At 42.9% G+C, this 50,631-nt stretch overlaps 2 protein-coding genes across 2 annotated transcripts; one reads left to right on the plus strand and one right to left on the minus strand.

Moving 5' to 3' along the window:
* The first annotated feature begins 2,672 nt into the window (after positions 1-2,672).
* On the plus strand, positions 2,673-21,051 carry LOC117526679 (ral guanine nucleotide dissociation stimulator-like 1). The gene is given in 18 exon segments (XM_034188731.1): positions 2,673-2,729; positions 5,877-5,995; positions 6,170-6,339; positions 6,659-6,795; positions 6,877-7,037; positions 7,039-7,186; positions 7,273-7,376; positions 7,486-7,576; positions 11,531-11,596; positions 13,966-14,052; positions 14,134-14,166; positions 14,285-14,406; positions 15,006-15,101; positions 15,255-15,390; positions 15,503-15,763; positions 18,538-18,652; positions 19,815-19,841; positions 19,844-21,051. Coding segments are annotated over 18 exon segments (2,052 nt in total). The 3' UTR covers positions 19,966-21,051.
* Positions 21,052-29,752: 8,701 nt separating this feature from the next.
* LOC117527103 lies at positions 29,753-42,527 on the minus strand. Its single transcript, XM_034189278.1, is given in 4 exon segments — positions 29,753-34,271; positions 34,274-34,618; positions 34,621-35,322; positions 42,210-42,527. Coding segments are annotated over 3 exon segments (1,818 nt in total). The 5' UTR covers positions 34,808-35,322; positions 42,210-42,527; the 3' UTR covers positions 29,753-32,985.
* Positions 42,528-50,631: the final 8,104 nt, after the last annotated feature.

Consider the following 50,631-nt stretch of genomic DNA (forward strand, 5'->3'; position numbering starts at 1 on the left):
TTTTTGGAAATCATGGACGTCATGTCCTCTGGACAAAAGAGGAAAAAGACCATCCAGATTGTTACCAGCACAAAGTTCAAACTCCAGCATCTGTGATGGTATGGGGGTGTGTTAGTGCCCATGGCATGGGCAACTTACACATCTGTGATGGCACCATCAATGCTGAAAGGTACATCCAGGTTTTGGAGCAACACATGCTGCCATCCAAGCAACGTCTTTTTCAGGGACCTCCCTGCTTATTTCAGCAAGACAACGCCAAGCCACATTCTGCATGTGTTACAACAGTGTGGCTTCATAGTAAAAGATTGCAGGTACTAGACTGGCCTGCCTGCCGTCCAGACCTGTCGCCCATTGAAAATGTGCGGCACATTATGAAGCGCAAAATACGACAACGGAGACCCCGGACTGTTGAAGAACTGAAGTCGTACATCAAGCAAGAATGGGAAAGAATTCCACCTACAATGCTTCAACAATTAGTGTCCTCAGTTCCCAAATGCTTATTGAGTGTTGTTAGAAGGAAAGGTGATGTAACACAGTGGGAAACATACCACTGTCCCAGCTTTTTTGAAACATGTTGCAGGCATCCATTTCAAAATGAGCAAATATTTGCACAAAAACAAAGTTTATCAGTTTGCACATTAAATATCTTGTCTTTGTGGTGTATTCAACTGAATATAGTATGAAGAGGATTTGAAAATCATTGTATTCTGTTTTTATTTACATTTTACACAACGTCCCAACTTCATTGGAACTGGAGTTGAACTTTACGTTAACATTTACTGGTCAGGTTTGACTGTCGAGCATTAAGCTAATAAGCTAATATCAATACACGGATCTCTGGAACCCGCGAAGAAACATGAAAACATCTCAAGATTCACACAGTCGATATCATCGCTGTGGACAAATGTTTACAGACATCCAGGACAAAACCGTTCAGACTCAGCTTTCCTCAACGTCACATCTTCTATGTTATCTAACAATATGCTCCCCTTTTGTTTCCAACTCCATTATTTAGAATTAATAATAGAGTTGAAGGTATCAGACAGAAATGTGACATCTTCCACGCTTATCCTGAATTAGTTGACTTTACTAGGTTGAAAAATACCTTTTTTCGTGCTACACGTTTCTACATATCTTCCTAGAAAATCAACAAATTCAGGAGTACAAACGCTCCATTGTCACAAGTTCAAACTAACAACTAAACTAACAAAGAAGACACTTGCCTACAATCTACTCTAGTTTTTTTTTTTACATGGGTCCTTTGTTCTGGTGCTCACCTGTCAATTTTTGTCAAATTTCCCTGCTGAATTTCTCTGCTTTGGCCGGAATAAATGACCTTGTTATGTCATCTTTAAGTTGCACAAAGGCATTGTGACCTTGAAACTATTATAACACTATTTACATGTCTCATCTTTATCTTTAAAGTGCACTAACTTGGTTACCTCTGTATATGCACTGGGACACTGTGAGCTGCTGTAACGTTCTGTGGCTGTGATTGGAGGGACGAGACAGATAACTGACTTTTTCCTTCACTGTAGAGTGTCGGAGAAGACATGGAAGTCTAGGTTGAGCTCGCCCACATTTGCTTATACTGCCTTCTGTTCAGAGTTGCTGTGGGTGTCTTGGTGGCTTCCCTCACTAATCTTCATACATAAATAATATACCATAGCATACGTTTATAAGGTTCATCATGAAGATGGATGATTTGGGCCGAATCAACAAGAGATGTAGGAAAATGTCTGATCAGTCAAATAATTCCAAAAGATTTACGAAGAGCCAAAAAAAGAAAAACGAACTTGACGGAAAAGAAGAAGAAATACGTTCATGCTGTCCCACTGACCTAGAAACAGCGTTAAGCCATTAACACTCCTGTGTTTGACGGTGGCGCAGTTTAAATAGGTCAGTGGAACTGCAGGAGCATATTAGAGCGCTCCCTAAAAATAGAGTGAGGAATGTTACAGAACAAAAAACAGCATCAGCCTAAAAATCAGGTTACCAAACCCTGTCAAGCTTTGATGTAACACTAATTCCGACACGCTCCAGATAACCGACAGTGCAGCACATCAGCAGCTCCTGGAGGAAAAAAATTTAAAAAGCTGGAGAGAGATGACGTCAGCGCACGCCCGCATCTGCAGATGTAATGTCCTGCACCAGGAGGTGGGGGCTGCTGTTGCATGTTATATAGAAGCTGCAGGTTACTGACGGAGAATGTCCTGAAAATGTCCATTCTCTGTCCTTATTTGTCCAGTTCTGCTGTCTGGGGATTAATACATGAACATTTTCTTGGACATCATTTCCATGAATCATGAAAAAATACAAACGGCATGGTACTGTTTGATAAAGCTGTCCGGAGGAGGAGGCGCTTCTCGCAATCTGAGTGACTGTTCAAGTAGGAAACTAGTGAGGGAAGCCACCAAGACACCTAGGTTGCTGTAGCTGTTGAAGAAACGCTGCATAGTGTTACTTTACAAGTTTTACAGATACTTTGTGCAGTGGATCAGAGAGGGATTTTCTTTAAAAGATGTGAAATTTCAGCTAGTTTGCTAGAAGCAACATGGAAGACTCGAGCGTAGATTAGATCAGTTTTCTATTAAAGTCTTTTTATTTGCCTTTTTTAAGGCAGATGTGTTGGGAGAATAGATGATTGTGTGTTGAATAATACATTGTACTTGATGACGTCGCAAAGCAGTGCTGAACGCCTACAGTACACTGGCCTGAAGGAGGCAGTAGTGAGTTTGGAAGGTTGTTGGTTCTCTGTGTCAGAGAGACAGACAAGTGCAAAAACGCAGAGGAAGAGCAATTGCTCTTAACTCACTACTGCCTCCTACAGGATAGCACTCCACTACAGTTTCCCTGTATGATGTCATCAGGCACATGTGGCCACTTTGCTTCAAAGATTTTTACTGTTGTTTGTAAAAATTAGATTTTTACATCTACATTTTGCAGCTAAATTGTCATCCTTTAAAAAGAAGAATTCCACCAGCTACTCTGTAGTTTTGTTTTTCCATGTAGGAATGTGTAGATCTGAAGGAATTCCCAGACACTTGCTGCTCCGGGAGGAATGTTTCACCTTTGACCCCCTCTGAGGCAAGTGTGAGTGAAATGCATGGCGTCCTTTCCCCTCCTCCACCGTATTTAGTTACCCAACACCACACGGGGGGGGGGGGGGGGCAGTGTGCCGCTTCCATTTTGACCCCAAAACCCAACAAACTCAGAGACATTGATCCAAAACAGGTCATTCAGGCAATTTGCCCATTTTAGCCACAAATTTAGTGTCATTATCCAACATCAGTAGATCGCCTCAGATTTACCCAAGGGGGCGCTAGAACGTGCTCGAGTAATCCGTGTTCGAAACAGGCATCCAATTAAATTCTGTTCAACTCTGACATGTAGATTTACACCGATACTCGATCACAACAGACATGTCCAAAACAAGACTACCAATGGTCTACTAAGTCAGCACACTTACTGCTGACAGTCTACTAACAGCCGGTAGATTAACACACTAACTACAATTAACAATCAGCAGACTAACTGCTAGACTACTAACAGTAAATAAGTAAATGGATTGCATTTATATAGCGCTTTTCCATCTGCATCAGACGCTCAAAGCGCTTTACAATAATGCCTCACATTCACCCCGATGTCAGGGTGCCGCCACGCAAGGCGCCCACTACACACCGGGAGCAACTAGGGGATTAAAGACCCTGCCCAAGGGTCCTTAGTGATTTTCCAGTCAAGCTGGGATTTGAACCGAGGATCCTCTGGTTTCAAGCCCAACAGCTTATCCACTAGACCATCACCTCCCGTAAACAGTCAACAGACTAACTATCAACAGTCTAGTAACAGCCAGCAGATTAACTAACCACCAACAGTTGACTAACAGCCAACAGATGTAACTACTACTATCTATCTACCTAACCGCCAGCAGACTAACTACTGCACTATCAACAGTCTAGTAACAGCCAGCAGATTAACTAACCACCAACAGTTGACTAACAGCCAACAGATGTAACTACTACTATCTATCTACCTAACCGCCAGCAGACTAACTACTGCACTAACTATCAACAGTCTAGTAACAGCCAGCAGATTAACTAACCACCAACAGTTGACTAACAGCCGGTAGATGTAACTACTGCTATCTATCTATCTACCTAACCGTCAGCAGACTAACTACTGCACTAACTATCAACAGCCTAGTAACAGCCAGCAGGTTCACTAACTGCTATCTAACATCAGCAGACTAGCTACTAACAGTCTACTAACAGCCAGGAGATTAATGCACTAGCAACTGTCTAGTAACGATGAACAGACTAACTGCTAGACGAGTAACAGTCAACAGACTAACCCACTCAGTAATCTAACTACCATCAGTCTAGTAACAGCCAGCAGAATAACTAATTGCTAACGATTTACTAACAGCCAGTAGGCTATTACCTATCAGCAGACTAACTGCTACACTACTAACAGTCATATAACTACTAGACTAACTATTATTAACAGTCTGCTCAATGTCAGCAGACTAACTACTAATAGCCAGTAGATTAACTAACTACTATCTACTGACATCAGCAGACTAACTTCTGTGTCTGTTAAAGTCAGCAGACTAACTGCTGTTGACTCACTGTAAATTGTTCTGTGTAAATAAGAAAACTGGGACGTGAGTCTAAATTAAGAGTCTGTGACTTCTTATTGGTGCACAACTTACTCCTCATCACCCACATCCAGGGGGAAAAAAATTCAAATAATGATTTGGACTGCTGAGAAAAGCTGAGCTGCAGGCTCTTGTTTTGGTTTGTCATCTTGAAGAACGATTTGGGCATTTAACCCGCTGAATGCATGTGGTCGTTACAGTTTTTATAATTACTGTTACCATATTTGTTGTCTGTAATTGGGGTTTAAATATGTTTGTTGAAGGAGGATACCATTGTCGGTGTGCAGCCCTGGAAGATGAAATGTGTTGAATATGTGCTTTAAAAACAGCAGACCTGCACGTCTGGAACGTGAGCTTTGAGTATAAACTGACTCCTGTCTTGCGTATTTGTACTGACAAGTATGGTGGCCCAAAGGTGCTTGTTTATCAAGTTGAATCATTTTTAAAAAGTGCCTGTTTTAACATGATTTACTTCATTTATTTATGCAGAACAAACAGAGTTGTGTTTAGATATTTAAAGGTGTATTTCCTTTCAATAATTCACAAAAATTATGCTTTAAATTGTGTTGAAGTGTAATTGTTAATATATCCAAGTACTTTTAAATCTGTGGTACAGTATGTTGTCAAATTACAGCTAATTTTAACGTATTTTAGGGAGATTCCATTGCAAGTATGAGCCTGGTTCTGCTGGAGGTTTCTTCCTGTTAAAAGGGAGTTTTTCCTTCCCACTGTAGCCAAGTGCTTGCTCACAGGGGGTCGTTTTGACCGTTGGGGTTTTACATAATTATTGTATGGCCTTGCCTTACAATAAAGCGCCTTGGGGCAACTGTTTGTTGTGATTTGGCGCTATAAATGAAATTGATTGATTGATTGAAGTATAGCGCATGTTCTGAATGAGGGTGGATGGTATGAAGGAGGAATCAAATGTGCAAGATTTAAAGTCCACGCTGCATTTGATGGACATTGTACTAATTTACATGAACCAAGTAAAAAGGTAAGTGCAGTGTTAGTGTTGACAAGTGACACAGCAGACGTGTGCGTGTGCATGTGTGTTGTCGGTCTGTCCAGCAGATATCCAGCAAAACCTTCCTGTCAGGTTATGACCTTGGTGACAGACCCATTTGACTTTCTCAGCATTGTAATACACTTCAGTTATAGTTGTAGTCTTTTGGCGCTGTAATTGCTGGGGCAGGGTTCTTGGTCTCTTTTGTGGTTTGAGATTTCTTGTGTTGCACATGTTGTTACTCGTAAATGTCCTCTTCACCTGACCCGTCGTCGTGTTTCTTTCTGCAGAGATGATTCAGCCGCCAGCCTGGATAACACTGTTTGCCCACGCAGGTGAGTGCGGGCATTCCTTGCTCAATCGAGCTCACTTTGATTGACAACAGCCCAAAGTGACCTGTGATGTTTACTTTAACAGTGCAGAAATTTGCATATACGTATGGTTTTTTTTTTTTTTGTTTTGTTTTTTTTTCTCCTTGCACCTTAAATTTCCTGGCTGATTTTCCTCAGCACTTTACTCCCGGTGATCCAACTCTGGCTGGAGGAATACAGTGAGGACTTCAGTGACCCCCCTCAGTACCAGGATCTCCGACGACTGTGTTCCCAGTTGCGTCAGCACGTCAGTTTCAGGCGCTTAGCTCGAACTGCTGAGAACCTGCTGAAGAGGTTCCAGGAACAAGGTACTTGGCAACAGGATGTTTGCCAATTTGCATGCAAGAAAGTTGCCATGAAGCACAATAAACAATCCAGTCAGACTTTTAAACAGTTCTGGAAACCATTGCTATCGTCTGTTTTACTGCTCTGCTGTCACGTTTATTGCTGTGATAAACTGCGGCAACAGGAACGCGTGTAGCGTCTAAAAGTTTGAAGTCATGTTTCTCCCTGATAGCAGTTGATTCCTAGGAAGGAAGTAAAGCGGTTTTCTTGATACTCACAAAGTCTTCCTATGTCAGTCAGCGTCCACGCGTTGCCATGGTGATCTTTGTGCCTGTTTGACAGACGGCAGCCGATCTGCATCCGAGCAGCATGCTGGCCAGGAAGGAGTAGGAGAAACGTTCAGCAAGCAGGAGGACAAACACAGCTTCATGGACTTCTCTACCAGAGACTTGGCAGAGCAGCTGACCCGTGTGGATGCTGTAGGTGTCTGAGAAATCTGTTTTTCACTTCTTTCTTTTCAGTGCTTTCCTTATTTTTGCCCACTGTATTTTCCACTGTAGGAACTTTTCATCAAAGTTGTGCCATTCCACTGTCTGGGCTGTGTTTGGTCCCAACGTGACAAGAAAGAAAACCGCAACCTTGCTCCTACTGTCCGTGCCACCATCTCCCAGTTCAATGCCGTCACCAACCGTGTCATCACGTCCCTCCTCTGCCCGTCATCTTCCCCCGACCACTTCCTCTCCCACCTTATTGCCCACCTCGGCCTCTCCCTTCCACGACTCCTCCAATGCCCCGAGCTCACCACGATTCTCGCGCGGTGGCCACGTCCACAGGGCACACGTCATCGAGAGGTGGATAGCCATTGCGCAGGTCAGGCTTAGAATCTGAAGTGTTTGAGAGTTTAGCGAAGTGTATGAGAGTTTAACGAAACTCTTTATTGTGTTCCATGTTGGCAGGAGTGCAGGCAGATGAAGAACTTCTCCTCGTTGAGGGCGATCCTTTCAGCTCTCCAGTCAAATGCTGTGTATCGCTTGAAGAAGACCTGGGCTGCTGTCAGCAGGTCAGCAAACATTCAGCCTGAAGAAAACTGCTATTCTTACTTTCCACACTTTCTACTTTAAGGACACCTTTTCATCAGAGAGCTTTCAAAATAATCTTCCTTCTTTTAGGGACTCTATGACCACCTTTGGACACCTGTGTGAAACTTTCCCGGATGAGAACAACGTGCTAACCAGCAGAGATCTCCTGGTGGCGGTAAACACTTGTGTTTTTCACTTAAAGAGAATGTGGACTGAGGGCTCGTCACTGCTCCTGAGGGAAAACTGTAATTATTTGAGCCAGCTGGTGGCCTGGGTGGGCGGGGCTAGACTGGGATCAGGTGGCCTTTAATTCAAGATGCTACTGAGGGCACTTAATGCACCGTGGTTACTTCCTGTTATTCCAGTGCAGGAGTCTTACCGTTTGACTTATGACAAACTGCTGAACATGCAGGTCTCGATCTCAATGGGACTAACCTGGTTAAATAAAAAAATAAATAAATGCACACACAGTGTGTTTTACTCAACACTTTATTCATAATTTAATAATCTAAAATCATATTTTAATGTTCATTGAGGCTCCACTTCATCTGCTAGTTAGTTCCTTCTGGAAAAACAGTTGAATGTTTATTCAGTGATTTCAGTTATCAGTCGAGGTTCTATAAATAATAAAAGGCTCATTGTTGTTGGTTACCACAAACAAACTGAACGATACTCACAGGTAGCAGCATTAGATATACTGCACACGTGACATCATCACTGTGTAATTACTGCACATATAGTCGTACAGTAATTTATATTCTTATAATAATTCCTAGTATAGTAGTGTCTGTCACGCAAAGGTTTCCGGACAACCTCTCTGCAGTTGCTGGGCCGATTTGCTCGAAACTTGCACATGGGTTCGCTGGGGGTGGAGCAGTGCATACTTCATTATGTCATGATCGCACACAACCCTAAAAGTTATTGGGATCTGGAAAAAAAAAAAAAAACACTTTTCCATATGGGACCCAGCTGAGCCAAACTTGGCATGTGGGTTTGGCTGGGTGTTGCCAGCTACATGCCTGAATTAGGCCGTGATTGGGCTGGAAACTTGAAAGTTAAGCCCTGGTCCCACCAAATAATGAACAGTGAATAATGAGTCACGCAGCATTTTTTTTGTTTTTGTTTTTTTTTTTTGGTATGAGAGGAGCTATTCAACAGTCGTGGAAGAATAGTGGCTGTAAGAGGCAGAATATTTGACTAACAAGGCTCATCTCTGAGGCTGGCGCTAATTTCAAGAAGTGGGGCAGTTTGTGTACAAGTTACTATGAGGATTTTAGAGGCATGTTTGTGGTGAGGACGAGGCTGTTAAAAGCCCATTATCCAAGCACCTAGCAGCTACGAGGACCGGATTGGCTTTTTTGGCTCCGCCCTCTTGCACACTACAATTTCACATGCTTTGTGCACCGGACGCTGTATATAAAATAATTATTTTCTGTCAGTTTGGCAGTTAAAAACACCTCTAATTGCTTCACATCACAGAGGACTGTTTCACCTGGACTCTTTTTTTTTCCCCTCTCTCTCTCTTGCACTGAGGTGGAGAACATATTTGGAACAGCTTAAATGCAAGTATTTGTAATGTTTTTATTGTAACAGCTTGGTAAAACAGTTGCATGTTCATTCCTTCTATATAAGGAGCTGTAAAAGTATGTTTATGATGGATTTAACATCTTGTTCATGGATCAGATGAGCTCGGCTGTGTGTGCGCACTGACGCAATGACTGACATTCAAGACGAGCATTTACGCAGAATGCCAGCTGGCAAAACACTGATTTTGCAGATATGGACACAAAGTTAAAAGTTGGATCACGGTGTCAAAATGACTGTGTTTAAAGCCGTGGAAGAATAAAAGGCAGCGAGAAGGAGCACAGAGGTGACTGTCCAGGAACGCAGAACGAGAGCACGCAAAAGAGTGATTTTGCAGACATTAACGTACGAACACAAAATGAAAAGTTGGATCACAGTGTCAGAATGACTGTATAAGCCACGGAAGAAATAAAGCCAGTGAGAAGAAGCGCAGAAGCAACTGTCCAGGGACCCATGGTTTGGTTCTGGCTGGTCTGGTGCATTTAATGACTCTGGAACACAGGTGAACAGCAACCTGGCGCACGGATGCGCACACCGGCCAGACTGTGCAGGAGCGTCTATTTTTGGACTGTGTTTAAAAAATGTGACATCTTGAATGGATGCTGTGAATTGAAAACCCACACTTTAAAGGGACCGAGTGTGGGAGGGCTGGAGGTTTGGACCAAACCCATGCCTAAACGTGCGCCAATGTCATGTTACATGGCACTACTGGATCATGTGCGGCTTGACGTGGATCATATACGGTGACACGAGCCATTCGAGGCTGGACGGGACTCAAATGACAGGTCGGTTTTGGCTCACTATAGGGCGATACCTGGCACATGTGAGATACAGAGAGGCACATAGAGGTGCCTTAGTAGTGGATATGTGACGGCTTAAAATGTGTATCATTCTTTGAATAATCACTGACACACCCATGGGTGGCTCATTATTCATGGTTTATTATTTGGTGGGACCGAGGCCTGAAACCCCTTTCACACTGGCGCAAAGGTAGAGCTGCATATTGTGGTGTACCGTCTATGCCGAGTTGAGCAGCTCTACGCCCACTTTTAGCAGCTCTGCGTCGAGTTTTTGCTCCTTATGCAGCAGTATTTGAGGGCTACTCGCGTAGAGCGGAAGAAATTAAACATGTTTAATTTTTTTCAGCGTAGAGCACTGGACACAACAAAATATGCATTTTAAGCAGGTCTGCGCAACACTGCATTACTGTACCACATCCGAAACTGAGTGCATGCATCCAGAGTGAATCAGCTGGAGGGCAACGATCACACAGCTGCAGCACCTCTGTGTGCTCAGGACAGCTGATCTAACTGATGGACGTGGTGGTGTGTGTGGTGTGTGTGTGTGTGTGTGTGTGTGTATGGTGTGTGTGGGTGTGGTGTGGTGGTGTGTGTGTGTGTGTGCTCAGAACAGGGACTCGAACCTCAACTCAATCCAGAAACAAACAGTTCATTGCTTGCTCTGTCTCTGTCTCTCTCAGGTCTGATCAAACCTGAATAAGCGCTGTGACTCTTTAAATAAAGCACAGTCGCTGCTGTCGGTGTGCTCATCAAACACCCTGATCGATCAGGTCTGATCAAATCAGTGGACCTGATTGGAGCAACAGGAGCTTCAAAAGTTTAGAGTCACAGCGCTTCATTCACAGCTAGCCTTTACCACAGCCCAGACTCAGCAGCATCGCTACACAATGAAAAATGATCCACCAAGACAAAAATAAAATAATGTTAAATTACTGTGTTTCTGACGTGCACCACACCGTGCAGTAGAGAACAGAGCGCACTTCCACAGAGGCAGATAATGGCAGCTTTGGCTACATACGTGGCAGCAATGCAACTGTAAAAACCTCATGATACAGTCCACTGTTTTCCAAGCACAGTGATGTGTTCTGCACAGCCGGCAGGAGGAAACTAAAAAAAGAGTTGAATTGGTTTTCAATAGCGGCAAGGGCTACACGCGACTGTGCACACATACGCAGCTGCAAGCAAATCTGCAAATGCAACAAACAGAAAAAGTTTGAGTACGTGCGCATTTTGGGCGTAAAACAAAACGCAACGCCGCAATAGGCGGCTCTACATTTGCACCAGTGTGGAAGGGTTCAAGAGATATTGGAGTCAGAAAAATGCACCTCCGACGAAAAGGCAAGATTTCAACCTATCCAGTGCTTCTACATCCTGTGGCCAAAATGTAAACTGTATTTTTCTGTAAATCTGGGGTACTTATCCACAGTTTCATGTCAGTCTCTTCCAATTGCGCCAAATATTTCTACTTCTTACATTTTCACAATATTTATTTTTACAAGAAATTGTTTGGCCCTCTCAGCAATTTTTATTTTTTTTATTTTTATTTTTTTAGGAACACTGGCTAAACCTAATCACGGGTTTCTCCTAGTACTACATAATTACTGTGGGTGTGGTAAATGATCTGTTTACTATAGCTAGCTTTGTGTAATGACTTTTAAAAATGGCACAAAACATAAAATAAAAACCTCCTGCAGGGTCGGTCAGACTTCAGATTGAACTTCTTTTTGTTGAAGCTCATGCGTTGTGTGTTGCAGGCAGAGAGCAGCCCGTCTCCGGGTTCCAAGTCACCCAGACTCTGCTTTGTCTCCAGACAAACCGTAAGAAGGAGGAAGAACCTTTTTGGCTTCTTACTTTTCTGTGTAAAAAATGAGTTTTCCCAGCTCATGCAAAATGACAGGCGGCAGTCTAATTTTGTCAGACTGTCATCAGATCCATATCAAGCATGGCTCCAGGACATCACATCTATGTCACCTGGGCTCGTCTGATTACATGTCCCTGCTTCTGATACCGGCATACAACCCCTTCAGGAAAAAAAAACACCTCCCCAAGAAAGACTGTTCAACCTGGCCCGATGGTGCCTCACAGCAGGTGCAGGACCTGGAAGAGTACATACACCTCCACCGTACTCAGCTGTATCCAACACTGTGTCGACACTGTCACAGTAAACAGGTGCATTAGGGTGTTCCCAAGTCAGAAGCAAACACGTTCAGGCCCTACTGAAAGTGCGTAACATTAATATAAGGTCGGGGATGAGGCCCAGTACAACATTGCCAGAACTAATCTGAAAGGAGGCATTATGGAGGCCAAGACAGCATAGACAAGGAAGATTGAGGACCACATCAGGTCCAACATATCGCCAATTTCCGGTCCAACAACTTCACAGCAGCTGATGGTCACGTCCAACTGGCCAAGGACCTGAATAAGTTCTCTGGCCACATCACGGTTGAGCCACCAGTGGTCGATTTGCATCCACCAGACCTCAGCAGCCACATCCTCATGGTGCGGATACACAAGGTGAGAGGCACACTAAACCCTAGGAAAGCTGCTGGACCAGATGGTGTGACGGGGTTGGTGCTGAAGGACTGTGCAGATCAACTGGCTGGTGTTTTCACTGAGATACTCAATCAGTCCCCGTCTCGGTGTAAGATTCCACTCTACTTGAAGACGTCAACAGTCATTCCCATACCAAAGAAGGCTGCCATCATTAGCCTCAGTGACTACCAGCCAGTGGCACTTACATCTTGAATTGTGAAGTGTTTTGAGAAACTGGTCTGGAGTCACATCACAACAAGCTTGCTGCCACCCACATCAGTTTGCCTACATAGCAAACCACCCCACAAAGGATGCCACAGCTACAGCCCTCCACAACACACCTGGGACAGCAGGGGGAGCTACACCAGACTGCACTTCAATGACTTCAGCTCTGCTTTTAACACCATCATACCAAACAGACAGGTCACAAAACTTCTGGACTTGGGACTCTCACAACACATCTGCTACTGGATCACAGATTTTCTGACAGAGCGCCCTCAACGAGTCAGTATGACCCCATCTCTCCTTAGTATACCCACCCATCCGAGCAGTGCCATCGTTAAGTTTGCTGACTGCACCACCGTGGTGAGACTCATTTTGGGAGGGGTGGAGACTACTGGGAGGAGGTCCGGCGGCTGTCAGTATGGTGTACAGAGAACAGTCTGATCTTCAACACCTCTCAGACCAAAGGACTAATAATCACTTTTGGAAAGGATAAACCGGACATTCAGCCAATCTGCATAAATGGAGAATATGTGGAAGGGTCTCAGACTTCAGGTTCCTGGGGACCCACATGAAGGAGGACCTGACCTGGACAACAAACACCACTGTGCTCCTGAGACTTCTCACAAAGAACAAAGTGTCAGAGAGGCTGTTGGTGGCTTTCTGCCAGTGCTCCATCAAGTTGGTCCTGAGCTGTGGAATTACACTGTGGTTCATCAGCTGCACTGCTGCCGAGAGGAAAGCACAGCAGAGGGTCATCAACAGCGGCCAAAAACTCACTAGTTGTCCTCTCCCCTCTCTTGAGGCCATCTACAGCACCCACTGCTTCAGGAGAGCCCACAGCATCCTCAGAGACCCCTCCCACCCTGGTCATCACATGCTTGAACTGTGACCCTCAGGGAGACACTTCAGAACCATCACGTCCAAAACTAACAGACTGGAGAACAGTTTTTTACACCACAGCCACCACTGCGCTGAACAAACCTGATAACACTGGAACTTCAACACTCGATACAGATGTGTGATATTCTTAATGTTAATTATGTAGTTTTTTCTACTTTTTATTTTTAACTCTTATTGTCTGTCTGCCCGATCCCGGATAAGTGGTTGAAGGTGTGTGTGTCTGTCTGTCATCTGTTTTTATTAGTTCTTATCTGTAGTGTCTCTTCAACAGCACTGAAATGAGTCTCTACTTCATTTTCATTCTACTTTTGTTCAATGACAATTAAACAGATTCGTGTTTGTGTTCCTGCACAGATTCTTATTAAAGTACCAGTGAGCATCAGCTGGTTTTCTCTAACCTGCATTTAACTCTAATGTACTAATGTTGAAGAAATCTGTCATACATAATCCAGTGATGTATGAGTTAAATTTTGCACATCTGGATTTGTTTGGCTGCAGCGTTTAAAACACTTGATTTTTCTGTCCTCAGAATTTGAACAGCGGCGTCGTGCCGTACCTGGGCACTTACCTGTCCTCCCTCACCATGCTGGACACAGCTCTTACAGACACCGTGGAGGTAAGTGCACGTGTTGCCCACAGATCCCTCTTTATTCTACTGAAGTACTTTTTTTTTTTTTTTTCCTTCCCGTTTCCACAGGGTGACCTGATCAACTTTGAAAAGCGCAGGCGGGTAGGTTTTGCCCCCTAGTGGTGTTTTGTATGAATGACTGCTCTTGTCCGTTTTTACAGCCTGTGTTGAGTTGTGCATTAGATATTTATCTTTGCTGTCTTCATTGTTTTTGCTTCAGGAGTTTGAGATTCTTTCCCAGATCCGACAGCTTCAGGCTTCCTGTTCCCATTACAGCCTTCCAGTAAAATCTCAGATCACCACTTGGCTGCAAGCATGCGCGCTGCTCACAGATCAGGAGAGGTGGGACATGCAGGACAATGACCTCTTTACTCACATCCAGCTGGTCAGAATCAGGAAGGAAAACTATAAAATAAATAAATCTGCCTGACAACAGCCGAGCTCAACAACATCTGGGCCTTTAGGGCTTCGCTTCTAGTTGGATTTCATGTCCTCATGTCAAAGGTGACATCACAGTAGATGTTTGCTTGTTATTCTCACTAGGTTGATCATTAAACCTGCAGATTTTATCCAGGGCCGTAAAATGTTTCATGGGTTCTGTGTCAGTCATTGATATTGTAGAAGTCCATCAGACCTTTATGTCTCAAATGATCAGTTCCTCTTATTGATGCCGTCGGTGTTGCAAAAAGTCGTACGTCATGATGTCAGACTTCGTATCTATGTAGCCACGAGGAAAACTGCTGCGTCCATGCTGGAATCCTGTGTAGATCTGTTTTCCACATGGAAATTTGATCAGGAATCAATAAGGGAATCTGACCAGTAACCAGAATTTTTAATGGCCTTGATATTGATGAAGTCTCATTCATTCCCACATAAAGTGATGCTAATCGATTCTTTGACCTAAGTTGTGTTTTAGTTCCTGCTGTTTTTGTCTCTTGAAGCTATGAGCTCTCTCGGGACCTGGAGCCTCCGGTTGATCCCTGTCCCAGCTCCCCCATCCTGTGGAGCCATCGTCTGCTCACCAAAAAGCTCACCTCGTAAGTCAGAAGAACCTTTGCAGTAACAAATGGGAGTTTTATTTATTTATTTTTTAAGTATCAAGCATGAACATACAAACATCAGGAAGAGCTCATCCTGGTTGGATGAAAACCAAACATCTGTTGTTTTCTTGCATCTGTTGGTGCGTTTAGCTTGCGATCAGCCAGTGAGAGCTCAAGCAGGAAAGCCCATGTGGACCAGATTAGCGTGTCATCCTCTGGATCCAGCAGTTCAGACATGGACGATCTGTTGATTCCTCTGCCCTCTCCCTTCCAGGTCAAACTGAAGGTGTGAAGAAAAACATGTAACAAAACCAATCAGTGTGCCAGGATACAGAAAAACACCAAGGAGTTCTGTTATAAACCTGAGTTTATTTTTGTCCTTCTCTTCCAACCTTCAGTCTTTCTCAGGGTCTCTACATAACGTTGCAGAGGACTTCACTTTGAGCTCCATGTCCTCGACTCCTCTGTCCAGTGTCTCGTGCTGCTCCTCCGATCCAGATCTAAGCTCCGCCTCCTTGTTAATGAGCGCCGAGTCGCCGTCTTCCATTTGCTCTCCTCAAGCTATGCTGCCCTTCTACAACAAGCAGGTCGCAGACTCGTGCATCATCCGGGTCAGTGTGGAGTCCGTCAGCAATGGAAACGTCTACAAAAGCATTCTGGTAAGGAAGGTTTGGAGGTTTCATGGAACAGCTTATAAATTACATTAATGACCATATCTCTGAAACCACGTGAGATGCTGGAACGTGGTTTTCTACTCTGCTGCGGCTAAAAAATGTTGCTTTTGAATTACAACCCCTGGCAAAAATTATGGAATCACCGGCCTCGGAGGATGTTCATTCAGTTGTTTAATTTTGTAGAAAAAAAGCAGATCACAGACATGACACAAAACTAAAGTAATTTCAAATGGCAACTTTCTGGCTTTAAGAAACACTATAAGAAATCAGGAAAAAAAAAATTGTGGCAGTCAGTAAGGGTTACTTTTTTAGACCAAGCAGAGGGAAAAAATATGGACTCACTCAATTCTGAGGAAAAAATTATGGAATCATGAAAAACAAAAGAACGCTCCAACACATCACTAGTATTTTGTTGCACCACCTCTGGCTTTTATAACAGCTTGCAGTCTCTGAGGCATGAACTTAATGAGTGACAAACAGTACTCTTCATCAATCTGGCTCCAACTTTCTCTGATTGCTGTTGCCAGATCAGCTTTACAGGTTGGAGCCTTGTCATGGACCATTTTCTTCAACTTCCAAAGATTTTCAATTGGATTAAGATCCGGACTATTTGCAGGCCATGACATTGACCCTATATGTCTTTTTGCAAGGAATGTTTTCAGTTTTTGCTCTATGGCAAGATGCATTATCATCTTGAAAAATGATTTCATCATCCCCAAACATCCTTTCAATTGATGGGATAAGAAAAGTGTCCAAAATATCAACGTAAACTTGTGCATTTATTGATGATGTAATGACAGCCATCTCCCCAGTGCCTTTACCTGACATGCAGCCCCATATCATCAATGACTGTGGAAATTTACATGTTCTCTTCAGGCAGTCATCTCTATAAATCTCATTGGAACGGCACCAAACAAAAGTTCCAGCATCATCACCTTGCCCAATGCAGATTCGAGATTCATCACTGAATATGACTGTTCATCCAGTCATCCACAGTCCACGATTGCTTTCCTTAGCTCATTGTAACCTTGTTTTTTCTGTTTAGGTGTTAATGATGGCTTTCGTTTAGCTTTTCTGTAATGTAAATCCCATTTCCTTTAGGCGGTTTCTTACAGTTCGGTCACAGACGTTGACTCCAGTTTTCCTCCCATTCGTTCCTCATTTGGTTTGTTGTGCATTTTCGATTTTCTGAGACATATTGCTTTAAGTTTTCTGTCTTGACGCTTTGTCTTCCTTGGTCTACCAGTATGTTGGCCTTTACAACCTTCCCATGTTGTTTGTGTTTGGTCCAGAGTTTAGGACACAGCTGACTGTGAACAACCAACATCTTTTCAACATTGCGTGATGATTACCCTCTTTAAGAGTTTGAGTAATCCTCTCCTTTGTTTTAATTGACATCTCCTCGTGTTGGAGCCATGATTCATGTCAGTCCACTTGGTGCAACAGCTCTCCAAGGTGTGATCACTCCTTTTTAGATGTAGACTAACGAGCAGATCTGATTTGATGCAGGTTGTTAGTTTTGCGGATGAAAAGTTACAGGGTGATTCCATAATTTATTCCTCAGAATTGAGTGATTCCATATTTTTTCCCTCTGCTTGGTCTAAAAAAGTAACCATTACTGACTGCCACAATTTTTTTTTCCTGATTTCTTATAGTGTTTCTTAAAGCCAGAAAGTTGCCATTTGAAATGACTTTAGTTTTGTGTCATGTCTGTGATCTGCTTTTTTTCTACAAAATTAAACAACTGAATGAACATCCTCTGAGGCCGGTGATTCCATAATTATTGCCAGGGGTTGTATTTTGGTGCATATATAGATTATCCCGAAGGGTCGCCAACAGACTGCTGTAGGATTAATTTAGATATTAAAGAACTAAACAGCTCTGGATTAAAGATAAAATTAATGACATTTTGTGTGAGTGAAAGCATTTTTTTTTTCTTCATTAAAGCCACTGGGACACGAGACCAGAGTCCTTTGTTTTTTCTGCCACACAGAACGTGCTTAACTTTACAGCTCGGTATAAACACTTATTCAGAGCTTATAGTCGTTAACTTGTACTTTTTAATTTACCATTAGAGGTTTAATGTCAAATTCTTGCTGAAACAAATTTCTTTGACACTTAGCAATCTAATAATGGTTAATGCTTTTTTTTTATTTTTCTATTTTTGAACAGCAGAATGGATTTACAGCAGGGCTACTAACCATTATTTTCATAAGCAGTTGACTGGTGACTTTTCTTGATTAGTCTGTTGTTTGGTCCATAAAATGTTGATCAGCATTCAAATCTTTGTCTGCAATCCAAAAGATATTCAGTTTACTGTCAGACAGGTGCAATGCAGCACAAAATATTCACATTAAAGAAGCTGAAATCAAAAGAATTTTCCATTTTTACTTTTTTTTAAATGACAAAACAATTATCAAATAATCTTTGCAGCTCTTATGTTAATATGGTGAGTTTTGTTTTTGCTTTGATCAGCACAAGCTGCTGAAGCCATTTCAGAGAACAGAGCGCTCACATCTGATGGTTTTATTTCATTTTCTCAGTTAAGTGTTGAGAGATCAAATCCATCAAAAAAAAAAAAAAAATTTTCTCTTTGTACCTGTAAGTGAACACAGGTACGTCTGTGTGTCCTGATGATGTGACTTTATTGCATTCATTGTTCCCAAGTGGACGGCTGCACTCTGACTTGGTTCAGCTGCAGGTTTATACATTTTGTTCATTCTTCTCTTTGATTGTTGACCTCTGACCCTGCTCTCCAGCTGACCAGTCAGGACCACACAGCCCAGGTGATTCAGAGGGCTCTGGACAAACACTGCATGGAGGGCATCAGCTACCACGACTTCAGCCTCAGCCAGGTCATCACCAATGAAAAAGGTGAGCCGCCTCCTCTCACTCCAGTTGTGTAGTGTTTTTGTTTGTTTTTGTTTTCCAGCTGTTCATACGTGTGTTTCTCTTATCCCTGTTTATTCCTGATCCGTGTCCTCACGTGCTATTTTACGCTGGCTTTGTCTTCATGCTGAGACAATGGCAGGATTGATCTGATTGGTGGCTGGTACACCTGTACGTCTGCCATTATGCAAATTGGATCAGAATTTGCATAGATGGCAATCTGCCAAATCTATGGGCATGAAACCAAATGGTTTATCATTTTGAATGTTCCTGTCTCTGCGTCTGCGGTGGCTAAACTACAAATTGTTTAAAATGATATTTTGTTTATCGTCATTCAACCTGGTGTATTTTACTGGCTGAATTTACAGTAACATTTGTTGCATCAAAGTTTCATATTAATAATGAAGGTTTTGGGTCCATGTGTAACTTTCAGGAAGAAGATTTAATATCAGACATAAAGCTTCATTCGGTCTGCGCTGTCACCTGATGCTGCTTTCAGAAGAAGAGCTGTACAGTTCTCTATCTGGGGAAAAAGTTTGCACTTATTTTCTTTTCTGTTATCGTTCCCTCTGTGTCACTGGTCACTAATCAGCTGCCTTCAATGGTCGAGCTAGTTGAGCTGTATCTCGCGTTCACTTCAGCTCGTTGTTGAGCCTTGCGCGAGGATCCACATGTATCCTGTGTTTACGTACATTATTTCACACAACCTGGCGTTGAATTTTCACCGACCCGCGGTGGCAGTTTATTGACTGACTGTTTCTGGGACAAAAACAAATGGTGGAGGCGTTTTTGTGCACACTGGCATCAGTGTGTGGCTCGACAGGGACCAGAGTGACATCAGCATCAAGACAAAGATGAGATTCTGCCCTCAAACCAGAAATTATTTGGCATGATTTTGCCCCCTGGTGGACACAGGTTTAAATTCTTCAATGTCACACAAGGTATGAAAACAAACTAAATGACGGACGTTAATTTTGCATGCAATTTTGTGTGGGTTTCTCAGTGCAGAAAAACTATGTTAAATGTAGTATTTTAATTGATGTTAAAAAAAAATTGGTGACCATAGCTTATATATAATTACAAACTGCAGATAAACTTGTTCCAGATATATTTTGAACTTAAAATGACAGTGAATGTTGTTTTGCAGAGCTGCAGATCCCCGACAAAGCCAACGTGTTTATGCCATGTGCACCACCGCCAACTATGACTTTGTCCTGCGCCAGCGCTGGAGAAGGCACGCAAGGTCTTTGGGCTCCTCAAGCCCTGGAGCTCAGCACAAGAGAAACTATACCAAGTGAAAGGTGTCGGACCTGCTGGACGTCAGCAGTTCATGCAGAGAACAGGAAGTGCTCGTCAGTGGCTCATCGCCGTGATATCATCACTGTGCAGCTCAGATTCTGAGACTCTAATAAAAAAAGATGAATTCTCAGCAGAAATCAGGACTTTGAGAAATAAATTTCTGCTGTCCACATTTTTTCTTCAGATGGACAGACGCACATCACACTTTTTATAAATCCTGGTGATTCTCAGACACCTGACTGTTTCAGGCAGTTACCGATGTCTGGAGCCAGAACGCTGTGGACTTCTGGATCTGGTTCTTGAAGTGGACGTTTGGGGTTCACAGAACGACGATTCTGCTTGGGGTTTACATGAAAAATCTCTACGTTCTAGCGGTGTTACCTTCATTGTAGGTGCGAGCAGCCTGTGGTCGTTCAGGTCATCGGGTCACTAACAGCTGTTTCATGAAGATGCTTGAAGATTCACACCAGAGACTGTCACTGTGGAGTCTTCAGCTGAAGACGTCCAGATAGAAAAACACAGAGATGCTTGGACCAGCGGACTCTGACGGACTTTTAAAGACTTGTTCGGCAATTTTTGGACTTTTTCTGGATCTGCTATCTGAACTTCACGTGGATCAGAGCTGAGTCGGAGCACTGATGGCGGGACTCTTCTCAACCGGGTTTTAGATGCTGTTAGATGAGATTAACTTTATGAATTTTAAATACGTCACACAAATGTTTGTATAATTTTATTCTGGTAAATTATTTGATGCATTTCAGTGTTCAGTTTCATAGTACGCTGTGGTTAAGGGTTTGTTGTTGTTTTTGGGGGGGGTTTATCAGTACCCTCATGGATCTTATCGGCCATTTTTCTGTTTCAGTCAAGTGTTTATTTCTACATTAATAATAATTTTATTTGTATCGCACTTTTTCAAACATCAAAGCACTGATCAACATAAACCCCCCAAAATAACTATAATACAACAAAGCACATGAAGAATAAAACTAATAAATCTCAAATTAGAAAGTAAATTAAAAAAAAAAAATCTGAACTTAGAAAGCTAATAAAAAAAAAAGCCTCAAACACCCCTGTGCAGCTGTACATCCTCATTAACAGAACTAATTATCTCTGTGACTTCAACATCATCCCCCTCTGGCACTTGGCAGAGCTCATTACTCATTGTGGTTTTATTTTTGGTTCAGGAAACTTTTCCCCCTAAATTTAACTTTCTGCGCACGTCTCCTGAAAACATTTCAAATGACCTCACATGACTTTTTTTGCGCATTTAAAATTATATATATATATATATATATATATATATATTAAACACACAAAACAAGAATCCTACAGTGTTTATGTTAAACTGGTTTTAATAACATACCAGAATTAACTGACCCAAACGGCACTCTGAAAGGCTGAAACACTGAAGTGGCCGTTATCGTCCTTTAACACGCTACAGTGTTGTTAATGTAGCAGCAGTTTAACTTTTTACTTTTTGACTGAAGACTCACACACGTGCCATGTTTGCAGTCTGGTTTCCCGGACGTCTGTAGATTTAACAGAAAACTTCAGGTCAGAGGTCACCACATGGTAAAGGTCAGACTGGAGGCATCGCTTTAAGCACAGCAGCTCTTTTCCACTCGTCTGTGATACTGGACATATTTAAAATCTGAAGAATGTCTCGTGGATGAGACGTGTCCTGTTAGAACGTACAGGTTCTCCTTGGTGACGTCAAATCTGCACAACTACCAGACAGCTGTCAGCGAACATCAAGTGTGTTTTTGTGATCAGCGGTCAGTGGAATTTTCCAGCATTTCATGATTACCGTGTTTAAAATTTATAATAGTAAAAAGAAAACCAAAACAAACATAAGATGACGCTGCAGAGTTTTTAGACCTTAAATCGCTGCATCCACGTGCTTTTCTGAAATGTAAGAATGCGTTCACATTTTGCTGCATGTCTGTAGAAATGTGCCATTGTGATACTTCAGTCTGGTTGTGATGTAATTGAAGGTGAAAACCTGCTGCACTTGAAGGATGCTTATTTTTATGTTGAGTTAAAGCAGTTAATAATTATGCTTTATGGCTAATTATTGTAGCACTAATTTAAAAAAAACAGCTCAGTCTTTGCAGTTTGTTTTTCTTCTGCTTTGTTCATGACGTTTTACTGCAATAAAGATAAAGAGGAACCGATGACATCATCATGGAGCAGTGTTGACCTTCAGCGTTTACAGGTGAATTTAGAGAAGCTGCCACTAGATGGAGTCAGAAGAGATTGAAACATTGGTCCTTTTGAAGAGGACACGTTTGTCCTTCAGCCTGCTGATCAAAGACAAAAACCTAATGAGGAAACTTAAAAGATAATTTAGCAGAAGAGCAAACACAGGAAACGGACCAGAAGTAAACTGTACCATCACCGTGGTTACAGAAAAGCAGATGGACAGGTCAGCAGAGACGCTGGCCGTCCCTCACCTGTTATGAGACGTGTCGGCATCAAATGTGTTCAGAAAATGTATAATATGCACACCTCTGAGCAGACTGTCACATGTCTTTAGTTCAAACCTTCATCGATTGTATTGACTTGATGGATTGCTCATATGAACATATCTTTAGTCGTCGTCGTGTTTTCCCATTGCTGAGTGGACAGTAAACCGGTTGCTGCAGCAGCTGACAGATGGGGGAAATGGTTAGTCTAAATTAGATAATCCCCTTAATAGTTACCTCACTCGTCACAGCATCACGTCAACATGTTTGTCTGCTGATGAAGGTGATCTTGGTTTATGTGGAAATGCTTATTGTGCATTATTCTTGATGACACAACACAGTATCATCTGCATGTTGTGTATCTGCAGTGGAGCATCTGTGTGATGTGCATCTGTCAGATGTCATCGTCTTGGTTCTTTGCAGCTAAAGATAGACGATAACCTCATGTTTTGTCTAATCAGCAAAGGTTGGCAAGCACAAACCCTCTTTTTTGGGGGGGGTGGGGGGCTCTGAAGCCTAGGCTCAGGTTGGGCAGGATGAAATTAGGCCTAGATTTAATCTGCCTTCTTTTAGTCTTTCTGAGTTCCACTCCACCATGAAGCTGGGAAGTAACAGCTAGTGAAGTTTTGGAAGTCAAGTGTTGTCATGGGTGTCTTGGTGGCTTCCCTCATGAGTCTCCATGCACATTCACTATTTTTGGGGCAACCTGTTGTCTGAAGACAGCTGGTTGTAAATGTAATTGTTTCTCATAATGAAGTATATTAGTATTTATGTAAAACCAGATTTTGGTTTCATTTTTTAAATTTGAGATTATAGATTTCATTAAAAATAAGTGTACAAAAGAAACTTTTTTAAATTGAGGTTTGTCATAAAGTAACCAAATGGGTGTGTGTGTTTCTGTGATATGAAGTGACGCTCCCAACAAGTTTTGTTGACCAAACTTCTCTGAAAGTGAAGTCTGGAGATGAGCAGAGACGCCGACAGGCAGCCAGAGTTTGCAGCCAGTCACACGTGACCGGAGGGGGTCGATATCCACACCCTCATGCACATGCACACACATGCCCACTTCCTGCACAAGATGTGCTGATGGCACCCAGGGGTGGCTTAACGTTGCATAACATTAAGCTGATTCACCTCTCTGCCTCTCCTTATGGTGTAATTTTCTTGTCTCAAAACTGCACAACTTTGTGTCCTATTTTAACACTGATGCGCTGCATGGGTGGGGTGCATGTCAGTGTGTCACACAGGCTCACTGTGTTTAAGGCGTTCTTGTGGGTAGAAGTGTGTGTGCACACACTGACCTGTTTTACAGTGTGGGTTAGAACGAAGACAGCGTGGACTAAGTGGGTCACGGCAGGAAACTCGACTCGGGCTGAACGGTGGCCGGCCGAGCGCCTGCAGCAGCACAGTTCTGGCTTGTTCTGCACACACGAAACAGACCTGAGATCAGATTCTGCTGTTGGCATGGTGGAAATAAAAATTCTCTTCTTAATTTAGCGGACAGTGTGACCATTTCAGGGGTTCTGTACATTTCCTAGTTGAAACCCAGAATTCAGTTTAAAAGAAAAAAGGCATTTATAAATGAGAGAAACGCATGATTTTGGGGCAGGCACACATTTTTATTTGAGTTTTACAGTACTCGACTTTTAGGACATGGAAGGTTTTGCCTTATGGAGAGGCGAAAGGGCAGCAATTTCTCTTGACAAGCACAGCTGACAGTTATGAGGGCAGCGTGGGATTACACAGCCATCGCGCTCCGTGTTATTTGTAGTTTGTTAAAACTCCGCCCCTGTTGGCAGTGAAGGACCAGCAGGACTTGCCAGAGGTGTGTGCGCGACTTGCTGTAGCTCTTCATTGCTCATGGGGTGGCATGGTGGCTTAGTGGTTAGCACTGTTGCCTCACAACTGGAAGGTCATGGGATCGATTCCCATCTGTGGCCTTTGTGTGGATTTGCTTGTTCTCCCCATGTTTGTGTGGGTTTTCTTGATCTCAATGAGACTAATCTGGTTAAATAAAGGTTAAATTGAATTAAAATGGTCAGTTGTCTACAGGCTCTGTTTGATTTTAGAATGGTAGGAGGTTTAAATCCCATCTTGTTTTTGGTTCATTATCACATTTTTTCCAGTTCAGTTTGTTTCACTGTCGCATCTGGGAGCGCGCGCTGGTGCTGCACTTTGCTGCATCCACTACACCATGTAACAGCCTTGGGTCCTGGATGGCAACCACCCAGGAAGACAACCTGCCTTTTCCTACATCTGTAAAATAACCGTGCTGCAACCAGGTGACCTTCTGTAACTACTGGGGCCCTCAGCACTCAGGCACCTGTGTGCTGGATCCTACACACAGAGAAACAAGCCACATGGCTAAAATGTCGTAGATGATACTCCTCATCTTAGTCTTTCTCAGGAACTGCCTGATCCTTTGAAGACACCTGGTATCAAAGACCTCCAGTCATCACCTGCTGGACTGAGTTGATGTTTAATATATGTTCGTTCTTTGTATCTGGAGTGTTTCTACATCACACAGACCTCATGACTCCTATTTCAGAGTCGGAGATCAGACAGATGTCGGTTTTGTCTGCTCACTCGCCTTTTTGAGGCTCTCATATTTGTGCAAACGTGACTACAAGCACCTACAGAACTCATGGAAGCAGTCAGCTCAGTTTTCTGGTCGTTACCCTGCCGCTGCCCCTCCCTGAGCCCATGACCTACTTACTGCAGCATCCTGGTTACATAACCAACCACACACACGCGCGCGCACACACTCGCACACTCCTCCCTTTGTGACATCAGGCCAAGGTGACACCAAACACATCCACAGTTTGGTCTGTAAGAGAAGCTGCTTGTGATGCTTCAGTGATATTAAAGCTGTATATTAACTTCCAGAATAGATCTTTAATTATTACAGGACGCTGCAATCACTGTAAAATAATAATAATAAAAAAAAAAAACAGTTATAATCCACTAAAAATGTCAAACTCTTCTGAACCCAAGAGATCAGAAAAGGCTGAAAAAACAGAGAAAAGATGTGTTGTGACACAGAGCTATGTTATTTTTTGTGAATAATTGGTTTATTTTTCCCCTTAAACCATTTAAAAAGTTTTCATTAAAACCTGATAATCTGTTCTGGCTACATGCTGTTTTGATAAGTTCCAAAATTACTGTGTTTAACTGCCATAAATGAACGATTAGTTAACTTTGTGTTCTAATTTAAATGTGGAAAAAATAAACAATCTACAGTTACATGAAGCCCCACCAGATGGCGACACAGGCATTGGAAGATGACGTGGGTGTGTCTTAATTCAGGGGCTGCATCCTTCGAAGGCTGTATTTGTGATAGACAACGCGGGCCCATGTCAAAGGCTGTTTGGAATGTGGCCGACGAATGTAGACTTCTTTTCCCCCAAAAATGAAGGATGCAACAGGTGTACCCCTGACGGCCCGAACAATCTCAGGCGTCCCTGCATTATTCCCCCACTGGAATTAAAGGGTACAGAAAATAAATGAATGTATGAATAATGTTTCTAAGTATAAATAAGCAACAAACAATAACTGCCTAGCTACAGGTTACACCCTCTATGCTAGCTACAGGTTACACCCTCTATGCTAGCTAATTGCACGCAGTTATCAAAGTTGGTAGGGAAATCAGGTGGGATAATCTGACACGTTCTCAAAATGGTCTGTGGGGTTGACAGTCTCTATTCAGAGGGGTTTGTTCGGCCTCCGCGGCCTTGTGAGGCCATATCTCTGTAAAACGCTGCCTTCAAAGGATGTGGACCCTGAATTGAGACTCAGCCAAAAGTACCACTTTTTTCACCTGTCACGGCAACTACAAGCCGGGATTCACCTCGTTGTGACGTGGAAATTTTAAGGCCTTATGAAGCTGAGTTTTTAATCTGAAAGCTTCTTATGGCTGTTTACACTTGTTAGCCAAAATGATGCTCGTTGCTCTGCAACAAGTTTTGTTGTGTTTTTGGTGCATCGAAACAGAGTTTGATCAGAATAATGCCCATTTTTAGTTTTTCTTTTTTAGATTTTGGTTTGATGAAGTAAAAGAAAAACAAAAAATGAAGTTGGGGTAACTTGGCTTGTTGCGATAGTTAAAGTGTTGCTTCATGTTGTGAAACGAGTGTTTGTGATTCAGTGTCGACTTGAAGACTGATTTGTGTGTTTTACGTGTTTGGCTTTGCAGCGTATAGGAATGTTATGTAACTCCTTCTTTTTCCCATCCTTCCTCACTGACCTACTTTTCGTCTTCTGGCTCAGTTTCTTTAAACTGCCGCACAACACTAAACCGTGTGATGACTTTGGGAGGAATCGAGGAGCAAAAGAGAGAAGGAAAGGAAAAAAGAGTGGGAGAGGAGGAGTGTGAGGAAAAGGAAAAAACATGAGGAAAAAGTGTAAAGGGTTTAATCTGGAATATCTGCTTGTTAACTGTTCCAGCTCGAAGCTGAAGGAAAAACACAAAGAAAAAAGTCATCTGGCAGGTTACGTAACGGCAGGGGGTTATACTTTATATATTTCACAAGCAGGAAGTGGATGTGATGGAGATAATGGTTGGATTTTCTTGCTAGATGATAAAGTTATAGGAGCACTCAGTGAGTTTACACCTCCGCCAATGCTCAGTGTTCATCTACGTCCATCTTTGCATCTTCTTGTGTACCAGTGGGGGCGCTGTTTCACCAAACCAGTAGGAGAGCAAAGTCAAAAGCTAATCAACTCTTCCTTAACTCTGGACCTTTACCTCAAACTTCATGAAAGCCCAGGCGGTAACTTTGAGTTTGTCCCTCTGCTAATGTCTTAATAATGACCAACACCATGTTTACCCTTTTTAAATGACTGCAATAAAGAACAGCTGACAGTTGTGTAACATTCATTCATTCATTTTCTGCCACTTATCCGAGTCCAGGTGCAGTGGCTAAGCAGCTCATGCCAGACTTCCCTATCCTCAGCCAATCTTAACTGTTCCCAGGGGATCCCGAGCTGTTCCCAATCCAGCTGGGAGACATAATCCCTCCAGCACGTCCTGGGTCTGTCTCCTCCCAGTTGGATGTGCCTGGAAGACCTCCCTAGGGAGATGACCAGGGGGGCGTCCTCACTAGATGCCTGAACCACCTCAGCTGGCTCCTTTCTGGGAGGGGCTTTGAGTCCCTCCCAGATAGTTGAGCTTCTCACTCCAGTTGTGTAACTTGACCACAAACTCAAGGTTTGCATTTCACCTTTAGACATGTTTCTTCTAACTTCATAAAGTCAGGAGAACTGATCATAAGCTGCAGGGTTAGGTTTTGGTACCGACACTTTGGATCAGCTCAGGACATTCCAAATTTAGGCATAGGGACAAGACCATAGACATTAAAAAAGAGTAGACACCACATTGGTTGCTGAGGTGCAAGAAATGCAGCTGGCATCTTGGAGCGGTCACCGTAGTGATTCCATCACAAGGCACAGTGAACATTTGAATCTATGTTCTTGTTTATTTTTTTAATCTTTCTATAATAGTTTTGTTCTTTATTTTCTCTGTTCTGTAAAGTGTCTAACACTGTGTAAAGTGCTATATGAATATAATGCATGATTATTAGTAGTTATTGTAATGAGGTGCTGAGAGCTGCAGAGAGCTCTGTGTACACAGTCCTCTGTCGGGGCTTTTAGCTGGAAAACTTTCACAAGCAAGTTTGTACGTGTGTAAATATGGTTTGGGGCGAGACGTCATGTTCTTGTGTTAATCTGACAGTTTACATTTTATTCTCTCTGCTTTGTACAGCCTCTTTCGCTCTGTCCTGATATGAACTATATTGATACACTATGTGAGATATATATATATATGTATATATATGTGTGTGTGTATGAATTATATATTGATTCTATTGATATGATTTATATATTTTGTAATTTTCACTGATATCTAACATCTATTATGTTTTATATAGAAATTTAATGTATTCATTAGTATTTTGTTATATAGCCTAATCATATATTGTATCTTCAAATTACTAAAATAGTTGACTTTACTGCCATTATTTGCTTCTTTCATATATTTGTGTGTGTGTATATATATATATATGTATATGTATATATATATATGTGTGTGTGTGTTTGCGTAATACCTGTCTACAGTCTAGGCTATATAAGAATATTGTTACTGTTAATCCCACTATGAATATTAAAATATGACAACCCATTTGTCCTGTGTCATAGCTACATGTATGACATTTGCAGAAAAAATCCGTGTGAAAATCAGTTTAGTATTCAGAGAGTTCAGTCATTCATTCATCTTCTACCTCTTAGTCCAATTAAGGGTTGCAGGGGGCTGGAGCCTATCCCAGCAGTCATAGAGTGCGAGGCGGGGTACACCCAGGACAGGACGCCAGTCTGTCGCAGGGCCACAAACAAACACAGACACACCTACAGACAATTTTAAAGAGTCCAATCCACCTGACCCGCATGTCTTTTGGATGTGTGAGGAAACCGGAGCACTCGGAGGAAACCCATGCAAACACGGGGAGAACATGCAAACATCACACAGAAAGGCCACAGGAATTGAACCCATGACCTTCTCGCTGTGAGGCAACAGTGCTAACCACTAAGCCACCGTGCTGCCTATTCAGAGAGATACGATGGATTAAATGTGCTGTGCTGCCAAACAGGACCGAGTGGAGCAGGCTGGTTGACCGGTCTAAGATGGCGGCCCTACAGTTCGTCAGCGCCGCTAGGCATCAGCGGTCGATGCGCTGTCTCCTCTTTATAATGTCTATGGACAAGACCACCTTTGTAGAGCCAGTGTCAAGACCAAGACCTTTAGGGTTAAGTGTGAGTCAAAATCAAGGCTGTTATTTTGAAGCAGTTGAGACCAAGTCAAGACTTAGTCCTTGGAGGAGGAAAGACCTAGTTGAGGCCAAGATGTCAAAAACCAAGTCTGTTTTCAAGACTATGAATTTTAAAAGTCTGTCACTCCTGTTTACATTCAAAAGTGAACTTCCTGTAGGGGAGACGGGCTCCACTGAAGTCGAACATTGTAAGAAGTCGAAACAACCAAAACAAAAAAAGCTGACCAAAAGTGAACATGTTGAAATGGATATTGAGATCTTTTGATGGGTCACATTAAAGGATTAGAGATTTTTAATACAGTAAGTGAAAAGTTGATTTTGAGAGCAAGACCGGACTTGAGTACCACAACGCTACCCAAAATATTTCCTCTTTGATTAACACCGAGTGAACTGATCAACTGCAAGAACCAGGTTAGACAAAACTGCATGTTTACAAGACAAAAACTTCAGAATGGGCAATTTCAACATTTTTATTTCACAATCAACACACTTTTTCCCCCCTTTAATTATTTATTTGTAACCATTTTGCATATCCATGTGAAGCAATAAATAATCACTTCTGGACAAACTTTGTTCTTTTTCTTTTCTCTGTTTTCAAAAAGCATTTTGGCAAACGACAAAGATTACACAGTAACACGGCGTAAAAATGGTAAATACACAACACGACCCGGAAGAGCAAATGACACAACAGGATGGCAATAAAACACACAACAATATCCAAAAATAAACAAATAGAATAGAAAATAATTATAATAATAAAACAACAACAGTAGTGTACAAGAGATAAAGAGACGACTTTACATTTCTACATAGTGGCCAGGCACCAGGAAGTGAAACACCTTAACTTTTACACGTTTTATGAGCGACTGCATTGGGAGAGTCTCGGGACATTTTGGCCATTTATTCCCAAAATGCTTCACTTTATTCTCAGGATACCTCACTGCTACAGAAGACCGCCGAGTCTGACTATTTCCTGGAAGCTTCAACCTGACATCTACAGGAAGGTCAACTTTTAGTCATCGTGAGGAAAAAAGAAAAATGGATGTCTCCCCCCCCCCCCCCCCCTTTTTTTTTTTTCCATTCCAGGAACTAAACCAAACCAGGTTGTTCATTTACTTTAGCTCACTACGGGATGTGATTAATTACCTAAAATCTGCTATATGATGTCAAAATAGATCCTCATCATTGGATTGGTAGACTGTGACATTAATATTTTTCCCATTTTATGAGTGACATCAGTACCGCACATTTTTGTCCCATAAGTTTCGCTCTACTGCAAACCTCAGCTTTTCGTAAAAATGTTTCCATGATATGAGGAAGCTAAATGCAGCAGCCGGACCAAACTGCTGGGTCCTGGTGTCCTCAGATTCCTGCTCAGAGAAGAATTTTAAGTAAAACATCAAATGACATTGATCTGTTATCATATAAAACAAATAATGTTTTTTTTCATTCATGCTATGGGAAGCATATTTCATGGAGGTGAACGATAGAATGTTCCATCTTTCACCTCCATGAAATATTCTTACCACTGTACTCATAAACATTCATTATTTGTATACTGTTAGCTGGTGTGACTCATCAAATCAAGCATTAGCACGCTAATATGCTAATTCATGTTATCTTGAATTGATTAAATTTATGTTTGATTAAATAATATGTTGGCTAAAGGCTACTTTAACTTCAGTAGGGGGAAAACATCAAATTCACAACAAATGCTAGCGCTCTAATATGTTCACTTCATTCATGTTAACTTGAGTGATTAATATGTTGACTAAAAGCTAACTAGCATTAGCTGTAGTAAAAAAAAAAGTAATTCACATATAACCACCTCACTGACTTAAGTGCTAACTAGCATAAGCTTGAATGACTAATCAAATAGACAACTAACATTACTCACATTTAACATTCCATGTGATGCACATCACGTGCAAAATGTGTAAAGTCACAACCAGCGCCGACATGTTCTGAATAAATCGTTTAAAGGGGGATTAAAGTCTGATCGCTAACAAGGTTTGTAACCGCAGGTGGACAAGTAAAAACGCAGGTAAGGTAACAAACGAAATCAAACATATTTGTCTGTGGGTATAATTTCCTGTGTGCGGTCAAAATGAGGACATTCAGCAGCCTTCGGTAATGGTGAAACATCGTGCTAACAAAGTTTTAATGAAGATTTACTGACTGCAGCTAAAAGAATTGGGTGAAATGAGTCGGCTTGTTAAGACACTGGCTGATATCTAGTCAGTAAAAGAGGCACCTGTTGAAGTGAGAACAGCTTTGCTGGTTGTGGACTCGAGAGGTGTTTGTCTGGAAAATGAGTTAATTGTTTATTTATTTTTAATACCCAGTAAATGAGGCTTTCGTTGTGCTTATTAGGTTTTGCTAAAAGTGACGTGTGACTGAATAGCCTGAACTGATATTCAATTAATGGGCTTCGATGGTAAGTTTCCACCGCAGGAGCTGGTCTCTGAACTGTTTCCACTGGAGGAACTAAGAACTGAATTTATGATGTACCAGGGATGTCTTGAGGCACTACCTCCAGCGTGGACTTTTATGCTACTTATACGGTATTTGTTGAATTGTTTACCAGCGTAAACGTATGAATGAAATCAAACTGTAAATTCAGCAGCACTGGAACTGGGTCCAAGTAAAGATGTAGAGCTTTAACAAGTTGGGACTAGTTTGAGTGCACCTGTAGCACTTGTGTCACGATGACGATCGGGGTCTTTCTCGCCTGGTGGAAATGGAATCAGGATCTCAGCCTGTTTCTGGGCTGGTCTTAAAGACCCGATATTACAGTACTGAGGATCTAGTCCCTGCGGTGAAAAGTACTTTTTGCGTGTTGAGTAGGTTTGACTATTTTAATGAGAAGCTGACTTTTTTTTTAAACAGGTTACGGCTCGAAAATGTTTGCATCATTTGCTAGACAAAGTAAAGGGACTGTACAAGATGTCTCTCGAATAAAAACTGTCTTCACTTTTAAGTCAGCTTCCAGATCTCAGTTTTTTTGCCACATTTTTCTTAAAAATATATATTTTCCATATATGCAAATTATATGTCACAGTAATATACAATCTAAGTGCTTCAAAAGTGAAGGGGGTTACCATGTAGGTGATGGAGGAGTAGACCAGGGGTCAGTGACCCTGCTCCTGCATGTTCTCCACATCTACCTGCTTTGGCTTATTGATGAAGTCTGGTGTTTCCTTGCTCTTGATTGGTTGAGCACACCTGACTTAATTAATTAGCCAGGAGCAGGGTTCATGACCCCTGAAGGAGAGGGTGAACGTTCAGAGGGAGGGAGAATGCTGCTCATTGCCAAAAAAAAAAAGGGGGGAGGCTCTAAAGGATCTGTAGTCTTTGGTCAAAATTACGTTCCCATAAAGCCATACTAGAAGTGTTATACACAAGTCAGCCACCAGGGCACTTTAGAATGAGTAATTGAGTAATATCGATGTATCTCAGACTCCGGCTGCAGAGCGTCTCATTCTACTCCCTCCCTCGTGAAGTTATTAGAGATAATGTAGGAGGTAGGAAGGGAAACTGGTGACACAGTGAAACTTGAGGATGAAACGACATCCTTACTACACTTTGCAAAGGTCCCTGGCTTCTTTTCTGTCCTGTCACGTAGCAGTGTGAGGTGTCAGACAACAGAGTCCAGGCACCAGAAGAACACCAGCTCTGCTCTTTGTTCTTAAGCTCGCCTCATATTGCGACCGCTTCTTCCGCTGCTAGATCACTCTCTCGCTCCATGACTTTCTGCCTCTGCTCCTTCGTTAAACAGAGGCTCGTCCTCTTCCACATAATCCATCTCATTCTCACAGTCTTTGCCGTCCCCGTGCACTTGGCCACTGTGATGGATGGTGGGTAAAGCCAAGTATGGGTGCTGTGGCAAGGTGGGAGATGGGGACTTTGAAGTTGAAGGGCTGCCCAGTCCCTCCGCCTGAGCTCCCGATGCTCCATTGGACAGGGCTCTGTACTTGAGACGGAGCTTGTGGGGAAGGGCAGTGGCTTTCACCTCAGCCTGGCACTCAACGTGCGAACCGACAGCTCCAACCACATTCTGGTGGTAGCTGCCAGTGTCTGAGGAGGATGAGGGTGACTCATCATCTGTGGAACCCTCCTTGTCAGAGCTCCGGGCATCCCCATCACTGGATGAAGTGTCCTTACCAGAGGAATTCTCCTGATAGAAGCAGTCGTGCTGGGGACCTCCCTCGTAGGTGAGTTCTGGGGGTTCCTCATCCAGTGTATTGAGGTAGCCGTTGTGTTGGGGAAAGGAGGACTTGCACTCCTCAGTGTTGTGGATTAGATCGGGGGCAAATGAGTTCTGGTGGTCTTCTGCATACTGAAACCTGCTTTCTTCGTCCTGGTAGCTGTAATGTTCCTGGTGCTGTTGCTGAGCTGAGGCAGTGTACCTTTTCTGCAACTCTTCGGTGGAGTCTGCATAACCATCTGTGTATTCATATTGTGGTGAGTCCAAGGTCTTCGTTCTCTCTAGTTTTTCAGCAACCTCCGTGATGGTCACCGAGCAGTCGGAGATGTTGGAGGTGAAGCTCTGCTGGCCATGTTGCAAGAGTCTACTCTGCTGGGTCTGGTGTTTGTGGTCTTCTGGTCTCTGACTCTCCATGGGATAACAGCCGCTGCTCGATCTGTACAGGATGACGCTCCTCTGTGCAGAGGCAGCTTGAGGAGCTGTACTGTTGCTCACTGTGTGGCACTGTTGTGGCTGCTGCTGCTTGTAGTCCAGGGAACTCTCAGTCAGCGGAGTGGTTGGCTGGTGAGGAGATACCAGTGTGGTGTGACTGTTGCTGTGGGTCTCGTGACTGAATCCACTGAGCCTCCTGTTAGTAATCGCACTGCTTTCCGTTCTGGCCACTTCCAGACTTGAGGGCTCCTTCTTAATGGTGTAGCTCGAAGGTTCTGGACTGTCTCTCGAGGACCCATCAGACATATCAGAGATGGAGCCCCGTGGAGAGTACTTGTGGATTGATGTGTGGCGCTCACCGCGGCTCGAATGCTCCGTTCAGAGGAGTCAGAATTCAGCATCACCTGGGATGCACTAGAGTAGCCACTGCTTGAGAGGTAGGCGCTGCTACTAGAGGAGCCGTTAGTGCTGCTTCTGTTGCTGCTCGTGCTCCCGTCACCGATCCCGTTGGAGATTTGCTGACTTTTTTCCATGTAGGAGGCTGTGCTGATGAGGCCGAAGCGTAACTTGAGCTGAAGGAGCTCGGTTTTAAGACGCACATTCTCCTCGTTGAGTGCCATGACCCGGTTTTCTAGCACCATGTCATTGAGGCGACGCTTCTCCCTTGAGCGCTTGGCTGCTTCATTGTTCTTCCTCCGTTTTTCCCAGTAGGAAGCATCTTTCTCTCATCACTAATGAACTCCCGCTTGCGACGGGAGGTCACAGTCGGCTTGGAACCTTTAGCCTGCCGGCTAATACGCACCCCACCTTCAGGAAGTGGGGACGGGAGGCTCGCACTATAGGCGGGGAAGGTGTCCACCTCCATGGTGTTTGCGTTGTTGGTCGCTGGGATGTGTAGACCCAGACTGTCCATTTGGTTCAGCTTTGGGGCCAAAGGACAAAGGGAGGGGATGAGTTAGCGTTTCTTCTTTTGTTAGTCTGGAGTTTGATTTATGTTGCAGGATCAGAAAAAAGGTCTGGATGAGGTGTTTGTGCTCCTCGTTGGTGCAGCCTCATTGAATTCACCTTTGAAAATGGTTGCTTCCTTTTCAAACCCTTCAGGTGTCTAAATTTGCCAAGAAGATTAAAAAGAGACGGACCTCCACGATGATCTCAGACATTGAACTCGTGTTTTTAATGAAGAACCTTAAAAAGAAGCAAAATTCTTCTTTCCCCCAAAGTCTTTCAGCTGTGTGTAGTTCAGAATAATCTCTGGAGGGTGATTTTTTTTTTTTTTTCTGAGATGGTTGGAGTTTAATCTTCACCCGAGAGGAGACATCTGTCAGGCTGACGTCCTGCTTCTTGCAGTGTTTTCCATTAGATGTAGGTCAGTGTGTCTCCTGCAGAGCTCCCCGAGCATGCAGCTTTTCTGTGGCTGTTTGATGACCCCTAACAGGGTTAAAGACAACAAGAGGGGGAGAGATGGAGATATGTTAGCTGTTAATAAAGCAAAACTGTGCTTCAGTGTGGCCTATATTAGTACAAACTGTTGTTCCAGGATCAACGTGTCCAAATCTACACGTCTTCAGATCACACTTTGCCCAAAAACCAACAAAGCACTCATGACAACCCTGAACAAGCTTCAGTGGCTGTGACTGGAGAGATTCTTTGGGCATGTGCAGTAGCGGTACAGAAAAGGGAATTATTATGACAAAAACGTTAAATCTCAGCTTGTGCGTTTTTGGCGAATGCTAGCCTATCTATCAGTTCTCAACCCGCTGATTACAGTGAAGAGTGAGGAGGTGGAGCTTATCCCAGCAATCATTAGGCAAGAGGAGGAGTCCACCCTGGACAGGCCGCCGGTCTACCACAGGCCTGATGCATATAGACACAAACACATTCACACTCCCAAATGGACTTCATATTTATTTTTAACTCCTTTCACTGTGACTGGTGAAGCAAAAGATAGTTTTTTTTTTTGTATGCTCACTCTCTCCAATCACAGCCACTGAAGCTTGTCACTCCTTAAGAATAAACATGGGTGTCTCGATGGCTTCCCTCACTTGTCTTCAGGCACATTTGCTCCATTTCTGAAGAGAGCCTGCTTCAGTCCAATCACTGTTTTGGTTTCATTTCATGAATCATATTTCAGAGATTTCTATCTACTTTGAGATTACACCTTTTTTTGTGGCATCAAACAATAAAAACTTGTTAAAACTGCAAAGAAATGTCTCTAATTTCCTGCTTAAATGTTTAAATTTGGGTGGTAATGTGTCAAACTAAGCTGCAGGTGCAACTTCGTCACTGAAAAATCTGAAACAGCTGCACAAAAATCAGCAGCTTGTCTGACGTTACACAACACGGCGAGCTGGTGAACTTCCTCATCCAGTGTCAGCAGGGTGGGGGCGCAACACAAAAACCAACCGCCCGACACCTCTCAGGGCATTTAGTTCATGACCAGGCGGAATGAAGCTGTCTACCCGGTTACACAATAACCAGTTTTACGTCGTTCTGGGGAGGGGTTGTTACTGGAGCAGGAGTGGGGGCCAAGTGGTTAGTGTGTGCATGGTTTCAGCTCCTGGTTCAAACCCCCACGCCTGCCATATTTCTCCATGTAATGTGGAGTTGCATCAGGAAGGGCATCTGGTATAAAACTCCACCCTGAATCTGCTGTGGCGACACCAACTGAAAACAAGCCAAAGGGACTTAGTTACAACTCCAATTCCAATGAAGTTGCGATGTGTAAAATATAAATAAAACAGAATACAACGATTTTCAAATCATCCTTCAACTTATATTCAATTGATACACCACAAAGACAAGATATTTAATGTTCAAACTGATAAACTTTGTTTTTGTGCAATATTTGCTCATTTTGAAATGGATGCCTGCAACACGTTTCAAAAAAGCTGGGACAGTGGTATGTTTACCACTGTGTTACATCATCTTTCCTTCTAACAACACTCAATAAGCGTTTGGGAACTGAGGACACTAATTGTGAGTGTCATGACTGGGTATAAAAGGAACATCCCCAAAAGGCTCAGCCGTTCACAAGCAAAGATGGGGCGAGGATCACCACTTTGTGAACAACTGTGTGAAAAAATAGTCCAACAGTTTAAGAACAATGTTTCTCAACGTTCAACTGCAAGGAATTTAGGGATCCATCATCTACAGTCCATAATATAATCAGAAGATTCAGAGAATCTGGAGAACTTTCTACACGTAAGCAGCAAGGCCGAAAACCAACACTGAATGCTCGTGACCTTCGATCCCTCAGGTGGCACTGCATTAAAAACTGACATCATTGTGTAAAGGATCTTACTGCGTGGGCTCACGAACACTTCAGAAACCATTGTCAGTTACAGTTCGTCGCTACATCTACAAGTGCAAGTTAAAACTCTACCATGCAAAGTGAAAGCCAAACATCAACAACATCCAGAAATGCCGCAGCCTTCTCTGGGTCCAAGCTTCTTTGAAATAGACAGACACAAAGTGGAAAAGTGTGCTGTGGTCTGATGAGTCCACATTTCAAATTGTTTTTGGAAATCATGGACGTCATGTCCTCTGGACAAAAGAGGAAAAAGACCATCCAGATTGTTACCAGCACAAAGTTCAAACTCCAGCATCTGTGATGGTATGGGGGTGTGTTAGTGCCCATGGCATGGGCAACTTACACATCTGTGATGGCACCATCAATGCTGAAAGGTACATCCAGGTTTTGGAGCAACACATGCTGCCATCCAAGCAACGTCTTTTCAGGGACCTCCCTGCTTATTTCAGCAAGACAACGCCAAGCCACATTCTGCATGTGTTACAACAGTGTGGCTTCATAGTAAAAGATTGCAGGTACTAGACTGGCCTGCCTGCCGTCCAGACCTGTCGCCCATTGAAAATGTGCGGCACATATGAAGCGCAAAATACGACAACGGAGACCCCGGACTGTTGAAGAACTGAAGTCGTACATCAAGCAAGAATGGGAAAGAATTCCACCTACAATGCTTCAACAATTAGTGTCCTCAGTTCCCAAATGCTTATTGAGTGTTGTTAGAAGGAAAGGTGATGTAACACAGTGGTAAACATACCACTGTCCCAGCTTGTTTGAAACATGTTGCAGGCATCCATTTCAAAATGAGCAAATATTTGCACAAAACAAAGTTTATCAGTTTGCACATTAAATATCTTGTCTTTGTGGTGTATTCAACTGAATATAGTATGAAGAGGATTTGAAATCATTGTATTCTGTTTTATTTACATTTTACACAACGTCCCAACTTCATTGGAACTGGAGTTGAACTTTACGTTAACATTTACTGGTCAGGTTGGACTGTCGAGCATTAAGCTAATAAGCTAATATCAATACACGGATCTCTGGAACCCGCGAAGAAACATGAAACATCTCAAGATTCACACAGTCGATATCATCGCTGTGGACAAATGTTTACAGACATCCAGGACAAAACCGTTCAGACTCAGCTTTCCTCAACGTCACATCTTCTATGTTATCTAACAATATGCTCCCCTTTTGTTTCCAACTCCATTATTTAGAATTAATAATAGAGTTGAAGGTATCAGACAGAAATGTGACATCTTCCACGCTTATCCTGAATTAGTTGACTTTACTAGGTTGAAAAATACCTTTTTTCGTGCTACACGTTTCTACATATCTTCCTAGAAAATCAACAAATTCAGGAGTACAAACGCTCCATTGTCACAAGTTCAAACTAACAACTAAACTAACAAAGAAGACACTTGCCTACAATCTACTCTAGTTTTTTTTTTTACATGGGTCCTTTGTTCTGGTGCTCACCTGTCAATTTTTGTCAAATTTCCCTGCTGAATTTCTCTGCTTTGGCCGGAATAAATGACCTTGTTATGTCATCTTTAAGTTGCACAAAGGCATTGTGACCTTGAAACTATTATAACACTATTTACATGTCTCATCTTTATCTTTAAAGTGCACTAACTTGGTTACCTCTGTATATGCACTGGGACACTGTGAGCTGCTGTAACGTTCTGTGGCTGTGATTGGAGGGACGAGACAGATAACTGACTTTTTCCTTCACTGTAGAGTGTCGGAGAAGACATGGAAGTCTAGGTTGAGCTCGCCCACATTTGCTTATACTGCCTTCTGTTCAGAGTTGCTGTGGGTGTCTTGGTGGCTCCCTCAACTAATCTTCATACATAAATAATATACCATAGCATACGTTATAAGGTTCATCATGAAGATGGATGATATTGGGCCGAATCAACAAGAGATGTAGGAAAATGTCTGATCCAGTCAAATAATTCCAAAGATTTACGAAGAGCCAAAAAAGAAAAACGAACTTGACGGAAAAGAAGAAGAAATACGTTCATGCTGTCCCACTGACCTAGAAACAGCGTTAAGCCATTAACACTCCTGTGTTTGACGGTGGCGCAGTTTAAATAGGTCAGTGGAACTGCAGGAGCATATTAGAGCGCTCCCTAAAAATAGAGTGAGGAATGTTACAGAACAAAAAACAGCATCAGCCTAAAAATCAGGTTACCAAACCCTGTCAAGCTTTGATGTAACACTAATTTCCGACACGCTCCAGATAACCGACAGTGCAGCACATCAGCAGCTCCTGGAGGGAAAAAAATTTAAAAAGCTGGAGAGAGATGACGTCAGCGGCACGCCCGCATCTGCAGATGTAATGTCCTGCACCAGGAGGTGGGGGCTGCTGTTGCATGTTATATAGAAGCTGCAGGTTACTGACGGAGAATGTCCTGAAAATGTCCATTCTCTGTCCTTATTTGTCCAGTTCTGCTGTCTGGGATTAATACATGAACATTTTCTTGGACATCATTTCCATGAATCATGAAAAAATACAAACGGCATGGTACTGTTTGATAAAGCTGTCCGGAGGAGGAGGCGCTTCTCGCAATCTGAGTGACTGTTCAAGTAGGAAACTAGTGAGGGAAGCCACCAAGACACCTAGGTTGCTGTAGCTGTTGAAGAAACGCTGCATAGTGTTACTTTACAAGTTTTACAGATACTTTGTGCAGTGGATCAGAGAGGGATTTTCTTTAAAAGATGTGAAATTTCAGCTAGTTTGCTAGAAGCAACATGGAAGACTCGAGCGTAGATTAGATCAGTTTTCTATTAAAGTCTTTTTATTTGCCTTTTTTAAGGCAGATGTGTTGGGAGAATAGATGATTGTGTGTTGAATAATACATTGTACTTGATGACGTCGCAAAGCAGTGCTGAACGCCTACAGTACACTGGCCATGAAGGAGGCAGTAGTGAGTTTGGAAGGTTGTTGGTTCTCTGTGTCAGAGAGACAGACAAGTGCAAAAACGCAGAGGAAGAGCAATTGCTCTTAACTCACTACTGCCTCCTACAGGATAGCACTCCACTACAGTTTCCCTGTATGATGTCATCAGGCACATGTGGCCACTTTGCTTCAAGATTTTTACTGTTGTTTGTAAAATTAGATTTTTACATCTACATTTTGCAGCTAAATTGTCATCCTTTAAAAGAAGAATTCCACCAGCTACTCTGTAGTTTTGTTTTTTCCATGTAGGAATGTGTAGATCTGAAGGAATTCCCAGACACTTGCTGCTCCGGGAGGAATTGTTTCACCTTGACCCCCTCTGAGGCAAGTGTGAGTGAAATGCATGGCGTCCTTTCCCCTCCTCCACCGTATTTAGTTTACCCAACACCACACGGGTGGGGGGGGGGGCAGTGTGCCGCTTCCATTTTGACCCCAAAACCCAACAAACTCAGAGACATTGATCCAAAACAGGTCATTCAGGCAATTTGCCCATTTTAGCCACAAATTTAGTGTCATTATTCCAACATCAGTAGTGCCTCAGATTTACCCAAGGGGGCGCTAGAACGTGCTCGAGTAATCCGTGTTCGAAACAGGCATCCAATTAAATTCTGTTCAACTCTGACATGTAGATTTACACCGATACTCGATCACAACAGGACATGTCCAAAACAAGACTACCAATGGTCTACTAAGTCAGCACACTTACTGCTGACAGTCTACTACAGCCGGTAGATTACACACTAACTACAATTAACAATCAGCAGACTAACTGCTAGACTACTAACAGTAAATAGTAAATGGATTGCATTTATATAGCGCTTTTCCATCTGCATCAGACGCTCAAAGCGCTTTAACATAATGCTCACATTCACCCCGATGTCAGGGTGCCGCCACGCAAGGCGCCCACTACACACCGGGAGCAACTAGGGGATTAAAGACCCTGCCCAAGGGTCCTTAGTGATTTCCAGTCAAGCTGGGATTTGAACCGAGGATCCTCTGGTTTCAAGCCCAACAGCTTATCCACTAGACCATCACCTCCCGTAAACAGTCAACAGACTAACTATCAACAGTCTAGTAACAGCCAGCAGATTAACTAACCACCAACAGTTGACTAACAGCCAACAGATGTAACTACTACTATCTATCTACCTAACCGCCAGCAGACTAACTACTGCACTATCAACAGTCTAGTAACAGCCAGCAGATTAACTAACCACCAACAGTTGACTAACAGCCAACAGATGTAACTACTACTATCTATCTACCTAACCGCCAGCAGACTAACTACTGCACTAACTATCAACAGTCTAGTAACAGCCAGCAGATTAACTAACCACCAACAGTTGACTAACAGCCGGTAGATGTAACTACTGCTATCTATCTATCTATCTACCTAACTGTCAGCAGACTAACTACTGCACTAACTATCAACAGCCTAGTAACAGCCAGCAGGTTCACTAACTGCTATCTAACATCAGCAGACTAGCTACTAACAGTCTACTAACAGCCAGGAGATTAATGCACTAGCAACTGTCTAGTAACGATGACCAGACTAAGTGCTAGACGAGTAACAGTCACAGACTAACCCACTCAGTAATCTAACTACCATCAGTCTAGTAACAGCCAGCAGAATAACTAATTGCTAACGATTTACTAACAGCCAGTAGGCTATTACCTATCAGCAGACTAACTGCTACACTACTAACAGTCATATAACTACTAGACTAACTATTATTAACAGTCTGCTCAATGTCAGCAGACTAACTACTAATAGCCAGTAGATTAACTAACTACTATCTACTGACATCAGCAGACTAACTTCTGTGTCTGTTAAAGTCAGCAGACTAACTGCTGTTGACTCACTGTAAATTGTTCTGTGTAAATAAGAAAACTGGGACGTGAGTCTAAATTAAGAGTCTGTGACTTCTTATTGGTGCACAACTTACTGTCCTCACCCACATCCAGGTCTGACCCACATCCAGAAGCCTGGCTGACACAGTGCAGAAACCAGACCAGCTGACGGTGAGTGCACTATGACCTCACCGCTGGATCGGGGTTTCCATCCATGACATCACATCCTGGATGTACAGTTGTTTTTGTCATTTCAAGGCAGAGACGGTCCACCGACTCGGCAGAGGTGCGGCGATCCGAGTGCCCGAGCAGGAAGTCTGTTATCTGATTGAACCTCCTTTCTGCTCTTCCTGTTCCATATTTTTCTTTGAGCAGAAAGACGGGTCGGGTCAAAAATAGCTCGCAGACGCCGAGCAGCTGACTGACGACTTCAGAGTTACATCATCGCTGAATGTAACTCTGGACTTTCTGTGCAGACCAGTTGGTGCAGCATTCCTAAAACACGTTAATCTGGTATAAACGGCTGGAAGTCAATCAGGGAGCTGCTGTTTACTGCTTCACCCTGCTGGTTATGTCAGAACCTCAGTGTCCCTCAGCGCTCGCCTCACGACCGACTCGGAGAAGAAGTTGCACCTTTATGTTCATCTTCAAAAGCCCAGTGTGCGTCAGTGATGCCAAAAAAAAAAAAAAAAAAAAAACGAAAACCCAAAACAACTCAAGCAAATGTTCTGCACAGAACAAAAAGGAGGAACAAAAGCTTAAATGAAATCACTGAAAATCAAAAGTGGATTAAAATATCTTACTGTGGCCTATAAATAACCCCACCCCCAGGCTATCGGGAAATCAATCTTATATTTTAAAAAAAGACAACTATCCACCCCTCCAGTGTCTGCATGTTTTCAATGTTTTAAGACATCAAATCAAGAACAAACTGAGGAACTTCTTCAGTCAGTGATTTAAAAGCTTGTTATTCTTAATCTAGGTTCGACGTGGCCAGAAGGCATATGATAAAATCTCCAAACCAGATTTAATTGGTTTCCTTAAAGACTTTCTTTGTTCCATTCGACTGGTTAAATACGAAAGTAAACCTGAAGCGCCTTGAGGATTGGTGTCTTGGTGGCTTCCCTCACCAGTCTGTGTCCTTGAGCACTGTCTGCTCTTGACAGATTTAGAGTAACTTGCTGTACTTTTTCCATTTTCTTGGTGACTAATTTGAGCTCTGCGGCATATTTAGTGACTTGGAAACTTTCTCGTGTCTAGGCCTGTGATGTTCTTTTGTCTTCAGGGTGAAGTCACAATACTCATTCACAAGTTAGACCACCCGGACACAGCGGTATTTATACTACAATCACTTCAAACCCTTTAACTAAACACAGCTGATCTCCATTTCACTAATTATGTGACCGCTAAAGAAAACTGACTGTTAAACGTGACGACTTAGTTTTATTTAACAGGATGAGCGCTCGTGAAATCCGGGATTAAATTGTTGCATTAGCGTCTCCTCCTAGCATTAGCACAACCCGCGGTTGTTGTTGGACCAGTTGCCTCCTGACAAACAGAACCATCCATTCCAGTCTGACACTGCAGCATTATGGGTAATGGAATTTAAGGAAATAATTGTTTGTCGGCGGCACGGTGGTTTACTGGTTAGCACTGCTGCCTCACAGGGAGAAGGTCCCGGGTCTGTTGGCATAGTGTGCAGTGAAATTATTTATCAGTTATTTTACAGTACTGATCATCAAGTCACACAATTGGTCCATGTGGGGCAATTATAGACCCGCTCAACTGTCCGTCCAAATGAAGCTAGATCTCAGTGAACAGTTGTTAGATTTTCTACCTGAATTAACTTATTAAATATGTGTGTCATATGTAATGACTTTATGTGCAACAAGAACATGAAAAGTAGTTTTTCCAAATTTTAGTGTCCAATTAAAACATGCCATTTATTTACCATCAGCTGTAATAACATAAAGATAAAATTCTGAATAAACTCTGAGTTTTAAGGTTTGGTGGTTCTGATGTATTCCTGTTACTTTGCACAGTCTGCCTGTTTGCCCATTGTTATGGTTCACAGATTGTTCAAATACAATCCTGAACAAATATGTCTTCAATTCTTGCACATTTTCACATTAGTGTCTCCAGACCAATTAAAAAAGCACCATTAAAAAATTACATTGTATTTATTTTAATAAACATATCTTTTTATTTTTTTAACAAATGTTTCAATTTACATTTTCATAGAAAACACTATTCTGCACACGCTGATATCAAATGTGCATAATTTGTAATAACAGATTGCAGAAGCACTAATGTCCCCTGAAACTGAAACACTCCAGCTGCAGAACCGAAATGAAAGCTTTCTTTAATCCTGCGGAGTGTTTGCATCAGGAGATAAATAAAACCGATCCATCTGAGTAAACAAAATCCACACGCTAACAAAAGCGCACCACGTGCGTTAGCGGCCAGCTTTCCCGGGAAAACGGCGTGCGGGGAATTTGGCGGCTTTGACATTGAGCCGTTAATGTGGGACAAACTGCTGAAGGTTTTACAGCCACCTGGAAGCCAAGAAAGCCCACAACCTGCTGGGTTTCCGTGTGAAGGGGATCTGACGGTGTGAAAGTCTCAGACGGTCCGCCGGCATGTGAACAATAACCGCCGGGCCACGCGCATCAGCGTGCGTTTTACCGGAGAGGGGGGGAGGAAAATAATTATATATAAAGATTAGTTACAGCTCGGAAAAATAACGTGTTCTCAGTCAGAAAATAACAATAATAAATCAAACATACCTGCACATCTGCTGGAAAATATATAAAATAAAGAAAGAAAAAGACTGAGGCTTCACGACACACAAGCTGCCTCGTTCCGTTTCCTCGTTTCCTTGCGTCCTTTACACGAAATGTCCAGAAAAAGGGCAAAGTTTTGTCCCGGTTCCGGTGTGGGCGTTCGGCTGTGTGGCTCGGGCTGGTCCGGATGGCTTGGATCGGGTTCTGTGTGTGTTGAGCGCCGACACTTTGCCCCAGTTTCTCGGCTCCTCTTTGGAAATATGTGTTAGTAGGTCAGCGGTTGCATAACAGCTCTCTGGCTGCCTCGTCACGTTTTTGTCCTCCGTGTCTCCACGCGTGTCTCCTCTCCACACCCTCCATCCTCACCCACGTCCCCCCTCACGGTCCACCGGAGCCTCTTCACTCCGTAACGAGGTCATAAACGTGTTCCATCTCATTATTACACGTGTCCTCCTGCTGATGCGCTTAATGAGGCGGAGATAAATTTAGTCTATAAAATTCTCCGGATCCACTGTGGAAAGATGGTGGTGGATCACAAGTCCCAAACTAGAGGAGCACTCGGAGTGCACCTCCACCAAATAACTGCCAACCGTCATATATCCACCAATCAAATCAAAATCAAATCAATTTTATTTATATAGCGCCAAATCACAACAAACAGTTGCCCCAAGGCGCTTTATATTGTAAGGCAAAAGCCATACAATAATTACAGAAAAACCCCAACGGTCAAACGACCCCCTATGAGCAAGCACTTGGCGACAGTGGGAAGGAAAAACTCCCTTTTAACAGGAAGAAACCTCCAGCAGAACCAGGCTCAGGGAGGGGCAGTCTTCTGCTGGGACTGGTTGGGGCTCTAAAAAGTAAATGTTAGATTTATTTAATCAACTGTTGTTTAATTGGGAAACACAATGTTGCATATGTTGCAATTAATTGCATATTATGATCTCCATTTAAACAGCCATGTTTTGCGGAACTGGTTGACATGTATAGCTTAAGTAAATATAAGTTGGGTTTTTTATGTTTTTTATGTTATGTGATGTTGGTTAATTACTATAATAAGAAAATATATAGCAGTTTAGATTTTCAAGTACAAAATTTTAAAAACAAAATAATAAAGAAATGTCAAAAGACCAAATCAAAAATTCAAATACCAAAACACATACAAGCTTACAATCCATCCATCAGGTCCAACTATCCAGCAGATGGCAGATATGACTGGAAAATGACATCGGCTTAGTAGTTTTTTTGTTGTTGTTGTTGTTTGTTTGTTTGTTTTTTAATTGATTTGGTGGATCAAAGTTCATCAGATTTCAAAAGTTTCATCCTCATGATATGCCGTTTTAAGTCGGTACATCACAAAACGATTGCATTAGTTGTTTTTGAGTTATAGTGTTAGTGATCTGGAGTTTAAATGGACTCCTTTTTCTATTTCACTATTTTCTGGAGTACAAGTCACACCATTTATTTCGTCCTCTATTATCAACTCTTCAATTTTGGATGTTTGTACGTTGTTGTCATGCACTTATTATTGGCATTTATTCTTTTATTACAGGACTTTAATTTAAGTGCTTAAATTCCCTGGGAAAGCTTTATGTAAATATTATGATTATTCTTATTAATAATGAATGCATGATTTTTCAGCATGTAAGTCTCACCAGAGTATAAGTCGCAGAACCTCCCAAACTAGTTTAAAAAAAACCAAACTGAAAATTCTGGAAAATCTGGTGTTCGCTCACTGTATCTTTGTACGTTCATGTCTCAGCTTTTCCAAAGCTGATGAATAAATTACTTTTGGGAGTTGGCAATCTGCCAGCTTTGACTTCCCATCGCCTCATGTTTTCCGAAGATGTTTAAAACAAGAGAACAAAATCTTTGAGTAAATTTTTGACCCTTTTTTTTTGTCATTTGCAGTCTTCATGTTTGTTTGTTTTGTTTGTTTGTGTTTCTCTGTACAGGAGCAGGTTGTGTTTTATCATCGTAGGAGCTTTTCATTGCCGCCATGTTTGATAAGGAGTTACATCAATCCTGCTTTGTATCCGACACACATTTCCCAACCGTTTTCGACTCATATCCCCCCACTTTGTCTCAGCCCTCACACGTGCCCCATTCACCCCCCACCCACCCACCCACCCACACACACACACACACACACACACACACACACACACACCATAATCATTAGACCATGTCGGGGGAAACGGCGGCCTTGAACTTGTCTAGCTCCTCCCCCACCAGTCCTCTGTTACCCACCAACCCCCAACATCTCTGCCTCTGCACGCAGGCATTCTGTTGGTAACTCTGGCGTGGCGCGGCCTGCCTAGCAACCACAAGCCTCTCACGCCGTCTGTGGTTTATGGTGTGTGACGAACCCGATGTGCATCAGGTTTTGTTGTGGAGACGGAGACGCTTCACTCGTCCAAGTCTGCTGCTGCTTGTTTCACCTCAAGAAAAAGCAAAAACTTCACGGCCTTCGAGTCTGGGAAGAGTTAATGTTGGTGGTGATCCAGATCCGCCTCAGGTTTTTTTTCTTTCTTTCTTTCATCTCCCTTTCATTTCTACATTGTGGGATTGGTTTTTCTTTCTGACATTCTTGCCTGATGACATCACAAAGGTTTGGAGGGGGGAAAAGGATCAGGATTCTGACTGCCCTCCTCTGACGGTTGATGGTGGTAATAATGGCTGACACCGTTACCGCTGGAAGCGTGCACTCTCTGAGTACTCTTCTAGCCTGTCGGTGACACAAGCAACATAACGTTCACAAACAAAAAGCATCTTAAGTGAGTCGAGCTGGGAGCAACGAGCTCAGTGCATGTTTACCCATCAACCAGATCTGTGAGCTCTGTATTATGAGCAGCGCTGATTGGTCCGTCACATGGATCTGTGGGATAGGCGCTGGACTACCGGGGTTCGATTCCAGGTCCATGCTTCAGGCCACCTCTCTGTGTTTTTAAATAGGTACTGCCCCTGGCTGGGGAAGTACCCTGTGATGGACTGGTGTCCCGTCCATCAGGACTGTGCAGAATCCAGAACTGAATTGAAAATGACTCGACTTTCACTTGAACTGAGGTTACAAACAGGATGAAGAATTACAGTTCTAAATTTCTGATTTTTGCACAGCGCTGCCCTCCAGGGGGAGTCGTAGCCTTCATCTGAATACCTACCAGTGTCGGTTAGTACGTACTGCTTAACCATCACTTTGACCTGGATGTGAACAGATGACCCATAAACAGTCCCCACAGCCCCTTGGATGCCGTGACCATTTTCCACTATCTTTGAATTTTTCCAGGAAGCTCATCTTTGGTTTCCAGCAGGCTCCAGCTGCCTCATGGGATAGCGTCTAATCCCTTTGCACATTATGTAGGTCGTAGTTCATCCGGGTACCGTTAGACAGCAACTAAATGCAAACCAAGTATTGGGATACTCTCAGAATTCTGACTCTATTGTACGCTGGCACGAGTATTCGGATGTAACCGTAGACTCTGGTTCACTTCACAGATGGGCACCAGCACTGAGGGGTGCCCGCGGGCCTGGAACAGACTTACAAATAACAGTTTATATAGAAGAAACTTAAAATTCTACAGCATGTGTGAGTGAGTGAATGATTCATAGTGATAAAATATGTTTGGCGCCACCTGCTGCCAGCAGAAATGGCAGTTGTATAAACAGAATGATTAAAGAGTGTGTTCTGAGGGCACTCAGTTCAATGAATGAATGATCTCGGACAAAACGGAGTAAAAGTGAGTAACCGCTCGGGATGTGCGACTTCACTCGGCTCGCTGACATATTTTCCAGGTGATAACGGGTTCTGAACCTGGACTTGAGCCTCTGCAGCTGCTTCCCTGCTAAAAATAGCTTTTGTGTGCTGACGTGTTGCATGACTCACACAGTCTCTGTCCTCTGGCTGAGTCCATGCCCCCCGTCCAACGCCCCAGCCCCGATTTCCAGTGTTTTCAGCCTTCATTTAGACGTCTTTCTCCTGCATTTGCTTTGGTTCTGTGCCAGACTTTTATTATAATGATGCACATGACAAACACGAGCATCGTAACCTCAGACGATTCTGCAGGATAAGAATTTACAGTGTTTTAACACCAGCACTGCGACTGTGTGCATTAAATATCTTTCAGTGGAGCTTGACTGGGTGAGGCAAATATTTAAAAAAACACACAACATTCCCGTCTTACATGTTTGACAGAGTCCTGCAATAAAAATGCAACATGTGAAGTCATATTAGTGTTTAATAGTATACGAGGAGAAACCTGTGATGAGGTTTTGCCAGTGTTGTAAAAAAGGTTACGGGTGAAGACTGAAGAATTTCTTGCAAAATAAATTTGTTATTAGGTTTAGTGACTTGCAAAAATGTAGAAGTAGAAATATTTGGCGCAGTTGACAGAGACTGAGACTCATGATACTGTGGATAAGTACCCCAAATTTACAGATAAATGCTGTTTGTATTTTGATAATAGAATGTAGAAGCATTGGATCTGTTGAAAACTTTCCCTTTTGAGAGGAGGTGTATCTTTCTGATCCAAGTAACTTTCAAGGTTTCAGCCTGATTGGGACCTAATTCAGGTATATACCTGGCAACACCCAGCTGAACCTGTGTACCAAATTTGGCTGAACTGAGTCTCATAGGGGAAAAAGTGTTTTTGTCTGAGCCCAATAACTTTTAGAGTTGTAGGACAATTGTGACAACAATGAAGTATGCACTGCTTCACCCCCAGCCGAACGCACGTACCAAGTTTTGAGCAGATCAGCCCAGGGACCGCTGAGAGGTAACCTGCAAACCTCTGTGTGACAGATGCACAGATGCATACCAGCAAGTATTATAAGATGATACAAGCATTGGACCAAAATACAAAACTGTGACCCTGGTTTGTCACTTTTAACTGAATTTTCTCAAAATAAAATGACTTAGTCTCTGACCTGCAAACATCCACCCAAGTATAAAAAAATCAGTTTGTTTTGTTCAAATACACACACACACACACACACACACACACACACACACACACACACACACACACACACACACACACACACACACACAGGACCAGAAACACTAAAACGATGCCTCTGCATGCAGGTGTAATGAAATACACAATAATTCACACAATTCTCTGTTTATCTGTTAACGGCAGATAAAAAAGGATGGCTTGGCGTTTATGCTGTCAGAGTGCTTTGGGATGTGCCGGTGTCGCAGACCGAACAGTCCCCCCCAGGCCACATTGACCACCTCTGACTGGGGGATCCCGAGGCGTTCCCAGGCCAGTGTGGAGATATAATCTCTCCACCTAGTCCTGCATCTTCTCCGGTGTCTCCTCCCAGCTGGACATGCCTGGAACATACCCCTAGGGAGGTGCCCAGGAGGCAGATGGCTGAACCACCTCAGCTGGCTCCTTTCAACGTGAAGGAACAGTGGCTCTACTCCGAGCTCCCCATGGATGACCGAACTTCTCACCTTATCGCTAAGGGAGACACCAGCCACCCTCCTGAAGAAGCCAATTTTGGCTGCTTGTACCTGCAGTCTAGTTCTTTTGGTCATGACCCAACACTCATGACCATAGGTGAGAGTAGGAACGAAGACTGACCAGTAGATTGAGAGCTTCACCTTTTGGCTCAACTCCCTTTTCATCACAACAGTACGGTAGAGCGAATGCAACACCGCCCCTGCTGCACCGATACTCCGGCTAATCTCACGCTCCATCATCTCCTCACTCGTGAACAAGACCCCGAGGTACTTGAACTCCTTCACTTGGGGCAAGACCACATTCCCTACCCGGAGCAGGCAACCCATCGGTTTCCTGCTGAGAACCATGGCCTCAGATTTAGAG

This window comes from Thalassophryne amazonica, chromosome 15 (assembly GCF_902500255.1).
Source record: "Thalassophryne amazonica chromosome 15, fThaAma1.1, whole genome shotgun sequence".
Classification (NCBI taxonomy): Eukaryota; Metazoa; Chordata; class Actinopteri; order Batrachoidiformes; family Batrachoididae; genus Thalassophryne; species Thalassophryne amazonica.